This window comes from Sabethes cyaneus, chromosome 2 (genome assembly GCF_943734655.1).
Source record: "Sabethes cyaneus chromosome 2, idSabCyanKW18_F2, whole genome shotgun sequence".
Taxonomy (NCBI): domain Eukaryota; kingdom Metazoa; phylum Arthropoda; class Insecta; order Diptera; family Culicidae; genus Sabethes; species Sabethes cyaneus.
In genome coordinates this window covers 131,602,215-131,674,303 of record NC_071354.1, presented here as the reverse complement: position 1 = coordinate 131,674,303, position 72,089 = coordinate 131,602,215, and the positions used below count along the sequence as shown (strand labels likewise).

General features: G+C 37.2%; 1 protein-coding gene across 1 annotated transcript; it reads right to left on the bottom strand.

The window, feature by feature from the left end:
* Positions 1–30,233: 30,233 nt before the first annotated feature.
* LOC128737897 (GTP-binding protein Di-Ras1) lies at positions 30,234–47,580 on the bottom strand. The gene is made up of 5 exons (XM_053832644.1): positions 47,410–47,580; positions 45,947–46,224; positions 30,546–30,706; positions 30,373–30,490; positions 30,234–30,315 (listed from the first exon to the last, which is right to left on the bottom strand). Exons 1-5 carry the CDS (start codon positions 47,578–47,580, stop codon positions 30,234–30,236), a joined length of 810 nt encoding a protein of 269 aa, XP_053688619.1.
* Positions 47,581–72,089: the final 24,509 nt, after the last annotated feature.

The window sequence follows — 72,089 nt, the reverse complement described above, 5'->3', positions numbered from 1 at the left end:
AAAAGTATACGTGAGTTTTATGCGCAAGAGGGAATTAAGCCTGAGTATACTGCGGGCTATGCTCCCCAACAAAACGGCGTAGCAGAGAGACGGAATAGAACCCTCAACGAAATGGCTTTGTGTATGCTGGTGGATTCGGGGTTGCCGCGTCGCTTCTGGGCGGAAGCAGTGAATACAGCTGCTTATACGCAAAATAGATTACCATCGACAGCTGTTGATAAAACGCCGTTTGAGCTTTGGTTTGGCAGAAAACCGAAGCTTACGAATTTGAAAGTTTTCGGTTGTACTGCGTTCGTCTGGTTTCCTCCTCAAAAGCGAAAGAAATTTGAAGTTAAGGCTGAAAAATTAACCTTTGTAGGTTATTCTTCCGAGAACATAGCCTACAGGCTACTCGATATCCGTACTGGTAAGATAATCCTGTGAACCTTCCGTCGTATCCTGATCGGTGTCGCCTCATCGGTCTTGATACCTTAGAACGACGCAGGAAAATCCAGCAGGCTGTATTTGTCGCTAAAGTGCTCAACGAAGAAATCGATTCTCCGAACATTCTTTCGATGCTTGGTTTTCGTGCTCCTCAACGTTCTCTCCGTTCCGCGGGATTACTGCAACCTCAGTCGCACCGTATTGTATTTGGATTCAACGAACCTATCGCTGCTTGTATCCGTGCGTTTTCCTTGGTGGAACACTTGTTTGAATTCGGTGAATGCAAAAACTTTTTATAATAAGGTAGTTAACAGTAGAATTTTATAAATGACTGCAATTTGCTATATCTAGTTAATATTCAATTATTGTTATTATTATTTGACCATGGACATGTTTATTTGATAAGTGATATGTAATGTGCTATTTGTAATTTGAATTTGTACATAATTAAAAGATGACGGGGTTTTTATGCCTACAAGAGGATGGCTTCTATTTGGCTTTTCCCCGTCCAAACCAATCTTCCATGGAGACCTAGCAGGTCGGATGGATATGAACCAATAAATAAATAAATAAATAAATAAATAAATAAATAAATAAATAAATAAATAAATAAATAAATAAATAAATAAATAAATAAATAAATAAATAAATAAATAAATAAATAAATAAATAAATAAATAAATAAATAAATAAATAAATAAATAAATAAATAAATAAATAAATAAATAAATAAATAAATAAATAAATAAATAAATAAATAAATAAATAAATAAATAAATAAATAAATAAATAAATAAATAAATAAATAAATAAATAAATAAATAAATAAATAAATAAATAAATAAATAAATAAATAAATAAATAAATAAATAAATAAATAAATAAATAAATAAATAAATAAATAAATAAATAAATAAATAAATAAATAAATAAATAAATAAATAAATAAATAAATAAATAAATAAATAAATAAATAAATAAATAAATAAATAAATAAATAAATAAATAAATAAATAAATAAATAAATAAATAAATAAATAAATAAATAAATAAATAAATAAATAAATAAATAAATAAATAAATAAATAAATAAATAAATAAATAAATAAATAAATAAATAAATAAATAAATAAATAAATAAATAAATAAATAAATAAATAAATAAATAAATAAATAAATAAATAAATAAATAAATAAATAAATAAATAAATAAATAAATAAATAAATAAATAAATAAATAAATAAATAAATAAATAAATAAATAAATAAATAAATAAATAAATAAATAAATAAATAAATAAATAAATAAATAAATAAATAAATAAATAAATAAATAAATAAATAAATAAATAAATAAATAAATAAATAAATAAATAAATAAATAAATAAATAAATAAATAAATAAATAAATAAATAAATAAATAAATAAATAAATAAATAAATAAATAAATAAATAAATAAATAAATAAATAAATAAATAAATAAATAAATAAATAAATAAATAAATAAATAAATAAATAAATAAATAAATAAATAAATAAATAAATAAATAAATAAATAAATAAATAAATAAATAAATAAATAAATAAATAAATAAATAAATAAATAAATAAATAAATAAATAAATAAATAAATAAATAAATAAATAAATAAATAAATAAATAAATAAATAAATAAATAAATAAATAAATAAATAAATAAATAAATAAATAAATAAATAAATAAATAAATAAATAAATAAATAAATAAATAAATAAATAAATAAATAAATAAATAAATAAATAAATAAATAAATAAATAAATAAATAAATAAATAAATAAATAAATAAATAAATAAATAAATAAATAAATAAATAAATAAATAAATAAATAAATAAATAAATAAATAAATAAATAAATAAATAAATAAATAAATAAATAAATAAATAAATAAATAAATAAATAAATAAATAAATAAATAAATAAATAAATAAATAAATAAATAAATAAATAAATAAATAAATAAATAAATAAATAAATAAATAAATAAATAAATAAATAAATAAATAAATAAATAAATAAATAAATAAATAAATAAATAAATAAATAAATAAATAAATAAATAAATAAATAAATAAATAAATAAATAAATAAATAAATAAATAAATAAATAAATAAATAAATAAATAAATAAATAAATAAATAAATAAATAAATAAATAAATAAATAAATAAATAAATAAATAAATAAATAAATAAATAAATAAATAAATAAATAAATAAATAAATAAATAAATAAATAAATAAATAAATAAATAAATAAATAAATAAATAAATAAATAAATAAATAAATAAATAAATAAATAAATAAATAAATAAATAAATAAATAAATAAATAAATAAATAAATAAATAAATAAATAAATAAATAAATAAATAAATAAATAAATAAATAAATAAATAAATAAATAAATAAATAAATAAATAAATAAATAAATAAATAAATAAATAAATAAATAAATAAATAAATAAATAAATAAATAAATAAATAAATAAATAAATAAATAAATAAATAAATAAATAAATAAATAAATAAATAAATAAATAAATAAATAAATAAATAAATAAATAAATAAATAAATAAATAAATAAATAAATAAATAAATAAATAAATAAATAAATAAATAAATAAATAAATAAATAAATAAATAAATAAATAAATAAATAAATAAATAAATAAATAAATAAATAAATAAATAAATAAATAAATAAATAAATAAATAAATAAATAAATAAATAAATAAATAAATAAATAAATAAATAAATAAATAAATAAATAAATAAATAAATAAATAAATAAATAAATAAATAAATAAATAAATAAATAAATAAATAAATAAATAAATAAATAAATAAATAAATAAATAAATAAATAAATAAATAAATAAATAAATAAATAAATAAATAAATAAATAAATAAATAAATAAATAAATAAATAAATAAATAAATAAATAAATAAATAAATAAATAAATAAATAAATAAATAAATAAATAAATAAATAAATAAATAAATAAATAACCATGAGTCGGGACGTAAGGTTTGTGGAATATTAAAAGCTTCCGTATTCCGATGAAGCAACACACATACAACAACAAGCCAAGACAGGAATGAAGAGGTACTGGTAAACTTGGAAACTTCATCAAGGAATGCTGCTTGTACAGAAGTTGAGCTAGTGGAGACCCTTCGTGATCAGAACGATGGATCGGAAGATGAATACTTCGGGTTTGATGAAGAGTCCGCCTGCCAAAGTTTTGCGCCGGTTCAGGAGATAGGCGAAGATCCTGTCGAAGTTCGACGATCAGCAAGGTCGGACGCAGGTGTTCCGCCTGAAAGGCTCATACAGACAATTGGCCTCGCTGTAGCAGCAGTTTGTGAACCGAGAAGTTATACGAGGGCCATGCTGAGTCCAGAGAGCGACAAGTGGAAAGCGGCAATGGAGGAGGAGATGGTTTCGCTGCAGGAAAATAATACGTGGGTGCTGGCCAAGCTACCTGCTAGTCGTAGAGCCATTGGATCGAAGTGGGTGTTTAAACGCAAGGAAGATGCTTCCGGAAAAGTTGTACGTTTCAAAGCCAGGCTTGTGGCGCAGGGCTTTTGCCAGAAATATGGTAGTGAATACGACCATGTTTAGCAACCGAAAAATGAGTGTGAAGCATATCGATGTAAAAACTGCACATTTGTACGGTGAGCTGCAGGAGGAGATTTCTATGCGACAGCCTCCTGGGTACGAAAGCAAGGATCCAGCCGAAATCTGTCATCTCAATCGGACGCTGTATGGTTTGAAGCAGTCGGCTAGGCATGGGCGATACTGGTAATCGATACACTCGGTATCGATACCTTACCCTAAAGTATCGAGTATTTTGGCATCGATACCTCCGGATACCAATGAGTAGTGGTATCGATACTTTTCAAGCGATACTTATAGGTATCGTTTGTTTTTTTCTAACCCGTCGTAAGAATGATTTAGACTAACCGTGTAAACGGGTGGCTAAGCGTCACCGTTCGAGAAACGGCCACCCACCAACATTTACGGTTGCCCAGCATGAGACCCTCGTAGAGAGAGGTTCTTTTTATCTCGAGTTCGAGAAGCGAAGTATGTTGGCAGATTTAAAACACCATGCGCTCGGTTTGAAATGTCGGATCACCATATCTACGCATAGACCTGAAACTTGAAAACAGCATTTGATCTTGCTACAGCAGACAAAATGACGCGAGATTTTCATCAGTGGCTAAGTCCAGTTTCCTCATGAAAATAATTGTGAACGATTAGTGTTTCTAGCTGATTCCGGAGTCAGCCTCTCTGGTAGGAAAAGGACTCAAACTATTAGAACTCCACCAACCAAAGACATGAGAACCCAAGCATGGAGGTTCGTCGCATTATCTCTAAACTAGAAAACTAGCAAACTAGAATTATTTAAGCTCGGCCCTTAACGAAACTATTCGCTCTTAAATTGTATAAGTTATTTATTCACTGGTTTTTAATAACTTTCATTTTGCCTAGACCTAATTTTTCCTATCCTTTTCCAGTTCTATTTTCACTGGCTAGCTACAAGATACGATCGTGGAAAACTTTAAGTCGCATGCGCATTAACAAATTAACGAAAAATGTACTTATTCAATACCCGAGTTTTTACTTGAAGTTTACCGTTGCTGCGGGTTGTTGGTGTGGGAAATTAACATCCGCGTCACGCAGATCCCGATACTGCTTTTCCTGCGTACAGCGCACAGTGTGCACAATATTTGTTGGTTTACTCAATGGTTATTTAAGCTGGTTGGCTTAGGCTGAGCTTAATGGCTAGTTATTAGACGATGCTTGTTGCTGTTTGATATTATTCAATGTTACCGAATTCTTTTAAGCCAACATATCTCGTACAGGGCGCAAGTTGACGGATGCAACCGGATGCAATGTCCGGCGTTATATCGTACAGGGAAATCTTGATACTGAACGACGGAACAAGAACAAACACTGGTACAATAGTGTGTTCCGTGGCGAATCTGTTCAATTGAAAGATATCCTATACGTGGTATCTTAACATACCGCCTCTTGGCAATAATAGGTGTCATACCTCTCGTAGCACATTTGTCCGTTCGAAATACGGTTGCACACCGGGGTTGTGGTAGGGAAAACTGCCTATTTAAGGGAAAAGATGATTGCTAAGCTAGACTTGTGAAAAATCTTCATCCATTTCATCACATTACATTACTGCACATGCATCAATCACGATGTGAACAAAATTATGGGCCACTCGCCTCTTTTACAGGTAACATCAAAGTAAAAGATCAAGGCAAGGTGATCCTTAGATAGACCGTTCTTGGTAACCAGAAAACTGCCTCGCGAGGTTCTTTTGCGCGGTGCTTGAAATTGTACTTTCGGTTAAAGTTGTCTTCTAGCGAACAGTTTGTATAACTAGCCAACCTCTCCCGACTGTACACGGGTCATTGGCCGTTTTCGGCAGGTCACACTCCTCGGTAGCGTTAGCGATACAGGCAAATCAAGCAAAGTAAGCGAGCCCCTAGAATCTCATTCTAATGTTACATTAATGTAATTAATTTTATAAAAATGTTATGCATTGGGGTCCAAATGATCAGTTTTAAGCTTGCGCTCAATCATTCATTTTTAATCCGAAATTCGTTTTCTTTGATTGATTTGAAAGATACAACCACTTACCTTGCACTCAAGGAATATTTTGTTGACTAATGGCCACTTCAGTTCCGGAACATTAGTTAAGAGCAGAATAGAATGCTGCATCAAAGCATCCGTCAGCGTGTATTTAATAGTTGACCCATGGCCAAAACTTTATACTTCAATTAGTCTAATTTTATTAAGTCGATGAGATTTGATGTGCAGCAAGATGTATAACATTTCGCCGAATACCGTTTCGTGAAAAACCAATTCGCGGATGACCATAACGCGGAATATAATGTTTTGTGGAAAACCATTTTCGCGGAAAGTACCATTTCGCGGAAAACATTTTTGCGGAAAGTACTATTTCGCGGAAAAATTTTTCGCCGAAAATACTATTTGGCGGAGAACCACCGATCATTCAGTTTGGAAGCCGTAAAAAACAGCTTCGCCGCTTTATATTCAACAAAAGTTAAATCGATGCGAGGACTAGGGATAACTAACTAGAGGTCAGTAGTTAGTAAACCTAGGAAAACTTATAGACCTAGACAGATGTGATCTCTGCCGGGGGGCTGCCCCCAGCAGTTGCCGGCGCTTCCGACGGCAGGTCACCAGCGAACACTCGCCGTTGCCTGCGGCCGGCTCGCCCTGAATCATCTGGGAAACGTTTGCTACTAACAAGGTTTTCCGCGAAACAATATTTACCGCCAAATTTCCGCGAAATGGTTCTTTCCGCCAAACGGTTTTCCGCGGAATAGTCCTATCCGCGAAAGGGTTTTCGGCGTTTTGGTACTTTTCGCGAAATAGTACTTTCCGCGAAAATGATTTCCACAAAAATGTTTTCCGCGAAAATGTTTTCCGCGAAATGGTATTCCGCGAAACGGTACTCCGCGATATGGTCTTCGGCGAAATGTTATACAACCGCTAAAATTTAAAAATGTCACCAAAAACCAGGTACCGCATGTTCCGGAATCGACAACGAAGTGGCCATTTGGTTCCAAATGTCCCCATTTTATTTCCATTAGTTTTATTTTATCAAGCTGATGTGATTTGATGCGCCGTAAGATGAATTATCTCAAAAATGCGAAATTCCCCCAATCACAGGCAGTGGATGTTCCGGAATCGACGCTGAAGTGGCCATTTGTCAACAAAATATTCCTTAACTTATTGCTAATTTCAAGGAAAATTGAACCATTCAAAGTGCGATATTGCTCATAAAAGTGCTATTCATTAAATCGTTTCGGTATCTTCAGTGCACTTTTTCGTTACATTCCAAGCAATAAGTGCGCCGAAGAGACCGAAACCAGTGTTACCAGGTCGATTGCCCATTTTCCCGCTGCCCAGAGCTTGATTTCCCGCTGAAATCCCGCTGGCCAGGATCAATTTCCCGCTAGAAATCCCGCTGAATCAAAAGTCATATTATTCTTTCGTTTCTGGTGCAATATTTCAGTAAGGCTTGCATTTGAAATTAGGATGATCTGCTGAAATTGAGAGGTTGCAATTGAATGAACATTATGCAAATTTACTGCATTCATGTTGACGAAGTTTTGGGATTCAGGAAACAGAAAACGAAATATTCTGTTATCCCTTATATAATGACAGTTTACTGCGAAATTTCGCAAGAATTATAAGATTAAGGAGTCTAAGAACACAGGCGAAAATTTTGAAAGAAGCTTTTAGCACAAATTCTTTTTCTGTGTCTAGCTATGATAAAAATCATGCAAAATTTCAGCAACGCTGGCAAATGGTTATGGTTTTTGGTGACAAAAGAAGATATGTTTCAATCTTTAGAAACACCCAAAAAGAGGGGCTCTGTAGCCGCAAGGTTACCGAGTCTGCTTTGACAAGCGAATGGTCATGGGTTCGAATCTTAGTAGAATCAGGCCATTCGATGTCAAAGTGACTTTAGCATGGGTTTATTCTCAGGCCCCTCATCGCCCTTCCTTCATGCTGAGTTCTATATTATCCCGATATGGCCTATTGACAGTGCAAAAATGAGACCCTTATAGTAAAAAAGCACTGGTTGGCTACGCCAGGGATGACTATAATTGGGGACTGTGCGCTGTCATGTGGAACGAGGTGGGTAAAGTAGAGTAAAGTATTGATAGAAGGGTACCCAATTACACACAAGCACGCATAAAAAAAATTCAATAAGCATATCGCTCACTCAATAGCGACTATAGCCAAAATAAATGCAGTGCGGGTTATACAACAAACACCCGGGCGATATCACAATAGATCTAACCATAATGGTCGCAGTGATGAGTCCATACAGGAAAAAAAACACCCAAAAATCAAAAATATCTGTAAAGCGCATCGGCTCTTTGTTCTCACCTTTATTTTGTTTTAGCACCGGTTTGTTTTGGTTTTGTTATCATACAAACCAAATTATGGGCCCTATTCTGTAAGTCACGTCGAGTGTCACTTTGCTCGAATAGTCGACTTTTGCTTTATGTAAGTCACACGCGACCCAATTTTGTCGAGTAACACGACTAAGTCCATCGCCAAAAAGCTAGTGACTAAACGGTTAGCAAATGACGCCAGAGTTAGCTTTGTTTTGATCGTGCATTGAGCCGCTATGTTACCCGTTCTTCTTGCACTCGACACACGACAGTGACTGAGTCGAGCCGAGTTGCTCGACGTGACTAACAGAATAGGGCCCTATGATGTATATAGATACATAAGTGTTGTTTTGTTTCCAATTCATGAATCAGTTGGATTTTGCCATCCATTGGCAACGAATTAGTGCAAAACGGATTTGTTTGGTGGTCTTCTTTTTCAGTAAGTTCTAATGAGTATTTGTCAGAACTATCCCATTCTAGGTAAAAACCACGGAATTTTATAATAAACAGAATATACTGAACCATCTGCCAATGCATGAGCAGACATTAGAATGTCACTAAACGAAGTGTTTTGCTGTCAACCTCTCTTTCAGCACTCTTTTTGCCTATCAAATATCGCTAAATCGAGATCCCGCTAAAATCCCGCTGAGTTATTTAAGAAAACCGCTAGATTCCCGCTAGCCGCTGTTTGGTTATTAAGTCCCGCTGTCCGACTTGAAATCCTGCTAAATCTAGCGGGAAAACCGCTGATCTGGCAACGCTGACCGAAACAATTTAAGCTAAAATAGCACTTTTATGAGCGATTGCGCACTTATTGATTGGACAATTTTCCTTGCAATTAGCAATACCTTACGTGCAAGTTTGTGGTCATACCTTTCAAATGAAGCAAAGAAGACGAATTTCAGATTTAAAGTGGATGATTGAGAGCAAGCTTAAAATTGGTCATTTTTTCCTAATGCAAATGTGTAACTTTTTTTGCAGCGCTTCTTCTAGATGTCGCTGAAAGCCGAAACTCCCCCACAATGCTAGTTTTACAAAATTGGGAAAAGTTAAAAATATTCAAGTCTCTGCAGTGATACAAATCCATATTCGTACGGCAACATGCAGATTTTGTTTTTTACATTTAAAAGTTTAACAGACATTTTAGGGACATGTTATTTAGGTAAAATCATAAAATCATTAACATCTGACATTTTAAGGCATGATATCTGATTTTGGAAAAATATTTTTTGTTAATTTTGAAAAAAATCATGAATTAGCGTATGAAAAAATGCACTCAAATTCATATTCATACGGCATTCGAATTAACAGTTTGGATTCGGCAGATGCGGCTTAATTTCAAAGATTAGTATTTAGTATGGTATCCCTTGGTCATTGCAACTGCCTTCAGTCGTTTTGGAATGCTGTCTACGAGTTTTTTCGTGTATTCGGTGGAAATTTGATTCCATTCGTCCTTCAAGTTCTTTCTAAGATTGTTTTTGCTACAAATCTGACGGTTTCTAATTTTTTTGTCGAAATATTCCAAAAGGTTTTCAGTGGGATTGATGTCTGGAGATATTGTGGTGGAGTATCAACAAGTTGTTAGCACTTGGCTTCAAATTTTGCTTTAAAATGTCCCAATAGACATGTTGATCTATTATGCCATCGACGAAGACTAAATAGCCAACACCTTTAACCGTAATCCACCCCCTTACCATCACTCCACCCCCGCCGTGCTAAACCGTTGCTTTCAGAACATCCAACAACCATCCACAAGTATTTTAATACCGGCATCTACACGAGTTCGTTGGCGTTCCGTGATGTGATTTTACCTACTCGTTTGTTTGTCTATCGCGCAATTGGAAACCTCTCAAAATTCAAATTTATCTCACATAATGGTAATTGTCGTTTTAGTGAAAATATTCCCCGTACCGCTGGTAACAAAACGCGCTGCACAATTTTCTAGCAGCTTGAAATCGTTGGAAGCAAAAAAATAATTTTGCACTCGCGACCTGAGATCAGCTCGCGACGATTTCGTCCACGACAGTTACAATTTATCGCGTTCGTTAAGGCGGAGAATTTACAATAACATTTTCATCTTTTTTCTTGCATTTTGAAAAAAAAAGGTTCGATACCGGTGGTATCGATAGTATCGATACTTTATCGCCGATACTTCGATACTTGGTATCGAATATTGGCAAGTATCGCCGATACCAAGGTATTCGATACTTTGCTTAGTATCGCCCATCCCTACAGTCGGCCCATGTGTGGAATCGGAAAATCGATGGCATTTTAAAAAGCGCCGAGTTCCAGCAATCAAACGCAGATCCTTGTCTCTACACGAAGCGTACCACCAGTGGATATGTATACATTCTAGTGTATGTAGACTCATACTGTCATACTGAACAGGAATATCAGCTCTTGGTGAAAAATTTGAAACAAAGCTTTAAAATTACCGATCTCGATGATCTCACGTGTTTTCTAGGAATTCAAGGGCGCAAGGAAGCTGGTGACTACGTTCTGAACCAGAAATCGTACATAGCTAAGACCCTGATGCGATTTAGGATGGAAAATGCAAATATTTCACGGGTTCCGATGGCGTGTGCTTATTTACAACAACAGCAGGAGGAGATAGAAGACTTTAGTGATAAAGAACAATATCAAAGTTTAATTGGTGCTTTGTTGTACATTGCTATAAATACCCGTCCTGATATTGCGATTGCTACTTCCATTCTCGGACGGCGTGTATCGAAACTAACGAAAGCTGACTGGACTGAAGCCAAGAAAGTGCTTCGTTATTTGAAGGGAACGGTTAACCACGAACTGCACTTGAATACGGACGGAGAAATGAGACTGATTAGCTTTGTGGACGCAGATTGGGCAGGTGAAGTCTCAGACCGTAAGTAACACAGGTTTCCTATTTAAACTGGAAGAAGCATTGATCGTGTGGTGCTGCCGTAAGCAAACGAGCGTGGCATTGTCAAGTACCGAGGCCGAATACATCGCGTTGGCTGACTGTTTGCAAGAGTTGCAATGGCTTCGCAAATTAATGGCTGATTTGGGTGAACCCATAGCATACCCTACTGAAGTGCGTGAAGACAATCAAAGCTGCATCGCCCTTACAAGTACAAATAGGGCTTCTCGTAAGTCTAAACACATCGAGACTAAATACTGCTTCGTGAAAGATCTTGTGGGTAGCGGTATTGTTATTATTAAATACTGTCCGACGGAGCGGATGCAAGCAGACATTCTGTCAAAGCCGCTGGCAGCAGTGAAGCTTCGAGAACTTCGGGCGGCTATCGGGATCAAGTCGACTGAAGTTGAGGAGGAGTGTTGAGCCCCTTGTACGGCGACAACATCATCGACTATAGAAAACCAACTGTTCAGTGACATCTGTCATATATCTGTACTTCCGTTACGTGATTAATAAATACGGTTTTTATTCCTCGTTCTCTTGTTCAATACTATACACGTGTTTAATTCTATCTTCGCTGGTCCGGTATAATTCCACTGTAGTAACTTAGAACAGTATTACATGCCTGTTTGTACCAGTGTCCTCTATTTTCACCACTTCGAAACCATTTGTGCCACTCTTTACTCTTGTGGCAAGCAACAAACGAAATGAAAAAGAAGGTAATCATTTGCTTTTCATTCGTTTTGTCCTTTTCACTCTACCGCTGATACACACATGTCAAAAACTGTTGTGCAATGCTGCCAGAAAATCTGAAAATTTTGATAAACAGTGCAGCCGAAACGAATTTTTTAAAACTCAACATTCGTGATTTGGTGAAAAAAAACTCAACATTCCTGCAATTTGCATTATTTAAAAAATCGTAGTAAATTCTAGAGTCAACGAAAAAAATATATTTTTGCACCATTGTCACTCATATTGGGAGTACTTTCGAGAAAAAATAAGAAAAGGAGGGGTATGGTCTGACGGAAAACCTCTATTGTCCAGCCCGAACGTTATACTGTTACTGAATACAAAGTTCAAGGTACAAGTAATACAGGTACGAATACAGGTATTTTACGTTTTTCATTCTTACGTTTGAGCAGAGTCCATTCTAAGGATCACTCACTCTTCCCTTCATTGCCTTCACTTTGGTATTTTAGCTTCGTTCCGGGTCACACGAAGCGTACCACCAGTGGATATGTATACATTCTAGTGTATGTAGACTCATACTGTCATACTGAACAGGAATATCAGCTCTTGGTGAAAAATTTGAAACAAAGCTTTAAAATTACCGATCTCGATGATCTCACGTGTTTTCTAGGAATTCAAGGGCGCAAGGAAGCTGGTGACTACGTTCTGAACCAGAAATCGTACATAGCTAAGACCCTGATGCGATTTAGGATGGAAAATGCAAATATTTCACGGGTTCCGATGGCGTGTGCTTATTTACAACAACAGCAGGAGGAGATAGAAGACTTTAGTGATAAAGAACAATATCAAAGTTTAATTGGTGCTTTGTTGTACATTGCTATAAATACCCGTCCTGATATTGCGATTGCTACTTCCATTCTCGGACGGCGTGTATCGAAACTAACGAAAGCTGACTGGACTGAAGCCAAGAAAGTGCTTCGTTATTTGAAGGGAACGGTTAACCACGAACTGCACTTGAATACGGACGGAGAAATGAGACTGATTAGCTTTGTGGACGCAGATTGGGCAGGTGAAGTCTCAGACCGTAAGTAACACAGGTTTCCTATTTAAACTGGAAGAAGCATTGATCGTGTGGTGCTGCCGTAAGCAAACGAGCGTGGCATTGTCAAGTACCGAGGCCGAATACATCGCGTTGGCTGACTGTTTGCAAGAGTTGCAATGGCTTCGCAAATTAATGGCTGATTTGGGTGAACCCATAGCATACCCTACTGAAGTGCGTGAAGACAATCAAAGCTGCATCGCCCTTACAAGTACAAATAGGGCTTCTCGTAAATCTAAACACATCGAGACTAAATACTGCTTCGTGAAAGATCTTGTGGGTAGCGGTATTGTTATTATTAAATACTGTCCGACGGAGCGGATGCAAGCAGACATTCTGTCAAAGCCGCTGGCAGCAGTGAAGCTTCGAGAACTTCGGGCGGCTATCGGGATCAAGTCGACTGAAGTTGAGGAGGAGTGTTGAGCCCCTTGTACGGCGACAACATCATCGACTATAGAAAACCAACTGTTCAGTGACATCTGTCATATATCTGTACTTCCGTTACGTGATTAATAAATACGGTTTTTATTCCTCGTTCTCTTGTTCAATACTATACACGTGTTTAATTCTATCTTCGCTGGTCCGGTATAATTCCACTGTAGTAACTTAGAACAGTATTACATGCCTGTTTGTACCAGTGTCCTCTATTTTCACCACTTCGAAACCATTTGTGCCACTCTTTACTCTTGTGGCAAGCAACAAACGAAATGAAAAAGAAGGTAATCATTTGCTTTTCATTCGTTTTGTCCTTTTCACTCTACCGCTGATACACACATGTCAAAAACTGTTGTGCAATGCTGCCAGAAAATCTGAAAATTTTGATAAACAGTGCAGCCGAAACGAATTTTTTAAAACTCAACATTCGTGATTTGGTGAAAAAAAACTCAACATTCTTGCAATTTGCATTATTTAAAAAATCGTAGTAAATTCTAGAGTCAACGAAAAAAATATATTTTTGCACCATTGTCACTCATATTGGGAGTACTTTCGAGAAAAAATAAGAAAAGGAGGGGTATGGTCTGACGGAAAACCTCTATTGTCCAGCCCGAACGTTATACTGTTACTGAATACAAAGTTCAAGGTACAAGTAATACAGGTACGAATACAGGTATTTTACGTTTTTCATTCTTACGTTTGAGCAGAGTCCATTCTAAGGATCACTCACTCTTCCCTTCATTGCCTTCACTTTGGTATTTTAGCTTCGTTCCGGGTCATAACGTTCGCGGGTTTGGATCTAGTAGCATACCTGTTTTTAGCGGTTCTATCGCACGGCGGTGCGAAACGATTTTCTTGGTATCTGTTTTCAGTTGCGTAACCCCTGTACCGTTCTAGCCGACCCCCGAGAAACATCTCATGTTAAACATTAGTCGGGCAAATCTAACACGACTGGTGGTCTCTCGGGGTACCGGGAGTGGCGCATAAGCCACCAAGTTTAAAATACAAATTTCTTAAAGGTTAGTCTACGAACACAAGTACATAAAAGGAAGAGGCTCCAGGGAAAAAACGCGTGCCTGCCATTGACAGTAACCGTTGACGGCGAGGAACTAAAAGTGGTAGATGAGTTCGTGTATTTGGAACCGCTCGTGATGGCGGACAATACTAGTAAGGGGATTTAGCGGCGCATTCAAGCGGGAAATCAGACCTAGTCACTATCAAGCGGGAAATCGCAAAACGCTACGATCAAGAAGCATACGCCGCCGTACGAAGCTGACAACATAGAAAACCCTCAATTGACCGCTAGTTCTTTATGGACATGCGGCCGTGACGCTGCTGAGGGAGGCGCGCCATGGATGTGTTCGAGCGGAAAGCGCTGCGGTGGAGTACAAACTGAAAGCTGAGAGTGGCGAAGGCGTATGAATCACGAGCTACAGGCACTGCACTGATTCCCATCGTACATCTAGCGAAAATCGGGAAGTTACGATGGGATGGACACGTCATAAGGGTGCCGAACGACAATCGGACGATAATAGTTCTCTTCAAGAACACCATCGGCACCAGGAACATGGGGGCTCAACGTGCAAGATGGCTCGACCAGATCGAAAATGATTTACGACTTCTAAAACGACTGTAAATTGGCGACAAGTTGCCCAGGATCGAGTTGAATGGAAACGGCTGCATGAAACAGCACAAGCCACCTTTATGCTGCTGACGACAATGACAACGATGGCGCATATATAGGTTTTGCGTTTGAGAACATTATGTTTATGTAGTTACTAGTTGATCGATATTTTCATACAGAGCGAAAATTTTTTTTATGGAAGGCACCCCCTAGGCCCCTCCCAGGGAAATTTCCTAGCTACACCAAGTCACCAATGGCTATGTTGCGTAAACGGCGTACTACGTGTATATACTATGGCCTAGGCTTAGTTCTACTGAAAGAACTGCTGGTTTGATGTTCTTTTAACAAAAACAGTAGTTTAGTTACATTTTTAAGAAAATAGTTAAAGACACATATTAAAGCAGGAAATTGACATGTTGACGAAGTATTTATTTAGCGAAAGAAAAGGAAAATAAACTAACTTTAGAAGCAGGCCGAAAATACTCTTCGCTACCCTTGGAGCAGGGTAATTTACTAAAATAATTTATTGAAAGCTAAGAACCTAGAAGTGTAGTGCATAACCAAATGGTTAAAACCACATAAAAAATAAAAAAAAACTTATTCTAGTGCTTTGGAGTAGTCAATCTTGGTAAAACTTTCATAATAGATTAATTACTAACATGATTTCAAATTTATGTGATAAAATGTACACAATATCTTCGTTACCCTAGTTTATCATTGTTTTTTTTTCGGAATTTAAAATAATTTACATTATATGAGTTTCAACAATTCTTAAGTATATTTAAGTTTACGATAATGATAATAAATTCTTAATCATACAGGCTGTTGCGTTGTATAACCATCCAAATTGTATATCCGTTCTTCATATTCGTACATTAAAGGAACACACAAAAGATTTCTTTAGAAACTATGAAGAGTATTATTGTGTCCATTCTCGAAGGAGCATTCTTAATTATGTTACTCATAATATAGAGTATCAATAACGATATCAGATGTCTTATTATCTTCAACCTACAGCAAAGTCTCATTATTTACGGCATATTAAGGTTGGTCATATTGTAGGGTGATATTTTCTGCTTGAACTAAGGACTAAGGACGCTTGTTGTGAGCTTTCGAATAATTTTGTAGTTTCAATCAAATTGTTTCTGTCAAAAATTGGATAGGTGATACATCAACCTTATGTGCCACCACTGCCACTATGTTACCATTATGTCTTACGTTAGGGGATAAAAAAGTAAAAACATAGCATTAACATAGTAAATTTGTACATCATCAGAGTCAAATTTTATATTATTTACTCAAACATACTTTTAATTTGTTTACATATCAGAAGCCACAGTAGAAGAAAATTTCTGTGCATTGAGCTTATTGATTGTTATAATGAATGATTCTGAAATTGTTTGATATCATTTTTGGCTCCTATTTTTGAGTGATGGTAAAGATGACATATATGTGTATTTTTCTATGAGGATTCATATAATAGCATTAACTTGTTACATCGTTGAATAATTGTGCATATATAGAGCTCCTGTCTTCAGTTGGTCACATTTATAGAGAGGTGTTTGGGTTTACTCTTGTATTTTGAATATAGTGCTTTTTTGTGCAAGCTAGTTTCTCAGTTATCTAAACTACTCTTTAAGATTTTGAAATGTTACTCGACCTACAGTTCATAAGATACGTAATGCCAAATTTAAATACGAAATCAGATGTTAAAAAAGTCTTTTTTTTAATTATCAATGATTACTCATGTAAGAAACACATTAGAATTCTTTAGATCTGCATGAAAATTACTCATTCATTTATAGTAATACCACAGACAGATATAACACTCACCGTTCTATTCTTCGCCCGCTGTAAAGGTAATTTCGAATTTAGTTTTTGTTGGGAATGTCTTCATGCTTGCCATAATATTTTTTAACGAAACGAAGGAAAAGCCGTTTGCAATATTTTTTGTTCTTGAAAGAGTCGTGTTCGTTAATCTGTGGTAACAGTTTGCACCTTTAAAGTTACATTATTTGTTGCATCATTTAAGTATACATTCCTCTTAGGGTGCCTACAGAGCGCATGCGACGTGACTTCGGTCACGTTTATTTAAATACGCAGCTCTTTTTCGCTGTCGCGTGCACTCTGTACGGGGCCTAAGGGCGCGTACAGAATAAAAGCGACTGCGACGCGACGCGACTTCGCTCACATGTTGATAAATGCAGAGTCCTACTTCAGGCGAAAATGGGCTCCGTGTATAACTACAGCAAGAAAAGTCGCGTCGAAGATCACTTGCACTCTGGCGGTACCCTTAGGCTCAAGTAACTACTAATTGCATAAGGTATCACGCTAGAAATATAAACCGTACCCATGAGCATGACGCAACATTGGCTTGATATTGCCAATTTTCCAATTTCGCTCGCAGAGCTCTGATAATAAGGCCGTTGTGTAGCTGGTAAAATGTTTGGTAATTCCTAACTAGTATTTGTCGGACATATTCATTACTTCAATAGACACTTTCTCGAAGAATTGCTCGAGAGCTCAGTATATCCATGATGCAGATCGACACACGAACGAAAATTGTCCATCGGAAACAATCCAAATTATCCACTACGAGAGACAACAAAATGCTAAAATTTGCTAATTATGCCAAAATATTATTCTATTAATGATGAATTGCGGATCCCTAAATTGTTTAAACAGTTGGAATAGCATTCTTAATTAACCCTTTAAAGTCAGCGCGTTCTTAACAATTTTCAGAAAATCGTTATACTATGAAACATCTACTTTCTTAGAACAAATTTAATTATTGGCATACGAAGTACAACCAGTGATGCAACCTTTAAACTAACATCACTCAACTTTCTTACGTTATAGGTCATATGAACGATTTTCGATATTTTTTAACGAAAACGTTTACTTTCGCAAGTGTGTGAGTTATAGCTTTAAAGATTAAGTATATCTAATTTTGTTTCATAGCTAACCATGGGAACAGCGAATAGGTTGAGGTATATAAACTCAATATGAAACTAAAATTTAAACTTGATCAAAGTATTCTGTATAACATCCAAGGTAACCATGTAACGCTATGCAAAACTTTAGATTAGTCACAAATCAGAGAATACTAATTGAGAATACAAATTAGACATATCAGATATGTTAGTGCAGATATTAATATTGCGCTTTCCCGGTGTTGGTTCTTGACATAACGCAAGGTATTGCACGGGAAAACAATATCAATATCAGCATTGTTGTCAGTTCGTAAAATGGTCTATAGTTTTTTTTAGTTATGTTATTCTCTTTCTCTCTGCTGCAATTATTGATATTTTTTTGTTAATTTGGTGTTTTACACTTAGACCAAGCTGCGAACCGACGTCCAATGTTACCACCACTGGTGTCCCAGTGATTTACTGGGACTGGCTGTGCCAAACTATTAGCTCGCTATAGGCAAACGCTATGTTATTAAATTGGCAAATTATCGATGTAACCAGAATAAGAACTAGATATTTATTAGATTAGAACTTAGATATTTACAGCACAATTGGCGTTGCTTCTTTATTTCAATAAATTAATCTCAAATCTGTTATTTTACTTTTCAGGCGATGTCGAATGCATGTATTATATCGTGAAATATCATATACGACTGTGATTTGTAGCTTTCAACACATCCATTCAATCTGATGTTTTTTGTAATCATCATCCTCATCCAGCCTCAACATCAACCATCTTTCAAACGGTTCTAGTGCTGAAGCAGTGCTATTATGAGATAGTGATACTGATAATAATAGATTTTGAAACGATGGTTCTACAATTGATGGTTCTTCCCCTCCTTCACCAAAAAATTTTCATTTCTTTCCCCTACCGTCCCTTCATCAATTGTAGAACCATCGTTTCAAAAAAATATTAATATATATATGTATGACCGCATTTCAAGGTCAAGACTAAAAACTTGAGATTAGTCTAATAATAGATTGTTTACATAGCTGATAGCGCAAACCAGCAGTAACATGTCTGATATATATTTAAGTACCTTCAAAATACTGATATAATATTAACATAAAGTTTTGCATAACGCTGGATGGTTACCTGGGTAAGTATTTTGAGATACAAAAGTAAGCTTAGAACTCAGAGAACAATAAATTCACAACAGCTAACTTCTGGAGCTAGTGTAATGTTTAAAGTCCATATAGGGTTAATTTACCATTAGTAGTTTTCTTCCACGAATTATTCTAAACTGGTAACGCTAAACACGCAACTGATGGCACTTACAACACGAGTAACTTTCGATTAAGCCTAAGAAAATTTCAATGTATGTTGCAAATCTCTATATTTTACACATTTTTTAAAACAGATTGGAATGTCCGTTTTCTTTTTATAGACCTTGTGGTTTACAATAGGATATCGACCGGGTCCACTACAGGAATTCTAGTGTATTTTGCATGAAGAGGGTCCACTAAAATGGCGACATTTCGCATTGTTAACCATAAAATGGACCCTAGCTTGCTGAAAATGTCGCTTTTAAGGCAATAATCATTAAATTCAGCTAAAATCTTATAAACTGAACTGTGTGTATTGTTTAGTACTTTGTGTTTCATGTCATATACCCTCGGAAATAAGAAGCACAAGGTGGGGTCAGTCCCGGTGTATTGGTTAGCATTCACGCCTCTCAAGCCGAGGACCCGGGTTCAAATCCCAACCCCGCAGAAGTCACGAATGAGTGTTAAAGTGACTATAATCTAAACAAAAAACTACAAGGTATACAGCCCTAAGGGTTGTACAAAAGGGTGACGTAGGACTATATCAGATTATTAAAGACTAATGTAAACTGCATTTCTGGCATATGTATGTCTATAAGAATCTGTGACGGCTCTTGTTTAAGTGAATGTTGAAAAGAGAAGAGCGAAATATTCAGATTCAATTCTTCATTGAATGCAATGGTGGCTTTAAAAATACGTGGAGGGGGAGTTCATAAGTACAACGCCTTCAACCATTGAGACATAGAGATTGCTTTTAAAAATTACTTGTGTGCATCATTAAGGTTGAAATAGCAATGAATGACCAGCTCACAGATGATTGTATTAATATTTTTCAATAATCTTACTATAACTCGCTTGTGGCCTTTAAAAGGGTTGGTTGCTAATAACATTAACCTTTACGTCCCCGACATAAAAAATGAAGGTACTTTCAGTTACACTTTTGGCTCTATCTCAACTGATTTTAAATCGATTTTTATGTAACTAGCCTTAAAAGAACCACATTAGATTGGCCTTTGATGGAAAAATATGGTGGTAAATTATGGTTCCATTTTCCCGGAGATATTCCAGATCGCGGTGGGATTTTTTTGACGTCATAAGTAGCAGTAACAGATGAAATAAAATTAGAAAACTGCTTAATTGACTGCGCAAAAGTTATCCATTTTATTTGTAGTCACTAATAATGACCTTTACAGTATCCTGTAAAGCGCTGGCTTACGCCTCACACTCCGGAACATCCGTTATCGGTTCTACCGGAAATCAGAAATGGTCATTTGGTATTCTCTTCGAAAGTATGGTAAATGGTGTATCAAATCACAGGATTTTTCAACACGAGCTCTTTAGTGCATACTTGGATGTATTTTGAGTCGATCTGGACATTCCCGAGCTTCCGGAATCGGTTTTACCGGAACTCAAAAGTGGTCATTTGGTATTCTCTTCGATAATATGGCAAATGGGGTATCAAATCTTAGGAGTTTTCAACGCGAGCTCTTTAGAGGACATTTGGATATTTTTTGATTCGATGTGGACATTCCGGAACATACGTTCTCGGTTCTACCGGAACTCAAAAGTGGTCATTTAGTATTCTCTTTGAAAATATGGCAAATGGGGTATCAAATGACGGAATTTTTCAACACGAGCTCTTTAGTGCATATTTGACTATAATTACAATGGATAACTTTTGCGCAGTCAATTAAGCAGTTTTCTAATTTTATTTCATCTGTTACTTATGACGTCAAAAAAAATCCCACCGCGATCTGGAATATCTCCGGGAAAATGGAACCATAATTTACCAGCATATTTTTTCATTAGAGGCCAATCTAATGTGGTTCTTTTAAGACTAGTTTCATAAAAATCGATTGTAAATAGAGCAAATAGTGGAGATAGAGCAAAAGTGTAACTGAAAGTACCTTCATTTTTTATGTCGGGGACGTAAAGGTTAATCTCAGGCTCCCCCATTTACCCTTCCTTCATGCTGACTTCTATATTAGCCGCTGAAGCCTCTTGACAGTTCAAAATCCCCCCCTTTAGTTAAGTGTACTGATTAGAGGAACGAATGAGTCCTCGCCAGGAATGGCTGTAATATGGCTGTAATCTCCGATTCCAACAAAAGTAATCATGTGACATATCAGAGTTTTCAGAGTTTTATGACTTTATTAGCATGTTAATAGACTACAAATCTATTCGGTAATGTCCATCCCTTGACCATAGAATAGGTCCCGGAAGCACATGGAGGAAATAATTAATTTCTGATTATGACAAAATATTGCTATAACTCTAACGTAGATCGTGAATGGCAACACATAGTTTGGAAAGAGAGAGAGAGAGAGAGAGAGAGAGAGAGAATTCAATTATCTATACCTGTTTCTTGGATCCCATACTAACTGCGTTCTTTCATAATCAACCAAACTTGAATGTCACTTTCTTTGTAACTTCCGGAAGCCGTTTCCGGGACAACGGAAGGACAAATTCGTGCATGCCACCTTTTAGCTTTTGCCAAAATCTGCAACTTTCCTAAACATTGCTTGGTTCTATCAAGTTGTTAAATAAAATTACATTGAGAGCGGAACAAGTATACTATAGCTCTGCAAAGTGATGTTTTGCCTAACGGGTGCGTTCTACACCACTTTCCCTTACATGAAATATCTATTTTATTCGTGAATTCTACTAAGACACTCGAAAATAATTTATAATTATCCTCATCAGCTTGTGACATGTAGGTTTTGAATGGTGCAATAATATTAAACAATTGATACAACTGTTTTGGATTGAACTGAAATGATTAAATGTATATTTGTACCTATTTCAATCCATTTCATCGTATATTACCTGAAATTTGATCAAGTATTTATAATTAGATCTGTTCATCATTATAATTTCAATTTGGACAACTATGATTTTGATTATTTGTGATAACTGTCATTAACGAAAAATATTAATCACAAAGCCGTTCATCTTCATAATAGCTACTTGATCCATCAAATCCATTAAGATTACTTTAAGTTTAAAACGGTATAAATACAACTACAAAATTTAACATTTGCGCCACTAAGATTAACTTCTAATCAACAATTTATAGATTTAACAGCAAGCCGCTATCTAAAGTTGTTTTTATTTTCTTAAAGTTCATTGTTTAGGGCATACTTATTGCGTTAGATTGGTTCACTCTTTTCACAACTACAAGAGATTGTTACTTTTCACCTTTTTCCTATTTTTTCCAGAAGAACATATGAATTTCTAGAAAAATTTTGCATTATCTGTTTATTCTCCAGAAGAACATCATAGAAGTTCTAGTATACTTGCATAACAAAGGTCAACTACTGGACAAGCCCTTCATGTTCTGCACTGCAAATATATCACCAGAAATTTAATTTATCACTTGCCGCAATTAGCGAAAGTAAGTAAAATATGCGCAACTACGAAATCATTGTCAAATTTTTGGTATTAAGTTTTGCTTGTGTTTATATTTTAAACGTTTAAAAATACTTTTTATTTATTCTCATGAAACTACTAATTCCGAAACCCTATATAGTTGAATTTTTTGCACCATATCAACGAGTCTATAAAATTCGATTCTTATTTTGGTTTCCTTGTCTTAATTAGAACTCGGGTAAAGGTTCAAACACGCGTCATTCATTTCTGGGATTTCAAAAGCAGTTTTTATGCTCAAAATAGTAATTATGGTCGATAAACTGTTTTCATTTCATTCTTTACGTCTGTTCGAATTTACTAGTAAATGTTTGTGAACATATCTTATGTTTTGAGCATAAAAACTGCATTTGAAATCCCACAAATCAATGACGCGTGTTGGAACCTTAAGCCGGTCATCTTACCAGGGCCAGGACTAGAACCAGCTTGGGCCTTGTTAAAGGAGGTGGTTCCAGCCTTAAAAAGATGTTTCACATCCAGAGATTTATCAAGTTTTCTTCCCGCAAAGTGCAACTTTCAATTATGGGAGACTCAAAAGACTCATAGAGAGTCAAAATGGGAATCTCATTACCGATATTGATGTGTCTCGTAGCAATCTAATCCGAATCGAGTTCGTGAGAATCGGAGGTCTGCTAGCATTAAGTCTCAACACTCCAAGAATCCTGGTAATAAGGTGGACTCTTCGTGGCGAGCTTTCCAAACCCATGGATTTTGACAGTCTTGCAATATCTGGGGCGAGTGGTACTAAAATAATAGTTAGTTAAGGTTTTTTTTTTTTTTTTTTTTTTCATGTTGGGTATTTTTATCACTGCGACCATTTGTTTGATCTATTGTGATATATCCCCCGTTTTATTATAGCTATGTTGTCAAGATGACGTACCACTATCAGAAGTGATCGTCATTGTTTGACTAATAGCATTTGTCCAGCCCGGTGATGCACTTCGGATGAAGTGCACTACTGCGCTGGGAGTTGTTCTCCAAATATCAGAGGGTTCTAACAGCCCTCTTTCAAAGAACCTTAATCTTTTATTGAGAATTGCCGGACATCGGCATAACAGGTGTTCCGAGTCTTCTTTTTCTATGCCACAGAAGCGACATATATCATCTTGAAGTTTTCCCATTAGCTTCAGATGATATCGGCTCGGACAATGTCCTGTTATAAGACCAGTATAAATGCTAAGATCTTTCTTCGAAAGCTCCAGGATTTTGCAAGTCATTGAAACGTTTGGAGAGATAAACCGTTTCGACTGCCTAGCAATGAAAGTGTTATTCCAATTTGATTCCACTTTCGCACATTCCCATGCTTTTAGCTCCATTTTTAAAGCAGAGGCAGATAAACCACAGAAGGGCTCAGGTCCTACAAATTGATGAGATGATCCGAGTCTTGCAAGCGCATCAGCTCTTTCATTTCCATCGATTCCACAGTGACCTGGGACCCAATACAGGTTGACTTGATTACGACAAGACAATTTTTGGAGTAATTGAATACATTCCCAGACAAGTTTTGATGTGCATGTCGCCGACTTTAGAGCGTTTAGAGCTGCTTGGCTGTCTGACATGATGCATATATTTGAATGTCTATAGTTCCTGCGCAAGCACACAGTCGTACATTCTATAATTGCTTGTATTTCAGCTTGGAATACAGTTGGCCATCTGCCCATAGAAATTGACATGTCTATTCCTGGGCCAGTCACTCCTGCTCCAACTTGATTGTCCATTTTTGAACCGTCTGTATAGAAAACTGTCGAGCCTGGACGAAGATCGGGACCACCATCTTCCCAATAATCACGTCTAGGCTCAAATACCCGAAATATTCGATTAAAGTTGTATTTTTTCTCCATCCAATCTTCATTATTATTTACAATAGGATTAATACTAATAGTTTTTAGAATACTGAGATGACCTGTTAGATCACCTTCAAAGAGGTTCATTGATCTTTTGATTTTTAGAGCACTCTTTTCAGCTTCTAATTGTATAAACTGATGCAATGGAAGTATATAGAGTAAAGCATCCAATGCCTTCGATGGTGTACTTCTCATTGCACCTGTTATTGAAAGAGTGGCTAGCCTTTGAAGTCTTTCCAGCTTTTTTTGGGTAGCTTTCTCTTTCGTTTTTGGCCACCAGACCAACGAGGCATAGGTAATCCTGGGTCTGACAATTGCCGAATAGATCCAAAAAATCATCTTCGGTTTCAGTCCCCATTGCTTACCAAAAGTTCTTTTACATATCCATAGAGCATTTGTAGCTTTGTTTACTGCTTGCTCTAGATGTGTGTTCCAATTGAGTTTTCTGTCAAGAAATACTCCAAGATATTTGACAGTGTCTGAAAGTTTTAAAAGTGTTCCTTTCAATCTGATGTTGTTTAATGTAAATTGTTTTCTTCTCGTAAATGGTATGATAGTAGTTTTATTGGCATTTATGCTGAGGCCCTGCCTATCACACCATGATGAAATCAAATTTAAAGCCATTTGCATTCGGTCAGCGATAATAGAATCAAATTTTCCTCGAACAATTATGACTATATCATCTGCGAAGCCAATTATTTCAAAGCCTAGCGCTGTCAACTTTTGAAGAAGATCATCAACTATTAAAGACCACAATAAAGGTGATATTACGCCTCCTTGTGGGCACCCTTTTACTGCTCTAACGCTTACAGATGAGCTTCCAAGGTTTGCTGATATCTCCCTTTTTGATAACATTTCGCTAATCCAGTGGATAAGGTTAACGGTTAAGGTTAACCAGGTTAAGGTGTATCCACAAGGAGCCAGCTCCACCTCGGTTACAAAGCTAATTCAGATACGGCTAGTTATAGAAAACATTTGGCCTCCACCAGGCCTAAGCCAACGTGTTTTCAAGAAAGCTCATTAAAAACGTAGCAGAATTGGTCCAAGCCTCGATCCAAAAACCATGGGCCTATAAAAGAAGAATATAGAATATTTATAAGTTGTTTTATGATGAGAAACATGACTCGGAGAGCTGCTGTTACAGTTACCGCAAATATTATTTTCTTTTCTATTATAGAGGTCACCAAACGAAACAACCTTCGATCAGAGTTGGGGTACCAACCGCCAGAAGAGAATCCAATATCTTTGTTGCATTTTTCTGACAATGTTACTGGGGTTCCCGCTCAAGAGCTTGCGCTATCATCAAATATTTCAAAGAAGTTTTCGTCATCGACTAAGATGTCAATGCTCATCATACCTCGTGAGCAAGTACTCTGACTGTTAACAATCGAGGTGAGTATCTTTTAGAGTTTCTCTCGACAGACAATATTAGCGGATCAGATGCACATTCATGAAATTCTTGATTTCGAAACTCTTAGAAATATAACCATAGCAGATAGGCTGCACGCGAGTACAAATAAGATATTTTTCTATTTCATTTGGGCACACGCAAAGGCATTGAACAAAAGGGTGCCAGATACTTGAAATAAATGTTATCCGTATCAAGCCAGCTTTGCTGGTATAGTTACTTCCAAGCAATAACAAGAAGAGTAACGGTAATAAAAACTTGCCCACTAGGAGGGATTCTTCCATCTTCTGAGAAGCTTAGAGGCAAAAAGTATCGAAGATGTGGACTTTGCTGATGATTTAGTCAGCATGATTAGTGGAAAATTCGATGATGGATGGAGAGGATCCTAAATCTTACACAGTCTAAATCTAAGATTAAAATCGGATTTGAACCCACACCACCCGCCAGGGCACCCGTGTACCAGTGAGCCACATGCCCTGGCGGGTATTGGGGGTCAAATCCGGTTATAATTTTAGATTATAGCTTGGTTCGACCCATACACCTTCCAGCATTGGACCAAAGGTAGGAGGCACAATGACTACTTGTTAAGCGAAGCAACCAATAACCCCCCCCCCCCCCCCTCACCTTCCCTGCTCTTTCCCCCACCACTCCAAAAAAAATTCATTACTTTCCCCTACCATCCCTCCATCAATTGTAGAACCACCGTTTCAAAAAATAATAATATTATTGCCTGACCGCATTTCAAGGTTAAAGACTATAAACACGAGTTTGGTCAATGTATCTTTAATTTCAGTAAATCAGATTTTCTTCAGATATTTTTGTCGTTTTTGACAGCTTGAGAAATGAATTCCAAAATTTTAGTTTTCACCCATTATTAAAAAATGAACAAACTTCTACGATTAGCATAAATAGTTAGTTCTACTAGACCAATGAAAAGAGTAACCTCAAAGGCACTAGAGGCTATCCTTTATTTGCACGTTCATTTGGAGGCCAAAGAACGCTTTAACATTTAAAAGATGGATTAATATTTGATGGGATCAAACCGGCCTCTTGAGTATGCTGAATCTCCGACCCGTTGGTTCGGCTAAGGTAATAAGGAGATGGCCAGTGATTGGATGGAACCTAGATTCAACTATGACAATCCTCGCGTTCAGTATGCAATAAGGAAGGAACTAGTGTTTGCAATTGTTCAATCATATTTTTTATCGCCGGATCAAAAGTGGGAATCAAAAAAAGGGTTGGGATGTACAAACCCAGAATGAAATTATCTGTTGCTCTGCGGGACTGGCCGACAGTTTTTCAGGCAGAAATATCTGTAATAATAAAATCCGTCCGTCCGTCTTAAGAGGCATTGGATGGTCATGCAAACGGACAAGCATTCTATTAAAAAAAATTATAGCGTCGAGGATCAAAGTTACACAAAAGTTTCTGAGTCTCAATAAAAGAGTGGTCATATGACAGAACACTGTCCGAGCATCTTAGGAATCGTGGTTTCGTGCAAGCCAATATTTGTCGCTTGTGATAGTACCAAAAGTGAAACCTTGGAACCTTGGAGTTTGTTTTGTAATTATGGAGCACTAGTAGGAGGCACGCTTCAGCATTCCAAAAATGACTCATTAGAATCGACACAGATCTGGTTTGTGTTGTCGATCAGGGCTACGAGTTATAAATGAAGTTACACCCGATTGGCACCCTGTCTCGTTATAGCTCTCAACTGGCTTGTTAGACGAAGCTAACCTGAATAATAGATCAGGTTATTATGCTATTGCATCCAATATTGCAGTTAAGCCATCGCTACTATCTACCACAATTTTTTGTTAAGTAACTTCTTTACTATCACATACTTTTGATAATTTCATGCATAAGCATAACGGAAATAATCTTGAAACAAATGTTTTAATCCAACTTCCGGTTAATTACGCGAGAAATAGTTACAACTAAATTTCAGCTGTGAAGTAATGCAGATAATATACTTAATATTTTATTATTAAAAAATCCGCATACCGTTATGTATAACAACAGTAGTTGGTCTGGCAAAGTTTATTAGTTTTGCGCGTCGGTGAATAACAATCCACGAATTGCAAAACGCTGTAAAAGCAGCTTGATGACTTCGACTTGACAATTTCAAAAACTCGCAGCCGGTTTGTACGATATCTGCACGTAGTGCCGAAACTCAAAAACTCGATCATATGAATGAACTTTTTTATAATTTTTCATAATTCATTAATTATGCATCCCAGCGCAATTTGAAATAACTGCTATGTACTTTTTGGTGTAATGAAATGTTTTCTAATCTTGTGATTTATATAATAATAATATAATATAATAATATTGATATCATTAATATTCCCATAAACGATTTATGTATTAACTCAGAAATTATGATAATAAAATATGATTCTTAATGTCAGCGGAATTTTTTTAGGCCAATATCAGGTCACCATACACGGTCTTTCCAGTCTTTAGTACATATGTTGCAAACTGATCAACGTAAACTACCTTTGCGCCTCATAACCAATTGAATTAAATTAAATTAAATTCCAAATTGTACAATTGCACAATTACCCCATTACTGCTTTTTATACGGGATCTACGTTTCATATTTTGCAGAGTTAACAACGTTCTCATGCCCTCAAATACATAAAAGTATACGGGTACTATAGAAACAAAAAGAGTAAGCTTTTTCACGATTTTGGCTATTTTATAAGTAAAAACTATATAAAATAATTTTAAATCCTGAAAACAGAAATATAGGAAACAATTGTTTTTTTTTTAAATATTAGTTCTCTCGTAAAACTTGTATCTACAAAATCTATTTCCTATTCTACTATTGTGTAAACGGCAAGCCGAATGGTACTTGGTATAAATTTATTGGCGTACCCAGAGGTGTTATTCCAACTTTTAAAATTTTTCCTGGGTCTAAAAAATGGGTATTCTTGTAATCAGTCCCTTGTTTCAGAATAAACGTGCATATCAACAAACATGTCTTGATAATTTGAGCCTTTCTGGCAAATTTTTTAAATGCCTTTTATCAAAATCAAAACGTCTCGACACCAGCTGGAGGATGGAGGATAATAATCAATTTCAACCGAATTAATGGTGCTTGAGAATGGAATATTGTCGGTAAACATTGGCTGCTACCATAACGGAACGTTGTATTTTCCATTCGCCGGGTAAGAACTGTCTGTCCGACGTCGTCCGGCACAAGCGAATTATTTGCTTGCCTCTGTCCGACGTCTGACGGATAATTCTCACTCACTGCTTCCATGATCTTTTAGCCATGACTGCATTTCTGAAATGTCGTATCCAAAACTATACACCTATTTAAAAAACACATTTCGGACGTATAACCTATAACTCCCGAGGACGTTTGAAACGAAGTTATCGGTAAAATCGGCTTTACTTTTTGATTTTGTTAATTTAATTTAGCTAGAAATTTGTTTCTATGAAATTTACTTATTTAATTATTAGTTTTTAAAAAAGGTGGCTTTACATCGGATAAGTAAGCTATCAGTTTAGAAAGAAAATGTTTTTAACATTATATATGCCAAATGAAAAATATCATGTTGGACATACATACTAATAGGTTTTCGTTGAAACCGGAAAGATTTAGGTAACTGCCGGACGATTTTATATAGAATTGCTTTTGTATAGATTTGATCCAATAATTCGCTCTCCAAAATAAGGCTATATATTTTGCAAACAAAACTTTGTTCTTTACGAATATCTAATATGTTTTAATAGGTGATTATTGATACATAAAAATGGATTCGTTCTTTTGATTTGTTATATTCTGGTTGAAAACAACCATTTTATAAACCTCTCCTTTTTTAATCATGACATATGAAGCTATGTTTTATTTCTGCTCTTAACTTCTTGTATTCATAAGCTGTTGGTTGGCCAATCCTTTCTAGGATTTTGCTTGTTATATTCGTAATTAATATAATTTATCATAAGGATCACAATTCACTTTGCATCGATTACCGTGCAGTAGTCGGTAATCTCCGTGCTCCACTACTATAATTTATAATACAATGCTAACACAAAGTCAATGGCTCAAAACATGCCAGAATATAACTATTCGTTAATTTTCCCCACAATAGGGATGTGTGAACTAAACATAACAATATCTTAAATAATAAAGCTTGTTTACTGTACGTTACAGTCATCAGTACCGGACGCATTTTGTATTTGCTGTTTAGTTTTTCTGGATGATCTCCGGATCAAGGATCTAAAAAGTTTGAGAAAAAATTAAAGAATCGAATTAGTTTCATATCAACCTACGTACCTGGATCGTGGCTTGGATTTTGGATCACTAGTTGAAGGCTCACTACACCCGGCGGCCAGGTATGACGGTTCCTTCAACTTTTCACAACCAGTGGACGGACTTCCTATTCTAGATTTTGCTGCGAAATGATGAAATGTTTATTACTGGCAAAAGGGAAAAACGGACTTTCCAACCTTTACTACTAGCACTAACATAAGCAGAAGAACGTCTTTTCAATCCCGATGATGAATCACTATTACTATTGGCCGGAATAATACGGGATAGTGTAACAAAGGTTTTGAATATCTCGGTAATGTTCACGTCGTCCTTAGCAGAACATTCCATTACCTTCACCCTAAAATAAACAAATAATCCACATTGTAAGCCATTGCAGTATAAGCAAAAATGAGCGAAATAAAAAGAAATTAAGGTGCAGCATACAGGCTGATAAAATATAGGTGATCCTATATTTCCATTTTCCCCTACTCTTAACATTTTTTCACATTTATTGGACAATACCAAGCTAGACTACGAGAAAATAAAACTTACAAACCTGAAATTTTTGTGTAGAAAAGTCTCCATTTAGTTTAGAGTACATTAATTTTATTGGTTGAGTTCTCGTTTGATATGGCGCGTTTGATAACGCGAATTATTGTGCTCTAAACTAAATAGGATAATCCCTATTCGATTCTGCGGACAGTTTTACACAATAATATTAGGTTTTTAAGTTCTGTTTTTTCAAAAACTTGCTTGGTATAGGTCAAGTAGTGTAAAAAAATGTTAAAAAATGTTAAAAATAGGGGAAAATGAGAAAAATGGTGCACTTCCCGATAGCAAACAGGAAAGGGGTGGGCACCACAGGATTCTCCGGAAAATTTTACATAGGATCACCTGTATTTTATCAGTCTGCAGGCCATGTCTTAAACTTGATGCGTTTTATTTGCACAATACAGTTTTTATACGTTAAAATCGAATTGAATTGACTTTTAAAGGACCCAAGTAATAATGAGAGATTCTCTTCGGGTCTCTTCTTTTGCGCTTATCACGGCGAAGCAAAGGCACTTTAATACATCAGCTTTGCATGAGTCGGTTGCTGGCGTCACAAGCTAACTATTCGCTAAGAATAAAGAAGAAAGCAACAAAGCCGAGGTACTACATCCCGTTATTGAAACTTGACCTTCTGTTTTTATACGACAGACTTCGCAACCAGCTGTTAGAGTGCAGGACAAGTACAGGGCCAGTTGCTACGATCCTATTGACTCTAACAGCCTCTCCCAGTCGGGATTCGAACATACGACGACTGGCTTATTAGGCCACTATCAAATCTTGAGGCCAACTGGGAGGCAAGAATACTTTGGTTGAAATGCATTTATGTCGCCGCAATAATCAGAAGAGAGGGACACCAAAGAGAGTCTCTCAATGTTACTTAGGTCCTTTTGAAAAGTTTCGCAAGATTTATTGAAAAGGTTTATTGTTTATTGGTCATTAAGGTATAGGCCAAGGCGAGTTAAATAGATGATCTAGTTTTCACAGTTTGTAGAACAGAAGTGCGCGGTACGATTGGTTAGCAACCATCGACGTTGTTTATACATTCAACAGTTTCCGCTTTGAAAATTTCGGTGATCGTCAAGGGTAACCCAGCGGGGGTGAAAAACAAATTTGAACATCAGAAAACCTCTCTTGACTAACCCTGGTATAGGCTACAAGCCCGTTGCCAAAAAACTTAATATTAACAATAAATACAAATGAATACAATGATTAAAAGGAATGCAGTTGTCCCCTTAAATATAAACTAAGTCTATTTTTAATGGTACTTGGTGGCATAGTAATTTCCACTACATGCTGTAGATCATTGAAAGCTCTCATAAAACGGCACGTTGATTCATGAAAAGAATAATTCCTATTTCTATGAGACGGGTTGAAAACACGTCTGTTACGGAGCACGACCTGACTTTGATTAAAGTGCAACCGCGCGGCAATTGTTTGACTATCGGTTCGTCCAGATAAAATGTTTGCGAAGAACACTATATCGGCTAATCTATGCCTGCAGTGAATCGTGTCCATGTTGACTAGAGAACAGAGATCTTGATACGGTGGCAGTTGGTCTCCATTCCATCTCAAACTCCGCAAGGCAAAACGTACAAACTCTTTTTGAATGCTCTCAATTCGTTGTATATAAGTTACGTATTGAGGGCGCCACACAACGCTCACAAAATCAAGCTTACTCCGTACAAGTGCAACGTATATAGCCAATATTGCATGTGGGTCCCTTAGGTCTCGCCCGAATCGCCTCACGAGAGAGAATAATTTAAGGCAGTCCTTAATAACATTGTCTATATGATTTGTAAAAGAAAGTGATCTGTCGAAAACAATTCCTAGGTCGCGAACAATTTCTCTGCGGGGCAGGACAATTCCGTTGTAAGAGTATTGAAACTCAATTTTTCGTATTTTCCGAGAAAAGGTCATTACCGAACATTTGTCTGGATTGATATTTAAGTCGCTATTTGAGCAAAACGTTCCAAAGTTATACATGTCAAGTTGAAGTTTGAGACAGTCAGCGTCAGTCTTGATTGGTAAGAATATTTTTACATCGTCAGCATATATTAAAATTATAGCACAGGGCAACATAGTTGGAAGTTTATTCATCACCAGCACAAACAACAATGGACCCAGATGGCTACCTTGCGGCACACCCGAATTAACAACAAAGGAGTCGGAAACATTTTCCTTAACTTTCACATATTGAACTCTGGGTAGCAAATAACTTCCTAGCCAATTGTAGATCGAACCTCCGATGCCAAAATCTGCAGCCGCCTGCATAATACTTTCGGTGTTACGATAAAAATTTGGTGGACTTATTTTTTTTTGTTTTGGGGTTTTGTTGGCTAAGACCATGGTTGGTCCATCTCGCCAATGGTAGTCTTGCTGTTTTTGTTTTCTCGTTTTTAAAACAGTGGTGGTTTGATTGGTTACAGGGCTGCCTATTAGATTTGTATTTTGGCTGATGATAAGAAATCGGTGATTTGTTTCATGCTTTCCTCACATTCATCTTGGAAGATTTTTTCTAGAGGTTTCATGTACTCAAGTACTGGGAATCTGCTTCTTTCTTCGTTGAATCTTGGACAGATATAAAGTAAGTGATTTAGGTCCTCAGTTTCTTGGCAATCTTCGCAAAGTCCGTTTGGCTCAAATCCCCACTGTGCTCTTTTTTCTTTTGTTAATGTGTGCCCGCTTCTTACTCTGTTCAGAAGCCTTATTTGTGGATTACTGAGTAACAAATCATTTGCCCATATTTTCCGTCCTGGTGAATCCATTATACGGTAGTGCCATTTACCTGTTTCTGCTGACTTGTTTCGGTAAAACCTTTTCCAATCGTCCCAGATTTCATTTTTGCTAAGTACGAGCGCGTCTTTCAATGTTATACCGTTGAAGAAAGATTGTTTCTCGGCCGTTTTCGCTACTGCTGCCTTATCAGCTTTCTCGTTTCCGGCTATCCCTTGATGGCTTGGAATCCATTGAATTTTAATCGTATTTCCGCTTTCCTTAAGTTCTTTATATATTTCCCAAATAATGTAGTTGTCTCTAAGACACTCTTCTTTCAGTATGCTTTCACATGCGCTTTTCGAGTCAGTAAAAATAACTGCTTTCCGATAATTTTTAGCTTTGGCTATTTCTATCGCTTTCAATATTGCCAGGGACTCTGCGCTAGTAATTGAAAAGTTTTGGTTTATATTCTCCGACACAACCGTATCATCTGACTCGTCGTAGACGGCGAAGGCGACTGCTTTGTTGTTTTTTGCTCCATCCGTGTAGAGTTTATTGAAAGAGTTGTACTTCACTTCACAAATTTCTCTAAACCGTTTTCGCCAAACTCCACTGCTTGAATGTACTTTTGATTGTTTTTGCTCACCCAAGGAGGGTTTGATTAGCGTAGCGAGGTTCAATTCATTGAAAGGTCGAGGGATCAACTTGCGTGCGATGTTTTTATCGGATGGATGGATTTGGAATAGGAGGTCTGCATGTTTGTTAGTTACCTGTGTTAAGTAGGAGCCGTTTGGAGTTTCTTCTGATAGAGTTTTGCTGATAGTGGTTATTAGTGGTGTTCTGTAAAATATGCTTCTGATTATTTCCCTCTTCGCTAGATGTTCAAGTTGTTGTTGCATCGGCAGTTGTCCCGATTCCGCCAGCATGACTTGGATTGGGGTGCTACGTAGGTAACCCATGGCGTACCGGATGAAGCTGTTTTGGATTGTTTGAATAGATTTTAAATTGGTTTCCGCAGCGTTACCGTAGATCGAAGCGCCATACTCCAATCGGCTTCTGATGATTGCATTGCTGATTTTGACCACAGTAGCAGGGTTGGAGCCTCCATTTCTTTTTGATATCATTTTAACCAGACCTAATTTTTGTCTTGCTTTGCTACAGATCGTCTCTATGTGTCTGCGGTGTCTGAGCTCACGGTCCAGAGTGAACCCCAAGTACGTATGGGTATTGACTATGGGAATATTCTCTCCTAGCACAGTTATTTTCAAATGGTCCGTGTGTTTCCTTGTAAAAGGGATGACTGCAGATTTTTGCGTGCTTACTTCTAGGTTCAACTCAGTCAAATTGCGAGTTAAGTATTTCAAAAAGTTTTTTAAATAGCTGGCAGCTAATTCTAAAGTTTCCGCTTTTGCGATTACCGCAAAATCGTCTGCGAATTGCACGAGTTCGCAATCTTCATTGGAGAGATTGTGAAGGTTAGCGGTATAATAGTTAAATAAAATTGGCGAGAGTGGGCAGCCTTGAGGCAACCCTTCGCTAATGTTCATTTTTATCTGTCCTTCTTTAGTGTTTAAGATCAAGGAACGTTTACTTAGGTATTCGAAGAGCCATGAAATTAATTTTTCGGGAATTCCGTAATCTGACAGTATAGAAAGCAACTTTTCTGTACCAACCGAATCGAACGCCATTTTAACGTCTAGAAAAGCTACTATTACTTCCAGATTTTTCTCGCGGCCATCGTGAATGGCGTTTACCACATAATTTATGCATGTAGTGGCTGAGACGTTTTTTTTAAAGCCAAAGGAAAGGTTGGGGATAATATTTTTCATGTAGCGATCTCGATTAACCGGTCTTTCACCACCGCATTGATTAATTTCAATTCCACGTTCATTAAGGAAATTGGCCGCCGGGACTTTGGCAACGAAGGGTCCACTGACTTTTTCGGAATAGGGCGAATCTCAGTAGTTCTCCATTTGATTTCACTCAATAACTCGAAAATTTTTGATTGGAGGCTCCAATCCAAGTTTTTTAGGACAAAATACGAAATGCCAGTCGATCCTGGGACAGAGTTGGCTTTCTTTCCGTTAAGAATTTTCCTGAATTCGGATTCCTGGGGTCCTCTCCCAAATATTTCCAATTCCCGACTAGACTGTGTACCCGGCTGTTGGATTTGTTTAAACTTGTTTTTAAGTAGTAGTCCATGAACTTTTTGCCCTGCTCCAGGCCGATTGTAGCTTTTTTCCTGCTGTTTCCCGTTAGCGCTGTATCTATACCCTTAATGATATTCCACAGTTGCTTAGAAGGGGTTGACTCGTCATTTTTTTCCGATAGTTCGAGAGTGTATTTTCTTTTTTTCTTTCTTACAGCTCGTTTGAACTCCGCTCGCGTTTTTTGTAGTTTAATATAATTTGTTTGCGATTTAATGATATTGTATTCTCTAAGCGCGACTCGCTTGGTTCGATACAACTCCCCGATCTCATCGGTCCACCAAGGTTTTAAATAATTCGCTTTTTTATTGCTGATTACGAAGGAGGATTTCTCGATGACTTCTTCGAAAATTTCCACCATTTCACTTGGAGAGTAGAAGAATTGGGGTTTCATTTCATTCAATAAGGAGATCACCTTCCGTTTATTAATCCTTTTGATTCTTTCCATTAGAAATGGGATGTTGCTGTTAATTTCGCATTTAATAACGTTGTGTATGCTGCCGAATTCCTCGTCTAGTACTGACCACGTGGCCTTTCTGGCTAATCCAGGTGTGCAGAGTGTAATGTCTACCGCAGACTCTCGCGCTCCGGGCTTCGGAATGGTTGTTGGGGTACCGTCGTTAAGAATAACTAACTCCGAATCCTCTATTTGGTCAAATAACAGGTTTCCTCTTCTGCATGTTGTAAAAGCAGGACTCCACGAGATGTGATGACCGTTAAAATCTGCGCCGATGAATACTTCCCCCTGCAGATTTTTTAGGTAACTAAAGAGTTTCATTATGCCTTCCTCTACTTTCGTATTGTTACCCCCCGGAGGGACGTAGATCGAAAAGAAAGATATTGGGTCAAATCCGTCGATTATTTTTATCCCCACAGCTTCAACTGGATCCATATTCGGCATTGTGTACTCACTGTATGTGAAATCGTCGCGTAGCAAGACACCCACTCCTCCATACCCCGCTGTTCTTCTCTGCGAGATCAAGTTAAAATGTTTTAATTTGAAGGTTTCATTTTCTTTTAACCAAATCTCTTGTAACATAACCACATCAATTTCGTTTTCCATAAGACTTGTATACAGTTCTTCTCGAGTATCGGTATTCCGGATACTCTGTATATTGTGTTGAAAAATTTTTAGGGACTTATTCACCATTATTGTAGGATTCATCTATTCTGATTGATTGCTCAGCTTGATCTGACGTTGGTATTTCCGTATTAATGATGTGGTTTAATTCGGTAGTTATCAGGATTAATAATTGGTCTGAATCTATTTCATCTTGAGTGTGGTGGAGCTTAAAGTTAATCTGATCTCGCAGGGATTTCAATTTGGTATAACAGGGGCAGGAGATGTAGCTACTGAGAAAGAGCCGTCTTAGTTCTGCTATGCATCGCTCGAAATCAGTGGCCTTCTGCCCGTTTTCATAACAAACCGCTCCATGAGTTTCCGACTGACTGCTCCTTGGACGGGAGCTTTGTTGGGACAAAAAGACTAGACGGTTTCGATGAACTATTCTAGTTTGACCGTCTTTGGTTCGATTTCTTCTCGGTCCTTGATATCTGAACGCATAATTGCCAGTGTTTGAAGAGTCCTCTTGGTCCCCAATTTCCGTTAGTGCATTGTAATAATTTCCGGTGCTTGGCCATACTTTGTGTGCTTCTTCATACGTGACTCGATTGTCGGCCATTTGTTGAAGGATTAAATAACGGCGCTTTCTCTCTGGACATAGCTTACTACCTGCTAGATGGGTCCGCTTACAATTTATACAGCATGTTGGTTTTTTGCACTCCCCGTGTTCTTCGCCTCCAGGTTCCCCGCAATTTTGGCATTTTGGATTGCTTCGGCATACTTTTCGAGTATGGCCAAAACGCCAACACGAATTACACTGCTTCACCGGAAATACATATAGTTCGGGACGAAAGTTTACCCCATAAATTTTTAGGGTTTTCGGTATTTCTATACCTTGAACTGTTACTTTTAAGTTTTGTGTGCATATCAAAGTATCTCCTGGCCCTTTGCGTTTTATTCTTTCTATCTGTAACAGATCTTGTATCAGATCTCCCTCATCAAAATCCATTGGAACATTTTTGTTAAAGAGTATAGTTTCTCTGGTAAATCTTGGAGAATACAGTTTAAGATTATATTTTTTTAGGTCAATTTTCTGAAGTCTAGAGTAATCTTCAACCTCTTTTAAGTTTAGTTTAAAACGGAATTTTCCCAGTTTTGTTATTTCTTTGCAATCCCCGAATCCAGCCTGGAACAGGATTTTCCCAATTTCTACTGGGTGCTTAGGAAAGTCTTTGTCCAGTTTGATTGCTTCGAGGTACGCAATGTCCGACATGCCTTCTGCGGCTTTTCCTCTTATGTTATCAGTTGCTTGTCCATGTAGGGTTCCTGACTTGTTCTCCTTGCTTAGCATTTGTGCTCCTGCCTGGGACCTTGTCACTCTTGTGTGAATCATATTTCAAGACGAAAAGGATGGTTTATGATGGGTATACCAGATTTTCCGGCGATTTAGCTTTTTGGGTAATTTCCTTTGCAATGTTCCGGTGATTCCGGTAATCGGATAGGCAGTAATTAAATACTTTTACGTTATGCCAATATGGCACCCATTATTCTAAAATCTGATACAACCAAAAAAAACTTCACTACGCCAAAATGGCGTCTTTTTCAGACTCTTCGATAATCTTTTAGGTAATTAAAACCGGATTTTAGAGCGAAAGAATGCAAATACTAGGACTCAAAGTGAGCATTAATTAATATTCGATTTAGATACAACAATTTGGGTTTACAAAAACACCAGAATTTTTAGAAAAATAATGCGATATTCTCGGACAAAACAAAACAACGATCCGCGCGTCTCGAAAAACTCATCCGAATGTTGGTGGACTTAAGGTAGCATATTACTTTTTGCCTTATTTCAAATATTTTTTTCTTGATAACGCGAAAAGCAAATCGATTCGGGTTTTTTGCATACTAAACATTGCATTTTATACTAATACTAGCTGACCCGGCAAACTTCGTACTGCCGCAAATCGTACTACCATTTTGTCTCAAACCACCTCCGATCATTTCAGAATAAAATGCTTATTAGTATCGCTAATATGATAAAGTATAAATACTGTAAGATTCCTTGTAAGAAATCAGCAGGCGCTGGAAAAAAGGCGCGAGCTCAGATTTTACTTGGTTCGCATTCGCATACTCTTAGCGTTTCGTGCAAAAGTAGCTGTTTGTTCGTTTGCATTTTTTTACCAATTTTAGAACGTTTACCTTCCTACTTCGCGATTATTAGATAAAGATACTAAAGCATCGTTAAAATACAATATTTCATGCATTATTTCAAAGATATTAGATCAATTAAAGTGTTTGAAGTTTGAGTCACGTTTTGTGGAGTAATTCCAACTTCGAACATCCACAAATACAGTGATACAAATCCGTATTCGTACGGCAAGATGCAGATTTCGTTTTTCTAGATTTGAAAGTTTAACAGAAATTTTAGGGACATTTTATTTAGGTAAAATCGTAGTGTCAGATGTTAATTTTAAGGTATGATATCTGGTTTTGGAAAAATGGTTTTTATTTATCTGAAAAACAAAATTATAAATTAGCGCATGAAAAAATCCACTCAAATTCCTATTCGTACGGGATTCGAATTAACAGTTTTGATTTCGCAATGTAGCTTAATTTCAAAGATTAGTATTTAGTATGGTATCCCTTGGTCATTGCAAATCCCTTTAATCGTTTTGGAATGCTGTCTACGAGTTTTTTCGTGTGTATCAATAAGTTTTGACCAGTTGTAAAGTAACCATGTGCGTTTCTTAAGTGCTTTGTACTTTGGGTCATTGTCCGCCATTTGGTTTTTATCCGCCATACTGCCGATACCCGCACAAATTTCTTAAAGAAATGTTGGGTCATGTCGACCAACTCTGAATAGCGACACGTGTTTTTATTGTGTGATGAAGTTTTATTTATTTTAAGTAAATTTTATAAGGTTTCAATTGACGGAATGTCTTACATTTTTTTTTAGAGTAAGTTATAACTGCATGTAAACTTGTCTTTGTATTTAGATTTAAGAATAGGATAACTAATTTGCATGAATAGGATAACAAATTTGCATGAATAAAATAACTAATTTAGCGAAATAATTAGAAATAAGAATTTTAACGGTGAATCGATGCGTGTACCGAAAAGCGAACAATTATGTTTCTTCTCGCCTTATCCGTTTTGACGTTCCAACCAGGGATGTGAAATTGTCAAAATTTTGCGAACTAAACATTCATGGATGGCGATTATTTGGAACCAGCCCGCATATTGAAAATAACAGCTAATAATAGTTAAATTATAGCTAAAAGGCTGTGTTTAACTGCTTTCTGCTTAGTTTTATTTGTTTTAAAATGAATCAACCAGTAAGTAAGTACCAGAAGCAAAAGTACCAAAACCAATTAGTGGTACATGAGCAATGTATGTAGTTTGACAGCCACACCACCCCTCTGGTTCCAACTGTATCTGACGTTCGTCAGTATCGATGTCACTCTACGCTGACAGCCGACGGTATGCTGCCGCTAGAAGCGTTACCGCACCGAAGGGTCCCGTCGTGACAATACCTTTTGTTTATAGGAGACTAGACCACTGCGACCAGCATTTAAAACTATTGTGGTAACACAATACCTTTTAGGAAATCAACTGAATTTTCATTTAAAAAAACAAATACCAGCATTAAATAGCTTTTTAAATTGCAAATCAATGTACTCAAAACGGTTATTTTAGAATTAGAGAAAAATAGTTTTCCTCAGAAAAAATAAGTGTATAAAAGTTGCAGTTAATTACACATCTTGCATTAAATGTATGTCAGTTATTCAATAATTCGCATTCTTTGCTATACATTTTCGAGTAAAAACAAAATGTGTTCTGCGTTTGATGGAAAATAAAAGTGGGGATAATGAGCTACCTAGTCATACGTAATCACGATTCAAGCTTCATTTCAGTTCAGTTTTAATCGAGTTTCGGAATTATATCCACGAGTACGTTAGCAAGTTTTTGGCACGAGATGAATCTTTCACTTCTTCTCTGTACAGGTTCATCCATTTAGACAGATGAAATATTTCAGAACTTACATTTTTTTACAGAAATAATTTTGTTTGTTTAGCGAAAACTGCATTTCGTCATAAACAAGACTTGCTTTCGTCTACCGTGAACAAACACAATTGTTTAGAAAAATCTATGCACGTGTTCGTTATGCCATGTACTCGAGCTATCCAACTTCCACAAAAAAAGTGCAAGTAGTTTTATTCAGAACTGAAATTTCAATGTTCTTACTCTGACTAAGCTGCTGATCTGCTGCTGATGCTCTTTGTCATATTCAAAGCGGATAAACAAAGCAAGAGGACTTCGAAAAAAGTATGGAGGTCTGTGCCTAGGGGCACGAACGACGGGCTCACGTAGGACTACGAATGCAGGTTCAATTCGACAAAGCTTGACCTTTGGCATATGTTTATCACGCAAATTTTTATTTTACTGTATTGTAATAAATACCACCACGAAGCTCCACAGCCTCTTATTCAGCAACTCCTATCTCTACCTCCTCGTAGTACCATCCGGGATACGTTCCTTAGTGGGAATCGGACAACCGGTGGAAACTAGGGTCTGCAGGACTTCACTTTCAGGACATCAAATTGGACTAGGTTTGTCGCGATCCTAAGAAACCTTGTTAGAACGAGAGGACTTTGACGAAGGGATATTTGACCTTGAATCTTTTCGTTAATTTTCACTTGCAACGCGGTCTCTTTCAGTCGCAAATCGCGTAAAATCGAATACGTGTTACGAATACGAATACGTGTTCGAAAGTGTTGATTTAGTGCCAAGGAAAACTTGCCACTGCGATTTAGGTATTGTTGACCTTTAGCAAGCACATCGAGAAGATAGTAACGAGAGCAAATTCATTGTTTGGAATGGTGAAACGATTTAGCCGTGAACTAGATGATCCGTATACGATAATTGCTATTGGGCCCTACTCTCACAGTTACCTCAGCTAATTTTTTTAGGTTAGAGCACAATTTGCGATTCTCAGAGTCACCTAGGTGACTCCGCTCACCAAATCAAAAGGGAAGCTGTTAAGTGAAGTGAGGGTGACTGCCAGAATAGGGCGCGTGAGTGAAGTGAGGTAAGTGAGCTGACTGTGAGAATAGGGCCCATTTCCACGGGATTGGTCCGCACAACAATTGAGTGAGGCGACCATTCTATAATATATACGTTAACCGGATCGAACGCGTGCAGGAAAAGTTTGTGCGATTTGCTTTGCGCAATCTTGGTTGGAGAGAAGAAATGGCTGATTATCGATCTCTTTGCTTGCTAGTCAGAATCGACAGCTTAAATGATCGCAGGATTTTAATCTATGTTCTATTTTTAAAAGAGGTTATTTCGAAGAAATACAGTGCTCCATATTTGCTAATAAGATATGAAAAAAGAAGCATCTTAAGGAGAATTAGGCCGTTTCATTTATTGAATGGGTCGCAAAATTATGCCCGGAATGAGCCCATGTATTGAATGATGGCTTTTTACAACGATCTTCATTCCGTTATTTTCATTGAGATGTCAAGTGGCCAGCTAAAACATAATCTTAAGCAATATTTTAATAACCATGTAATGTAACCATTTATTTCTTAGAATATTAAGTCTGATGTCGGGCAAAGCCTATATATCAATAAAGACAAATCAAATCAAATTCCACTCATTAGTGATTAAAAAAGAAAGTTGTGATTGCAATTACATAATTGCTACATCTATTATGTGTCGATCGGTATCGAAATCATGAAAATCTATTCATAATTGGCAGAGCTATTAGCGTTCCAAATCTTTCATATGTTCGTGACAGTGTCCTACGTCAAAAAATAATGGAAGATAGTGGTTTTCTAACATGATCTATTGTCGATTACCAACTATTTGTTTGAATGTATTTCGCATCAAAGTTGGTTATAATCAGTGTTACCAGGTCGATTGCCTATTTTTCCGCTGCCCAGAGGTTGATTTCCCGCTGTCTAGAGTCTGTTTCCCGCTAGAAATCCCGCTGAATCAAAAGTCATATTAGTCTTTCGTTTCTGGTGCAGAATTAAAATTAAAAAATATTCATTTCAGTAAGGCTTGCATTTGAAATCAAGATGATCTGCTGAAATTGAGAGGTTGCAATTAAATGAACATTATGCAAATTTGCTGCATTCATGTTGACGAAGCTTCAGGAAACAGAAAAAGAAATATCTTGTTATCCCTCATATAATGATAGTTACTACGACATTTCGCAAGAATTTTAAGATTAAGGAGTCTAAGAACACATGCGAAAATTTTGAAAGAAGCTTTTAGCACAAATTCTCTTTCTGTGTCTAGCTATGATAAAAATCATGCAACATTTCAGCAACGCTGTTAAATGGTTATGGTTTTTGGTGACAAAAGAAGATATGTTTCAATCTTTATAAGCAGCCAACATTAAAAAATATCTGAAAAGCGCATCGGCTCTTTGTTCTCGCTGATATTTTATTTTAGCAAAAATGTACCGATTTGTCTTTTAGACTTGGGTTTTACCGGCTCATCAGCCGATTTGTTTTGGTTTTGTTATCGTACAAATCCTGCGGTATATAGCAATATATGATGTATATAGATACATAAGTTGTTTGTGTTGTTTTGTTTGCAATTCATGAATCAGTTGGATTTTGCCATTGGCAACGAATTAGTTTGTGGAAAAATTAGGAATGCGCAAAACGGATTGGTTTGGAGGTCTTCTGCTTCAGTAAGTTCTAATGAGTATTTGTCAGAACTGATCCCATTCTAAGCAAAAACCACGGAGTTTTCTAATCAACAGAATATACCCAGGTAACCAATAAGCATTTCCAATGCAATTTAAATGCAAGCCAATAAGTATTTAAGTTGCCTTAAATGCTACTTAAATGCTATTTTGGCAAAATATGCGGCTACTTTACTGCTAGTCCTTTTATAATGCTGACAATGTTTATTTGCAGCTGGTTACCAACAAGAAGAATTTAAATAGAATTGTGGATGCAAATTTACAACAGTTATGCAGTCAAAAGGCTGATAAACAGCAACCTGCAGTATAAAACGCCAGGGATGCTAATAAACGATTGATTTACTGCTTATACTAATGCTTGTTGGTTACCTGGGTACTGAACCATCTGCCAATGCATGAGCAGACATTAGACTGTCAATAAACGAAGTTTTTTTGCTATCAACCTGCTCTGTCAGCACTCTTCTTGCCTACCAAATATCGCTAAATCGAGATCCCGCTAAAATCCCGCTGAGTTATTTAAGAAAACCGCTAGATTCCCGCTGGCCACTGTTTGGTTATTAAGTCCCGCTATCCGGCTTGAAATCCCGCTAAATCTAGCGGGAAAACCGCTGATCTGGCATCGCTGATTATAATGCTGTTTTTTGTGCCTATGTCGAGAAAGTAGACGAAGCCATCCAGCACCCTATCCCTTTACGATACGTGCAAACCACCTGAAAATTCTGAAACACACACATACCTGCCCAAAGTCACAATAAAATGCCAATTAATTTCAATTCACTTCGGCTGCCGTCCATCATGGACGGTGCAATTAAAATTCTATTAATCTTGTGCAAACTCGTGAATTGCACATTCGCATATTGCAACACGTTGGTACGTTTTGTATGATCCGTGTAAGGATACAAGTTTGACTGACTGGTGATGACATAGGTGGTAGCACTGAATGCTTTGACGGCTCTGAGGACCACAATTTATGAGGATTCGTAGGATTGCTGGGAAAAACCCTACAATAGAAAACGAGATTGCAAAAAAATTAATTGCATTTTAAGAACTAGCAACTAGTGGTAAGTGTATTGATTATTTGGTCCACAGATTTGGTCAAGGCAACAGATTTTCGACAGATACAGATTTTCGACAGTAGAAGGTGTATGAATGCGATTGAATCAATTGATAAATGGAAGGAACATTTAATATAACTACCGAGATGATGCTATTCTCAAAAGAACTGACATCATAAACGCTGGAATTGGTAATGGACAATACGACAAAAGCCAACAACAGCCTTGTATTTTAATACATTCATTATAATAATAAGAAAGGAACGTGTTGAAAAGTGCAAATATCCGATTGTATATGCCGCCGTCGGTAGAAACGGAAAGATCGCCATTAGATCGCACCGAGGACGCATGAGAGCTGGAAGGAAATTTGAACAGCATCAAAGTGCCAACCAGGTGCCGTAATTAAATTTCAATTTAATTAATAATGCCTGACAGGCGGTCGTTATGTCATTCAACCAAGCGGTCGCTAACTGACGAAAAAGAAAACCACTCATTACAACTGACTACAAAGCATCGATACTGTTAATCGCAGAATTTCATGCTGCGCAGTTTTAATTTTCAACATAATAAATAAATTGCATATTTTGTTTCTAGAACGAATAATTCCTTTTTGGAGCGAAATATGCAAAAATTGATATAACAGTTTAGCAGAGTTTTATTACGATTATCTAGTAAATCCGCACAACATAATCTTTTGCAAAACCAACTTTGTAAAAGAGTTAAACTTCTTTTACACTATTGCACTATCTTTGTTAGTCTAGGCAATATTTCAGATTTAATCTGAATGCATGAGTGCAACTTGAATTGTTATTAGTCTCACATTTAAAAATTATAATGTTCCTTCTCCTTGGTACGGTCAGAAGCATACACGTGATTTACTTTTACGGTAGACGCTTAGTAAATTTTAGGGTCTATTCCTTCACAGGCCAACATCATTTTTCTTATAATAAAATCAAAATATTTCCCAAAATTTTTTTTTGTGATTCTTTTTCGTTTGTGTTATATTATGTAATGTTAAAAAAACAATGCTGTTCAGTAAATTAAAGTCAAATTATTTTTCGTTTGTTGAATATCATTCCATTTCTCGTGTAGAGACTTATTAACCCACAGGCCATTCAATGACAGCCTCTGCTAAGTTTGTCTGCTAATTTTATAGTTTAACTAAACGGTACCACAAAACGCGTTATCAAGATTATATTTGCAAAAATAAAATTTTTATATTATAATTTCTTTAGTTTATGACAAAGATTTAACACACTGAGTTAAAAAGAACATTACTTACTTTAGCTTAGGCAGCTCACAGAATACCCATTCCGAAACATCTTCGATAAGCACTTCTCGATGAGTTCCGCTGACGTCACTTTTATTGCCTACAATCACCATCGGAATGTCCTGAAAGTCGGCTCGTTGCTCACGAATCTCTTCGAAACATTGTTTAACACAGCCAAGACTTGGTTCAGATGTTGATGCATAAACTAGCAGAAAGGCATGGGCAGTTGCAATGGATAGTCGTCGCATTGCCGGAAATTGCATTTCTCCAGAAGTGTCAAGGATGTCAACCTTTGATGTGCAAGCAAACGTTAAATATGAGAAATGAACAGTTAAAGAAGAAAATATTGCTGTTTGGTTAAAAAATTATCGATCTCAATAGGCTCATTGACATTTCGATTCTGTGCTATTTCAACATTTTGATTTGTACAAAACCTGTAATCATGTAATAGCACAACGAGCACAAAGTTTTGTTTATTAAACTGTTAAACTCTTCAACAATATGCCATTACCTATACGCACTTTCGCCCATTTTGCTCACTTCATATGACGAGTCTACATAAATTATTTTTATCATTAAAAAAGAGTGAACACACTTAAAGTTTTTACCGAACACCGCATTTTATTGTCGAAATTAGAACTGCTGAACGTTCGACAAAAATTTCGATGATGCCAAACGTTACTAAAGATCCGAAAACGTTGATATCTATCACCGAAATTTTTAAGTTCTAATTTCATCAAAAAATTGCGGTGTTCGTAAAACAAAATTTAAGTGTGAAAAGCTAACAAAAACTGTTGAATCAATAGAGGGTAGAAGTTGCAAATATAATAATATCAACAATTTTAATGTGCAATCAGCTTATTATTATTTTAGATGCCAGAAATATGAAAATATTTTGTGAATTTTTTGACTACTGTACGCGAAAAGCATGCCAGTATATAGAGCGTAGTTGTACATTTTGTACAGCGAGTTAAGTGGAGACGCGTAAAAAACTTTGTACTTCCGTATGAAAAATCTGGAGCCATGCCATCGTGTTTGGGGGAAAATGTGAAGATCTGTAATTCAACCATCTCAAGAGAGTTGAAAAGATTCAAGGATCGATTGTCATTGGATCGCAATTTAGAAACCGGAAGGAAATCATCCTAATAGTCACTTTAGCAACGGTTTTGGGACATCGGATATCTGATTTCGGAAAATATTTTTGGATTTTAGGATAATTCATCACGCCACACATCAAATCACATCGAGTTGATGAAATAAGACTGATACAAGAACAATGGGGATATTTTGGACATGGATTTGGATTATAGAATTTGGAGAAAAGACGATGCGGTTTATGGACCATAAATCAACCATCCCCTACTTATTTACGTTGAATTTGTGTTTAATGACCTTTTAATGGCTATTGCAATATCACTATTCATTAATTCAATATGTACATACATATAAATATTAAGTTAATGGTTATTACTTACTTTTAGCGTAACAGCTCCCAGGTCATATTCTCGATTGTACAAATCTTCCACTGTTGGCCTATACTTATCTGAGTAAGTTTTGAAAAGAAATCGTTTGATAATGCAGCTCTTTCCAACACCAGCTCCTCCAAGAATGACGAGTCGTATTCGCTCGAAGTCGGACATTTTCATTGGTATTTCCGTAAAAGGAAACTAGTATTTCTGATTGAGCTAGTCCAGAAGAGTATGTCTGTGTGAAACTGGGACAAGCCAGAAGTAATTCTTTCTTAAGATTCCTTGCCTTCATACACGCTCAAACATCCTCGCGATTCTTCAGTCGTAGTTTCAGTAGTTTAAAATTTTAAGCTCGATTCTGAAATATTGTGCTAATACGGATAAAAGTGATAACAAATCATACGATTAATGCCAAACTACATAAGATACCACGGGGCAAGTGGGACCTAAAAATTGCATAGTTAGCATTTATTCGACTGTGTCGTATATCTATACCTATAATTATTTTAAAATTCTTGCAACAAAGAAACTCTTCAGTTGTATCACGTCGAAGGTTCAATTACAAAAAAAGGAATATCGATTTACAAGAAATGAAGAGAGTTTCCAAAATCATTGCCATAGATCCCACTTGCTTCATTCACCAAAGGGGTTTTATGATTAACCATTATTTAATAATTCGAAAATACGGGTATAACCTGTTTGTTCTACCATGCCCAATACGATAGTGCTACTAGTGGAACCAGTGAAAGAAAATGTTACGCTATAACAACCATAACATTTTTTTTGTTTCACTTCCAGTTGCAGATTAGCTTAATTATGTCAACTTAATTATGTCGCCAGAATGTAACTGTTTTCTCCCTCATAAGCCATAATAGACTTCTACATATATGATATCGCGACGAGCAATGGAGTTGAGCAGGTGAGTCGAGCAGTCGAATCAAGCAATCGAGTCAAGCAGTTGGGTCGAGCATTCGAGTCGAACAGTCAAGTCGAGCAGTCTAGTCGAGCAGTTAAATCAAGTTGTTCAGTCAAGCAGTCCGGTCGAGCAGTTGAGTCGAGTAGTTGAGTCGAGTAGTCCAGTCGAACGGTTTATTCGAGCAGTTGAGTCGAGTAGTCCAATTGACCAGCTGAGTCGAGCAATCGAGTCGAGTAGTCCAGTCGAGCAGTTGAGTCGAGTAGTCCAGTCGAGCAGTTAAGTCGAGTTGTCGAATCAAACAGTTAAGTCAAGCAGTTGAGTCAAGCAGTCGGGTCGAGTGGCTAAGTCGAGCTACTGAATCAAGCTGTCAGTTGAGTCGAGCAATCGAATCGAATACGAGGGGTAAGACACTTTATAATATTATCCATATATTAATATATAAGGCCCTATTAAAGCCCTATAAATGTATACCTTTATACGGCTTCAAGTTATATTAAGGTGGGAACGGTAAATATATTAAGGTTGAAAAAATCTTTCCTTATGGAAAAGTAATATATTTTTAACAGTGTCTTACTCCTCGATCGAATAGTCTAGTCGAGCAGTTGAATCGAGCAATCAGGTTGAGCAGTTGAGTCGAGCAGCCGATTTGAATAGTCCAATCGAGTAGTTGAGTCAAGCAGTTCATTCGAGCAGTCGAGTCCAGTAGTTGAGTCGAGTAGTCCAGTCGAGCAGTGGAATCAAGCAGTTGAATCGAGCAGTTGAGTCGTGATTCGAATCGAACAGTTGAGTCGAGCAGATAAATCATGCTGTCCAGTCAAGCAGTCCATTCGAACATTCAAATCGAACAGTCCAGTCCAGCAGTTCAATCGTGCAGTTAAGTCGAGCAGTCGGGTGGAGTAGTAAGTCAAGCAAATGTGTCAAGCAGTCGAATCGAGTAGTCCACTCGAGCAGTTAAATCGAGCTGTTCAGTCAAGCAGTCAAGTCGATCTGTCCAATCAAGTAGTTGAGTCGAGCAGTCGTAACGAACAGTTCAGTCGAGCAGTTCAGTTAAGCAGTCCAGTCGAGCAATCAAATCGAGCAGTCTAATCGACCAGTCCAGTCGAGCAGTCTAGTCAACTGGTTGAGCAATCGAGCAGTCCAGCAGTCGGCCAGTGAGGTGACTGAGAATACAACCCATTGCTACGAAAGGATGACGTCCTGTCAGGGACCTGTTTTTATTTACCGATAAGCCTCCTATGACGTCCTGTCAGAGACCTGGTTTTCGGTACAGACATAAGCTTCTTATATAAATAGATTGAACTGTAGGAAGTTTTGTTCTGGAACACTTTTTTCAATAGGTCCCACTTGCCCAGTGCCGCCTACATTTCAACTCATATACTTAATGCTCTTTGTCAAATTATAAACCTGTTTTCTTGTGTAACATGTTAATACACTAATTATGTTTACATACTGTCAGAAAAATCTGATTTAATCCACCTAGTGGTGAAAGGAACCTTTGTTATACGGTCTTACTTGCTATATGAGATAGAAATCGACACGTCTTCGGAACATAATTAATCTATTGGTTAACGTTGCGTAGTTCGTTGGTTTACATAAAATTTTTGGAAATTGAATAAGTTTACAAAATTTGAACAAAATAGGAGCACTTATAAATTTTGATAGATCCTTTGTCCATGAAATTGCGGAGTCAGTTGCTATTAATGGTTTAATATGGATATAATAAACCTGATTTAATCCACCTAGTGGTGAAAGGAATCTTTGTTATACGGTTTTTCTTGCTATTTGAGATAGAAATCGACAGGTCTTCGGAAAATAATTCATCTATTGGTTAAGATTGCGTGGTGCGTTAGTTTACATAAAATTTTTGGAAACTGAATAAGTTTGCAAACTTTGAACGAAATAGAAGTACCGTAAAACGGGGTAACATTGATCAGTTCAGGAAAGTTGGCAGTAGTGGTTTATTCCACTTATTTATGCGAATGGTCCATTTGATCAATGTTACCCCGGTGATCAATGTTAACCCGTTTTACGGCACTTATAAATTTTGATAGTTCCTTTTCTTATGAAATTGCTGAGTAAGTTGTTACTAATGTGCGTAAGTGCAAGTAAAAGTAAGTTGTAAGAAGAAATATTATTCTTTAACATATACATTGCGTAGTAAAGGTCTAGTTTATGGGTTTTTGAACTATGCATAATTTCCTGTCATGCCATTCTATGTGATTCACATTAATAAAGTTTTCTTGAATAAATTTCATCAATTTTTATTAACCTTCGGTTACTCACGCTGTTGTATTTTGTACAACATGTGCAGGTTTCAAGCCATATTGTTATAAAGTTACAAATCGTTGTTTAACTAACGTATATCTATACCTATAAAGAAGGATTGCTGTCTGTCTGTCTGTCTGTCTGTCTGTCTGTCTGTCTGTCTGTCTGTCTGTCTGTCTGTCTGTCTGTCTGTCTGTCTGTCTGTCTGTCTGTCTGTCTGTCTGTCTGTCTGTCTGTCTGTCTGTCTGTCTGTCTGTCTGTCTGTCTGTCTGTCTGTCTGTCTGTCTGTCTGTCTGTCTGTCTGTCTGTCTGTCTGTCTGTCTGTCTGTCTGTCTGTCTGTCTGTCTGTCTGTCTGTCTGTCTGTCTGTCTGTCTGTCTGTCTGTCTGTCTGTCTGTCTGTCTGTCTGTCTGTCTGTCTGTCTGTCTGTCTGTCTGTCTGTCTGTCTGTCTGTCTGTCTGTCTGTCTGTCTGTCTGTCTGTCTGTCTGTCTGTCTGTCTGTCTGTCTGTCTGTCTGTCTGTCTGTCTGTCTGTCTGTCTGTCTGTCTGTCTGTCTGTCTGTCTGTCTGTCTGTCTGTCTGTCTGTCTGTCTGTCTGTCTGTCTGTCTGTCTGTCTGTCTGTCTGTCTGTCTGTCTGTCTGTCTGTCTGTCTGTCTGTCTGTCTGTCTGTCTGTCTGTCTGTCTGTCTGTCTGTCTGTCTGTCTGTCTGTCTGTCTGTCTGTCTGTCTGTCTGTCTGTCTGTCTGTCTGTCTGTCTGTCTGTCTGTCTGTCTGTCTGTCTGTCTGTCTGTCTGTCTGTCTGTCTGTCTGTCTGTCTGTCTGTCTGTCTGTCTGTCTGTCTGTCTGTCTGTCTGTCTGTCTGTCTGTCTGTCTGTCTGTCTGTCTGTCTGTCTGTCTGTCTGTCTGTCTGTCTGTCTGTCTGTCTGTCTGTCTGTCTGTCTGTCTGTCTGTCTGTCTGTCTGTCTGTCTGTCTGTCTGTCTGTCTGTCTGTCTGTCTGTCTGTCTGTCTGTCTGTCTGTCTGTCTGTCTGTCTGTCTGTCTGTCTGTCTGTCTGTCTGTCTGTCTGTCTGTCTGTCTGTCTGTCTGTCTGTCTGTCTGTCTGTCTGTCTGTCTGTCTGTCTGTCTGTCTGTCTGTCTGTCTGTCTGTCTGTCTGTCTGTCTGTCTGTCTGTCTGTCTGTCTGTCTGTCTGTCTGTCTGTCTGTCTGTCTGTCTGTCTGTCTGTCTGTCTGTCTGTCTGTCTGTCTGTCTGTCTGTCTGTCTGTCTGTCTGTCTGTCTGTCTGTCTGTCTGTCTGTCTGTCTGTCTGTCTGTCTGTCTGTCTGTCTGTCTGTCTGTCTGTCTGTCTGTCTGTCTGTCTGTCTGTCTGTCTGTCTGTCTGTCTGTCTGTCTGTCTGTCTGTCTGTCTGTCTGTCTGTCTGTCTGTCTGTCTGTCTGTCTGTCTGTCTGTCTGTCTGTCTGTCTGTCTGTCTGTCTGTCTGTCTGTCTGTCTGTCTGTCTGTCTGTCTGTCTGTCTGTCTGTCTGTCTGTCTGTCTGTCTGTCTGTCTGTCTGTCTGTCTGTCTGTCTGTCTGTCTGTCTGTCTGTCTGTCTGTCTGTCTGTCTGTCTGTCTGTCTGTCTGTCTGTCTGTCTGTCTGTCTGTCTGTCTGTCTGTCTGTCTGTCTGTCTGTCTGTCTGTCTGTCTGTCTGTCTGTCTGTCTGTCTGTCTGTCTGTCTGTCTGTCTGTCTGTCTGTCTGTCTGTCTGTCTGTCTGTCTGTCTGTCTGTCTGTCTGTCTGTCTGTCTGTCTGTCTGTCTGTCTGTCTGTCTGTCTGTCTGTCTGTCTGTCTGTCTGTCTGTCTGTCTGTCTGTCTGTCTGTCTGTCTGTCTGTCTGTCTGTCTGTCTGTCTGTCTGTCTGTCTGTCTGTCTGTCTGTCTGTCTGTCTGTCTGTCTGTCTGTCTGTCTGTCTGTCTGTCTGTCTGTCTGTCTGTCTGTCTGTCTGTCTGTCTGTCTGTCTGTCTGTCTGTCTGTCTGTCTGTCTGTCTGTCTGTCTGTCTGTCTGTCTGTCTGTCTGTCTGTCTGTCTGTCTGTCTGTCTGTCTGTCTGTCTGTCTGTCTGTCTGTCTGTCTGTCTGTCTGTCTGTCTGTCTGTCTGTCTGTCTGTCTGTCTGTCTGTCTGTCTGTCTGTCTGTCTGTCTGTCTGTCTGTCTGTCTGTCTGTCTGTCTGTCTGTCTGTCTGTCTGTCTGTCTGTCTGTCTGTCTGTCTGTCTGTCTGTCTGTCTGTCTGTCTGTCTGTCTGTCTGTCTGTCTGTCTGTCTGTCTGTCTGTCTGTCTGTCTGTCTGTCTGTCTGTCTGTCTGTCTGTCTGTCTGTCTGTCTGTCTGTCTGTCTGTCTGTCTGTCTGTCTGTCTGTCTGTCTGTCTGTCTGTCTGTCTGTCTGTCTGTCTGTCTGTCTGTCTGTCTGTCTGTCTGTCTGTCTGTCTGTCTGTCTGTCTGTCTGTCTGTCTGTCTGTCTGTCTGTCTGTCTGTCTGTCTGTCTGTCTGTCTGTCTGTCTGTCTGTCTGTCTGTCTGTCTGTCTGTCTGTCTGTCTGTCTGTCTGTCTGTCTGTCTGTCTGTCTGTCTGTCTGTCTGTCTGTCTGTCTGTCTGTCTGTCTGTCTGTCTGTCTGTCTGTCTGTCTGTCTGTCTGTCTGTCTGTCTGTCTGTCTGTCTGTCTGTCTGTCTGTCTGTCTGTCTGTCTGTCTGTCTGTCTGTCTGTCTGTCTGTCTGTCTGTCTGTCTGTCTGTCTGTCTGTCTGTCTGTCTGTCTGTCTGTCTGTCTGTCTGTCTGTCTGTCTGTCTGTCTGTCTGTCTGTCTGTCTGTCTGTCTGTCTGTCTGTCTGTCTGTCTGTCTGTCTGTCTGTCTGTCTGTCTGTCTGTCTGTCTGTCTGTCTGTCTGTCTGTCTGTCTGTCTGTCTGTCTGTCTGTCTGTCTGTCTGTCTGTCTGTCTGTCTGTCTGTCTGTCTGTCTGTCTGTCTGTCTGTCTGTCTGTCTGTCTGTCTGTCTGTCTGTCTGTCTGTCTGTCTGTCTGTCTGTCTGTCTGTCTGTCTGTCTGTCTGTCTGTCTGTCTGTCTGTCTGTCTGTCTGTCTGTCTGTCTGTCTGTCTGTCTGTCTGTCTGTCTGTCTGTCTGTCTGTCTGTCTGTCTGTCTGTCTGTCTGTCTGTCTGTCTGTCTGTCTGTCTGTCTGTCTGTCTGTCTGTCTGTCTGTCTGTCTGTCTGTCTGTCTGTCTGTCCTGTGTTCCTTATAGAATCAAAAACTACTGAACCAATCGGCGTGAAAATTTGCATGTAGAGGTTTTTGGGGCCAGGAAAGGTTTTAGTGATGGTTAGAGACCCCTCCCCCCACTAAGAGGGGGGGCTCCCATACAAATGAAACACAAATTTCTGCATAACTCGAGAACTAATCAAGCAAATAGAACCAAATTTGGCATGTGGGTGTTTTCGGTGACAAGAATTTATTCTAGGGTAATTTGAGACCCCTCCCCTCTTTATAAGGGGAATTATAACTCCTCTCTCTTTTAAGAGGGGGGGTTTCCATACAAATTTCCTCATAACTCGAGAACTAATCAAGCAAATGGAACCAAATTTGGCATGTGAAAGTTTTCGAGGGCAAGAAAATTTTCTATGTTGAATTAGGACTCCTCCTCACTTTAAGAGGGGGGGCTCCTGTACAAATGAAATACCAATTTCCTCATAACTCGAGAACTAATCAAGCAAATGGAACCAAATTTGGCATGTGTGTGTTTTTGGAGACAAAATTTTTTTCTATGATGAATTGGGACCCCTCCCCACTTTAAGTGGGGGGGGGGCTCCGATACAAACGAAATACAAATTTCCTTATAACTCGAGAGCTAATCCAGCAAATGGAACCAAATTTGGCATGTAGGTGTTTTTGGAGGCAAGAATTTTTTCTGTGATGAATAAGAACCTCTCCCCACTTTAGGAGGGGGGGCTCCTATACAAATGAAATACAAATTTCCTCATAACTCGAGAACTAATCAAGCAAATGGAACCAAATTTGGCATGTGAAGGTTTTCGAGGGCAGGAAAATTTTCTACGGTGAATTAGGACCCCTCCCCACTCTAAGAGGGGGGGCTCCTGTACAAATGAAATACAAATTTCCTCCTAACTCGAGAACTAATCAAGCAAATAGAACAATATTTGGCATGTGGGTGTTTTTTTTGGTGACAAGAATTTATTCTATGGTGAATTGAGACCCCTCCCCTCTTTATAAGAGGAATTATAACTCCTCTCCCCTTTAAGAGGGGGGGCTTCCATACAAATTTCCTCATAACTCGAGAACTAATCAAGCAAATGCAACCAAATTTGGCATGTGAAGGTTTTCGAGAGCAAGAAAATTCTCTATGGTGAATTAGGACCCCTCCCCACTTTAAGAGGAGGGGCTCCTGTACAAATGAAATACAAATTTCCTCATAACTCGAGAACTAATCAAGCGAATTGAACCAAATGTGGCATATGTGTGTTTTTGGAGACAATTTTTTTTTTCAATAATGAATTGGGACCCCTCCCCACTTTAGGAGGGGGGGTCCTATACAAACGAAATACAAATTTCCTCATAACTCGAGAACTAATCCAGCAAATGGAACCAAATTTGGCGTGTAGGTGTTTTTGGAGGCAAGAATTTTTTCTGTGATGAATTAGGACCTCTTCCCACATTAGGAGGGGGGGCTCCAATACAAATGAAATACAAATTTCCCCATAACTCGAGAACTAATCAAGCAAATAGAACCAAATTCGGCATGTGGAGGTTTTTGGAGGCAAAAATATTTTCTACGATGAATTAGGATCCTTCCACACTTCAAAAGGGGGGGCTTCTACACAAATGAAATACAAATTTCATAATTCGAGAACTAATCAAGCAAATGGAACCATATTTGGCATGTGGGTGTTTTTGGAGGCAACCATTTTTCCCATTATGAATTAGGACTTCTTACCTTTTTAGGAGGGGGGGGGCTCCCATTCAAACGAAATACAAATTTGCTCATAACTTTAGAACTAATCAAGCAAATGGAACCAAATTTGGCATGTGAGAGTTTTAGATGGCAGAATTTTTTTTCTGTGGTGTATTACGACCCCTTTCCCTTTTAAGAGGGTGGGCTCCCATACAAATGAAATACAAATTTCCTTATAATTGGAGTACTAATCAAGCAAATGGAACCAAATTTAGCATGTAGGAGATTTTTGAGTCTTGAATTTATTTTATGATAGTTAGAGACCTCTCACCCCTGTGGTAGGGGGATATGGACTCTCATACAAATAAAACAGAAATTTTTGCGAAACTCAAAAACTAATCCAACTCGAGAAATTCGAGACTGTTCCATAAAACATTAATCAATAACAAGACCACAAAAACTATCTATAGTAACACTAGATCATTCAGGACGAGCCGGTGACCCGCCGTCGGAAGCGCCGCCCACTGGGGGGCTTGCAAAACTCGAGATAGTGACAAAGATCATCCGAGATTCATGATTTATGTACAACACAGGTTAATTTGTGGCAATACGAAGTTTGTCGGGTCAGCTAGTTCTTCAATAAAATTGTTATGAGCGAAATGTCAGAATTATTCAATGCATTAATACTTTAAATTGTTAGGAAAACAGATCAGCGTAAACCGACATCACAGAAATGAAGCAAGCAGCATGTGAGGTGTACCGCAATTGGCTTCAACTGGAATTTTCTCTCGTTTCTTCATATGGAAAAATGGTGTCTGTATGCAGCAAAACTATCAGTAAAAGTAAAATGTTTAAAATGTATCCATATGTTGGTAGTCGAGTAATTTGGGGTCAAAAGCAGGGTATCTTTTATATTCAAAGTTCTACAGTTCCTAAACAAGCAAACATAGAGGTATACTATATTCAGCAAAGTTGTGTATTTTTACTGCTTGTACAACTTTGTAATAAAAGTCATACAACAATTATAAAAAGAGCTAAAATAGACAAACTGATTATACAAATGCATATACAATAAATAAGATTTCTCTATCTTCGCTGAAAAGATAGAATGTTACTGTCTTCAGCAAAATTCCTTGTAATAATAGGCTCTAAAACTTTGCAGAACATATCAATGTGTTATATTGAAACTGAAGAAAAACCATTTTTTTATTTCACTTTTAGGGGGATTAATCAAAATTTAAATTCTATCAGACGATAGAGCATTCAATTTCAAGAAACTCCCAAAGGTTTGATAAACTTTAAACCAAGTTTTCCTAGTCAAAACTCTAATACGCACGTTTTCTTTGGTTTGGGCTATTGTGAGCGCGAGTAAGCGTGTTAGAAAAGTTGGCGCGAGTGTTCGAGGGTTAATATTCTTATGAAATTTTGTATATATATTCGTAGTGTCAAAACCTCTCATTTGATATTAAAATAATTGAAATTAGGTAAATTATCTTGGTTAAAATCATTATAAATAATTGTTAATTTTAGTGTGGTGCATACGATTACTCATAACTTTCAAATTAATCAATCAATCAATTAATCAATCAAAAAGCCATTCAATAGTGATCTATCCGGCTATCTTACCTGCCAAATGAAACTAATAGCTCATAAATCGGTTTGGCAATCTCTGAGAAACAGGCGATCATTTGAACCTTGTCAAAACTGGTTTTTTAAGGCTAACTTTTAAACTACTTGTTTGTTTTTAATAAAACGTGGCACAAAGTTTAGCAATAGCAAGAGCTTTCATGTGGTACTAAAATCGTTTAAATTGGTTGTGTGGTTCCGGAAAAAATCGTGTCACGTAGTTTTCACATTTTTGCTTATAACTTTTAAACGGAAAGTCGGACCACGAAACAAGCGAATAGCAATATTCTCCACTATAATACCTTTCAAACAAAAGTAATAGTAGACAAATCGGTTCAGCCATCTCCGAGAAATAGGCGATAGAAATAAGCAGCGCACACACATACACACACACACACACACACACACACACACACACACACACACACACACACACACACACACACACACACACACACACACACACACACACACACACACACACACACACACACATACATACATACACACACCCACACATACACACACACCCACACATAGACACACACCCACACATACACACACACCCACACATACACACACACCCACACATACACACACACCCACACATACACACACACCCACACATACACACACACCCACACATACACACACACCCACACATACACACACATACACACACACACACACAGACATTGCTCAATTCGTCGAACCCTATCGATTGGTATATGTCACTCGGCCCTCCGGGCCTTAGATCAACTTCATGTTTTTCGACCAATTCCTAAACCTTTGTTACATAGTATAACAAAGGTAATTATATAGTATAACAAAGGTAAAAAGTGTCTTATGTCGTAAATTTATTTTTCGCTCTTATTTATAGCTTTTTGATAACTTTTAGGACTCGTCGGAAAAGTTAATATTTCGAAAAAGTTAGTCGACCCAATCCCATTTCGATTTACCTCTTCGAGATTAATATTTTCTATAGCCCTAATGATTGTTCACAACATCAGATATCACAAAATGCCGGATAAGTGAACATTATAGTCGAACAGTTAGGTAATATACATTTGAAAAGCAGACATAAAAAATGGCTTCTAGTATCTGTTAGCTTCATTAGTGTTAAAGCATTGCTGGAAAATTCTCAGCTCACCTCCCGTATACTAAAAGTAGCTACCTTTTGCGTTCGACAATTGAGATCCTGATTTTTTGTTTGACAGATTGCAGCCAACTGTTATTGCAGCTTGCAAGAAAAAAATTGCAATTATTTGTACAGTTGAACCAAAGCACCAAAAGATAAGCGCATGACTAATTATAGTAATTTCTTTTTTAAAATTTACCAAATCAATTGTTTTCTATCAAAAACATGCTACAAAACAGTTATTTTGTTGAGCTACAAACCAGAAAAGCTAAAAATAAAAAATAAGAACTTATCCAATTTAATTCTACTATGTGTATTTTATTCACGACAGATACGTATTTCGCCTACGACTTGCAGGCTTCCTCAGTGTCTGTTTTCGAACTGAGGAAGCCTGCAAGTCGTAGGCGAAATACGTATCTGTCGTCAATAAAATACACATAGTAGAATTAAATTGGATAAGTTTTCTTATTTTTTATTTTTAGGTTTCGTATTCTACTAAGACGCTCCAAAAACTTCAGTCAGAAAAGCTAAATTTTAATTTTGCGTTTATATAGCGGCTATCTCCTGAGCGCGTTATCGCCGCCGCTGCAGACGGGTTTTTCATAAGTGCCGCAGTAGTATACCGAACAATTGAGGGGCTAGTGCTGCGATCCTACTGGCTTTAACAATGTCTTCCAGTCGGGATTAAAACATATGTCGACTGGCTTGTCAGATAAGTGTCGTACCGTGAGGCACTTCCGGCAAATATTAAAAAATGTGCTGCATGGCTATTACGCATTAATTTTTTTCTTCAACCCTTCTCATTAACTGCGTTTTTCAGTCATACGTTGATCCGTGTTTCTAGCACGTGAAACACGGACACACGATGTGGCGATCTCTCGACAAGGAATATTCCTAGAATGCAACGGTTGAGCAATATTATAGCCGATATCGTACGTTTTTCCTTTGCCACAAGATTTAATAAACGACAGAAACCTATACCTTTGCTATTTTATTTAATGGCAGTCACCAAAGCTCTTCGCACTGCACTCATTAGTGATAAGCAAAAGCACGGTAACGTAGGAAGAATGTTGAACAGATTTTATCATTCACGCTTTCTGAGCGCCAAGATAAAATATTCCAATAAGCAGCCCGTGCTACAACAGCTGTGGTCAAAGCTGCGATATTTCATACTTCCTGATAACGGATAAAGCTAGCATAATAAACATCACTGCATTGAAACGTTTTTCTAGGTAACAAGAGCAGGGGACGATGAAATAAAAAAAATATGGGCTTGTTTTTAGGATAGCATTTTTCCCACATGGTGTTTATACATGCAAAAAATGTAAAATGTTCATTCATATATTCTGTAACAATGTAAAGCACCACCCGAACACATGGAAATAAGATGTGAAAAACTAACGTTATACATTACATAACAATGTTTTTCAACTTATACATCCAAAATGTAAATATTCCGACTGATGGAGGAAAAAGAAATACTTAAAATTGTAAAATGTTTTTACTTCTCCAAGACGCATCTATTAAGAACTTTGCATTATCTTTTTCCATTGTTTCTTGCCACTTGCAGTTTAGCAGTATGCACCAGGATGCCGGAAAATCGTTAAGCGTGAATCAACATATCACATGGTGTTAGCAGATGCTAGCATATCAGGTTGGCATAACTAGCCACAAGAGGACAAACCCTACACGTTTGTATGAATCAACAGTTTTGAGGATTTTTGCAAACATCGTGCTAATACCGATGGATCTTGGATTCTGTTATAGTTGACATAAATAAGTTTACATAATTTTTACTGAGGAATAAGGACATGCCGATTTGTTAAGGAATAATATGCATTTTCTAGGTTTTCTGTGAAATTCAATGTTTTAACAGTATTCATGTTTGTATTGAGTTATTTCCGAGCGACTCACTCAACATCTCATTTAAGTTTTACCAACCGTTGCCAAATAGCATTGCAATTTTCAGCCAGCTACTAACTTCGTCTAGCAATGATTATAATTTCCAAAGTATCCAAATCTACATGTGTGTAAATTGTAGGGGAATTATGTATAACGTGCCCCCCGTGGCCAATGTGCCCCCCCTTCGTTTTTCGCTAAACAAGCGAAATTAAAATGCAAAACCACCCAGAAACCATAGTATTTGATGGAACTAGCCTACTATACAAGTATGACAGTTGTCACATGCTGTAAAAACAAAACAAAAATAAATTTGTTTTTGAGCAGCTTCCGATGTAACTTTTCGCGTCGTTTCCATAAGCTATTTTCTTGTCAAAATCTGTAAATAACCGGTTGTTGCGATTCGATTGCGTAAAGTGAACTTCAAAATGACATCCCTGCTAAAAATAACGGTATGAAACGCTTGACTTGCTTTAACATTTAATATTTTTTCAAATAAGTAAAAGCAGGCCAAAATGCCCCACTTGCGGTGGTGCAATTTGCCCCCCTTGCAAATGTGGCTTTAAAACTATGTAAACAGATCTAAGTTGAAGTCGATTGCCATTATTTAATTCAATTAGTATTGTAGAGTAACCGTGGTGGGAATAATTTATTACCAACGTCCAAATTCTAGGTAATTCAACTACCCGGTACAAAACGCCACAGCTGCGTATAATTTGCCCCATGCAGAAAAGAAAAAGTGCACCAGAAGGCCGAAACTAGGTTTATTTTACATAAAATAACGATATTTTGCAAAACAAAGGAAATAGTTTTACTTTCTACAAAATAGAGTTGGTCTGTCACTGGTAGAAATACTCAAATTACCGCATTGGGCATATTATACCGCAGGTGGGGCATTTTACCCCGCGCAGACGAGAAACACAACATTTAGGTGCTTTTATTAAATAATTCCTAGCATGTTTATTCCACAATACTAAATGAAATAAACAATTGCAATTGGTTGTCAGTTTAAGTACCAACATATACACGTAGTTGTAACGTTAATTTGGGGAAGTATAACGGAGATATATCCATTTATTCTTAGGGGGGGCACATTATACATTTTTCCCCTACGAGTGTTTCAAGGATTGGGAAATCATGCGGTCTGTACTCTAGTGGAAAAATAAGCAACAAAATGTTATTCAGATTTGTAAGCTCAGTAAATTTTGTAGCATGCAAACCATTTTCTAATTAAAACTTCGAGCACATGCTCTTGCTGTTTCGTACATCGGTTAACACAATGAACTGTGGCGAAAATTTCACATTCTAATGACGATTGCAAAAAAAAAATCGCTTCTAGCGATTATGTATATGCCAACATGCCAACTATCAACTTAATTGACAATACCACTTGTACTATAAATAATTTGTCCGTACAGCTGACGATTAACCAAATTGATAACTGATTAATCAAGACCTTTTACTCATCAGCAATGTTTATTTTCACCAGTTGATGCATTCTTCTTAATTATGCATGGTACTATTTTCACACTTTTATACCCTCTATTAATTTAGTTGACTGGCACTTCTAATAAATTCTGAAATCATTCTTGGTTGGAAAATTTAGGTTTGATTCTGATAGTAGTAACTCATTGAGTTATTAATGAGCAATATATTCGCGTTTTTCTAACAAAAACTTTTTTAAGTCCTTACCGAAAAAAGGTGTAATTAAGTATAGATGGACCGTTTGTGAATTCATCACAGTACGAAATCGATGACATTCAACTCTCTACAGGGTGTTCAATAAGTTCGAATACACTTTAAAAATATGTTTGAAAATACAAGATATTGTTTTCTGAGTCAATTTTTATTAAAGCAGTGTTTATTGAGAAGCTTTACGAAATATTTGGTGAAAGCAAACCCTTAATCACCCCCACACCCCTTTGTGCTTTATGACGAGCTTGAGACGTTTCTCACAAGAATCACACGCAGCACGCACCTAATCCATGGGCATCTCGTCCCAGATCTTGGAAATGAGCTTCTTAAATTGATCCATAGTGCTCACTTTATGTTCGCTCTGCTTGGCCAGCATGTACGACCATACATACAACTCCAGGGGACTAAGATCCGGGGTGCTGGGAGGCCACAAATTCTTATCGAGAAAATCAGTCAAATTCTCCCGACACACAGTGGTCCGAAAATCAAAAAATTTGGCAGAAACCCCATTTTGCAAGTATTTTTAATTGATCAAATAACTCAAAAGTGTTCTTCTACATACCCATATGAGCCTAAATCCTCGTTTTGGTTGTTCGTTTCTTGGTTTTCTAAAAGCTATGGCCTTCTGAATTTGTTGAATAACATTATAGTCGGTGAAATCTTTTCAAAAACACGTAGGGTTGTTTCTTGTCGGTTTCTTGCATAAATATCATAAATAATGACATATTTAGTTGAAAGACACCGATTTCAATATTATTTAGAAGGTTACACTAATTACACAAAAATAAGGACGAAAATCTAAACTCTTTTGAATTGACTGTCGTAACTTATGGAACCCGTCGATATCCGCTGCCATTTTACTTTTAATTAAAACCTAAATTAAACCTAAATTTGGCTGCAACTTTCTGCAACTAAAAAAGTAAAGACAAATCTTTGAGAAGATTGACGAATTCATGTAAGCAAATTTGATTATAACGAATAATCCTTGCAATGGTTGCAATATATGATAGTAGGCATTGATTATTCTGCTAGTCCAGGATATCGTGGGAACGAAAGGGACGAGTATTAATAGTTTATGATTTTGGAGTATACTCCAAAGAAAGTATCGTAGCGTAAAACAACAATTTAGTTAGTTTTGGGAATATCGAAACAGAATAACTCGCTTCTAAGGCAATCTGATGTAAAGGCTCATTTCAACAGGATTTGCAGGAGACATAGCACTCCCATTACATCTTATTGTTAGTCTTGCATTTTAGATTGAAGACCTTTTCACGATAAGGAAGTACAAGGTCAGAAACTAATATTTTATTTAAATAATACTCTAAAGTATTCAAAATGTGACACCGCAGCGAAACAAGTAGAACTGTCATTATCGTTCGCTGTATGTTACATTACATTAATGATGCTCTAGTCAAAATTCGCAGCTATTATAAATATAGCTAATACAATAAATAATATGAAAAAATGATTTCACACTTTTCAGTGGAAGAAAACAGAAGTCTAATATTAATTAATCAAGGGCATAGTTGAGGTTGAAAATTAGGTAATAAGAAGAAAAATTTTCTGGTTAACTTTTATTAGTTATTTCATTATCCGGGCCGATACGTATTTCGCCTACGACTTGCCGGCTTCATCAGTGTCTGCTTTGAATTTGAACTTTTTTTGTATTTCCTTATTTGAAATCTTGTTTAACAAAAAGCTGGTCTATAATAACATTCCTATGCAATTAGAATGCACAATAGCTGAATCAAATAAGCTGAGAAAATGTGAAAAAACCTTTCAATAAAAAATAATTACTAGAATAATTATTGGATAACAATCTATTTAAATAAAAATGTAATATTATCCAACCTTTCAGTACCTTCTAATGCAACTGAGAGATAGCAAATCGACTCAACCATTACTGTAAAACTTAATCAATAATTAATATTATATTATGGCAATAACGTGTATTAAAGAGGTAACTTAAATTTAAGGGTAAAGCACTAGTTGAATGATATTACATAGATCTCCTGAGTATTTGAATCCACTTTACATAAGACACCTATCCTCCAGGAGGTCGTATTGATATTTCTGCCAGCTTTTTCGATTTTCGGACCACTGTGCGACACCACGACCAAATTCTCCCGACGATATTCGCCGTGTGGGCCGGTGCGCCATCCTGTTGAAAGGCGTAATGATCTTTCCCGTAGAGGTCACGAAGTGCCGGAGCCACAACCTTCTCCAGAACCTCAAACTTATAAAGCATTCTGACAGCTCAAGCAGCCACACTAGCGAACACGAAATACGCGTGTACATACATGCTGTTTACCTCATTTTGAGGAACAGCTGATGCTGGAGGAACAAACCGAAAAATAGCGATTACTAGTTGTGTTTAGGGTTGCCAAGTCTCAAAATTACAAAAACCGGCCGGTCGGTCCTGCCTTCAAAAAAATGCGGGGGGATTTTTAGAGATTTTTTTTTTTATTTTTAGAGGATTTTCCTGGAATGTGTAATGACATATTATTTGGGTAGTCACCGGAAGTCGGTTGACAGTTTTCCGTGTAAATGGGATGAACAGTCAGTTGTGGAGATAGCGAACGGTAGGAATCAGAGTAACAACTACTTGCTCCTGGCGCTAGTAGACAATTTAATGTACATTACCGCCAGAAGCAAAGTATTGTCACTGCAAAACTGGCTATCTTCAATAATTCACTGCTCAGGATTGCTAATAAATTTATCAGAAAATTTACAAATTAGACAAAAAGTACAAATCCGGCATCATGTGTCGGAAAACCGGCCTTTTTGCAGAATTGACCGGCCACCGGCTTTGCAAGTGAAAAACCGGTCGGGCCGGCCAAAAACCGACCACTTGGCAACCCTAGTTGTGTTTCTCCGTTTGCCACACTGCAGAGCACATATTTCGGTCAAATTTTTCATCCTATTCCAAGTTCAGCACATATTTTGAAAAATTGCTGGTATTTAAGCCAACGGAAGACGAAATTCATTCTGTACCTTAGTGACAAAGGAATGCATCTCTTTTGTTTGCTGTTGTTTGCCTCATTTTCAAGCACCAATAAGCACACATAACTGGAAACCTCTATAGTACGCAGCAGCAGCGTTGATTTTCACATTTTTCTCGATAAACACCAGTGGAAACTTCCCACGCTTGGATACGGTTCCCAAAACCATCACCGACGCGGCGCTATGGAACCGTGGGATGTCTATGTGGGACGGGGGAATGCTGGCCAACGCTGGCCAAAAATAGAAACAATAAAAAAAAATAAAAAAAGCAAGAAAAGAATAAAAACATCAAACCTTCAATAACTAAACAAAAAAGAAGCAACCAGCGTTTATTTTTCCATATTATTAAAAATTTAATGCAAAACTTTTGTACAGCACTAAAATTTTAGTTCAAGCCGAACCAAACTTCAAAATTTTTTGACCTAAGCACATAAAGTAAACATCCTAGTAGCTATGAAGCAGTTTGATAATAGCGGAGTACCACAGGATCACCTTAGAAAGCCCCAAACGTATAACTTGACCTTCATTTGAATTTTGCTTTGAACTTGCGTGTCACTCGGTTAGTTACCTTATTTTTTTGAATAATCCAAATCCGTGTCACTAGTTCAGAACTCGGTAACCACAAAATAGTATCGTAATCTAATCACAGTGTGAAAATGGCAGTTTAGGTTCCTACAACTTTTTTACTTGGAACGCATATGCTATGCTACCGACATGTTTTAAGAAAACAAATCTCTGAAACTATTCACTATTCAAACCATTTGTTCCTTGGTCAACCTTTTAATCATGAATATCAGGCCATTTCTCAACTGATGCTTTTTCAACAACAACATGTTTACCTTTGTATATTAAGAATGCAAACCATTTCGAAAATTTCTAGTTTCGAACAATTGAGTGACATTCTTTCTGCATGCATTCAGTGCATGGTAAAAACTGTATCTTTGAGATTTACGTTCCCAACATCCACAATGGACACTACGAAATAAAACGATAGAGCTTTGAAAGCACCGATAGCTAATTTGTCGTGTTTCTATTTTTATCTTATCTACTACCTATGACGGGAAAAAATAATTGATTTTTGCCTCAATCTAATTCGGTTCTTTTATAATAAGTTAAATTGAAATGGAACGAAATTTTAAGCAAATGGAGCCAAAAGTCTGATTGCAAGCACTCCAATTTTCGGCGTCGGGAACTTAAAGTTTAAGCAAAATAGTCGCCTGTTACTTGCAGCAGGAACTTGAAAGCTTAGTTGGTGAAAGAAAGTTGATCAAGACTAACGGGACAATTGCTTTAAATTTGCACTTATTGGATTATTTAGAGATGTAAACTCGTTGGACTGTAAAAAACTGCTAATCATTAAAGAATGCAACATAATAATATAATGCTTTATTTTTTTTGCCCCTTCACATTTCAAAAAATTTTGATGGTGGGGGCGGCTTAAACTTTTTTTCAAATTTGTATAAGCCTAAATAGAGGCCACCAAAAGGCGGGCTTGGGCAAGCAGGCCAAAACAATTTTTTCAATAGTAGAAGCATTTGGACCAAACTTGTGTTTTTGTTTTCTTGGTAAATGTTATTCAAATTTTTATAATTTTTGAGCTTTATAAACAAAACACGACCTGAGCAAAAAGAAAAACATTGCATTTTTGCGTACATTTTTGCTTCTTCTTCTCCTTCTTCTTCTTCTTCTTCTTCTTCTTCTTCTTTGTATCTCAGGTTGTGGTTTGTGCACAAATCTCAAAATCTATAAAATTCATTTTCTAATATTTACCAAGAAAACAAAAAAAGTGTGTTTCAATACGTTCAATAGTTCCTGAGAAAAACATGACTAAGCTGAAAAACATGGCTTTGCATACGCGGCGTCTGGTTGCGTAAAGTATTTTGTGGTATTTTTTCGTACCTACCTGTTCACGACCGCCTTTAGGCGGGCTATGTTTTTAGGCAACTATTTAAGTATTTTACTAATAAATAAAGGCAAAACTTATGCACACTTGAAACATTAACAAATTCACTATCAATTAATAACTTTTTCAGATATTTTTTCCGTTAATTTAGGATTTGATTGGAGCTGTATCGTCAATAGATATACAAAATAATTCATTTTGCTGTTTTCCTGGTATTTGCTAGTTTAAAGTCTTATAACTTTTTTCGCGCACACCGGAAGCTTAGGAAATCAAAAACTAGAACAAACTAAAGTGTTGCCAGCTCATAAGAAAAAGAAAAATGGGAAACAGATATGGAAAAGATATTGAATATCTAGTAAAGGCCGCCAAGGTAAAGGCCGTGGGCAAGGATGGAATGTCCTTTTGACTTAATTCACATTCATCTAACAGTACGGCCTCAGTCAAGCAAAATGTGACAAAGTTTCAAATGGGACATTTGTTGAACTAGTTATTATCTAAAATTTTGCTGAACAAAGTTTTGCTGCATCTTAGGTAGTTACAAAATACAAAAGATACAGCCCAGCTTTATTTAGAAAAGTTGTAGATAATAACTAGTTCTTCAATCGTCCCATATATAGCTTTTTCAAATTCTGCTTGGCTGAAACGGTACTGTAAAATTAATGCGAATTCTGCGACCCCACGGCACATCGCCATTTTTCTATGACTCAAATGTAAACGTCAAAAGCACTGGGCGGGAAATCACTTCATAGAAATTTCATGGAGCGGCCATTGTTGTTTGGGGCCCAGCACCGAGGGGCCCATCAGTATGGGGGTACTGTCAAATCGTATGTGAGAGTGTATTGGTGACACCGGGCTGGAATTCTGTCAAAGTGATTGTACCATCCCTGGCCGTGGGCACCAAAGGGTTAAATTATGCCCAATAATTTCGGATTTCGGATTTTTTCACTTTCGAAATTTGAAAAATTCTTTAGGAATATCCTAACTTTACATTGTTTTATAAAACTTAAACATAATCAAATTCTACGCATCATAATGAAGAAATTTTGTCATAGGGTAATTTGCCAATGATCGCACAGCTAAGCCCCTGAGTTTGGAGTTTTAACGATATTTGCTAAATAATTAATCAGAAATAGACAGAATCATAAAAATCTGAATCAGGTGCAATATCACATTATATGGCTATTTTCACGAAACAAATAAGCTTTTCGTGGAAAAGTTTGCGATTTTTTTAGAACGCTTGAACGCCCAATCGTTGAACACTTCTGAAACCGTATTGTCCTATAGTTGGCCACTTATTGTTCAATATATTGCGCCGACCTCAAAGTTAATTTTATAGTTTACTAATAAGAATGAATACATTTTAAGGTATATTCAATAAAAATAATCAGCAATTAGTTAACATGTTAGTAATTACAATATATAGTAATGTTCCGATTTTGTCAGCTCCCGATTTTGTCTACCCCCCTTTTTTGCTTGAAACTACTCTGATTCTCTGGGGATAGTTTTTGAATAAAATGATGCCTTCTTGCGAGTAATTGGAGGTCAAAATTAGGGTATTTTTATAGTAAAAGTTTAATAGTTCCTAAACAAGCAAAGATAGAGGTAGACCAGTGATGGCTAAAATGCGGCCCGCGGGCCCGGTTTAAATCTTGTGGTGAATCTAGGAATCGCAGGAATCGGTTTTTATTATCGCATATTTTACATTTTGTTATGCACAGGAATGGCCAGAGATTATTGCGGCCCGCGGCATTCATGGGCGATCTGAATGGCCCGCACCGTACCTATGCCTTTTTTTTTTTTTTTTTTTTTTTTTTTTTTTTTTTAACGAGTGGGGAAATCTGCTATCAGACACCTGAGAAGACAGCTCAGGGAGTGGGGTTTGGTATCCCGTGAAGATCGTGAAGATCCAGACCCACTAAAACCCTACTCGAGTCTCCAGCCTCAATCCCCCCTGGAACCACCTTATCGGTATTACTTCAGGGAGGGGCTATTGTGCTTAACGCACGCTCTTAGATAACTACTGGACTATGGTAGTTAGGCTGTTTATTCGCCGTTGATCGGCTTTCCAGCGGCTTTGTAGCTCAAGTACGATCTGGGTAGCAGCCGCATTGACCGCACCCCAGACGTCCGAGCTAGAACACATCCTTTGGACTAAGTTATCCGGAGTAGTGTCCTGTCCGCTAACTGCCATCATGTTGCTTCTCACGCCCTCGAAACGAGGGCATATGAAGAAAGCATGTTCTGCAGTTTCCTCAACGTCCGCGCATTCGGGACACTCGGGGGACTCCGCATGCCCAAATTTGTGCAGATACTGTCTAAAACAACCATGCCCTGACAGAATCTGTGTCAGGTGGAAGTTGACTTCGCCATGACGCCTGTTGACCCATCCGGATAGTTCCGGGATAAGTCTATGTGTCCACCGGCCTTTTGTGGAATCAGACCATGCCCGCTGCCATGTGATCATCGAGGCCGATCTTGTGGTACTCCGTATGCCTCTAGTTCCACGTTGGTTGAAGCACTCTACGTCCTCGCTGATGATGATACCAATAGGCATCATACCCGCTAAGACGCAGATTGCGTCATGTGAAACTGTGCGATACGCACTCGCCACTCTTAAGCACATGAGACGATAGGTGCTTTCCAGCTTGGCTAGATAGCTTTTGGTACCTAACGCCGATGACCACACCGGCCCGCCATACCTGAGTATGGACTGGACCACGTTGGCTAAAAGCCTTCGCTTGCTGCCATATACCGCAGAGCTATTAGACATCATACGAGACAATGCCGAAATAGCTGTGGAAGCCTTCTTGCAGGCATAGTCGACGTGGCTCCCGAACTTGAGCTTGTCATCGACCATGACTCCAAGGAGTTTTAAGAACCGCGTTGACGAAATAGTGCAGTCCCCGACACTGATACTTGCTTGCTGCACCGACTTGCGGTTGTTAACCACGATAACCTCCGTTTTATGATGCGCTAGGTCCAGTTTCCTGGATCGCATCCAATCTTCAACAATGCTTATAGAGTGGGCAGCCGTCAACTCCGTACCTATGCCTGGGCACCACTGAGGTAGACTATGTTCAACAATGTTGTGTATTTTTACTATTTGTACAATTTTGTAAAACAGCAAAAAGTCATACAACAACCACAAAAACAGCCAAAATAGAAAAACTGATTTTAACGATTTTGAATAGGATTTTTCTATCCTTGCTGAAGAGATAGAAGGTTACTGTCTTCAGCAAAATTTCTTGTAATAATATGCTGTAAAACTTTGCAGAACACATCAATGTGTTATATTGAAACTGAAAAAAAAATAAAGTTTTTATTGCACTCTCAGGGGGATTAATCAATATTTGAATTCCGCTGGACGATAGAACTTTTAATTTTAAGAAACTCTTCCAAAGATTTCATAAACATAAAACCAAGTTTTCCCGCTCAAAGCTAATGCGCACCAAAAAAGGTTCTGGGCCAGTGTGTTGTGCCCGGTTCATTGAGCTTTCGGTTGACCAATTGAGGGTTAAAATTTAATTTTTAGTAGAAGTCTTCGATATTGCAAGGTCTAGGTCTTGAATTTTGAAAAAAAATCCAAAACTCACCCGCCAGGGCATGTGGTTCGCTGGTTCAAAGGTACAAGTACCAGCGAACCACATGCCCTGGCGGGTGTTGTGGGTTCGAATTTGGTTATAATCTCAGATTATAGCGTGGTTCGACTCATGCACCTTCCAGCATTGGGCAGAAGCTAGGAGTCAAAATGACTACCTGCCAAGCGTAGCTACCAATATCCCCCCTTCCCTTTCCACTCTTCCCCTCCTTCACCAAAATTTTCATTTCTTTCCCCTACCGACCCTTTTCATCAATTGTAGAACCATCGTTTCAAAAAATATTAAATCGTTTTATTACACCATCAGCCTTAAAAATACTGATAATATCCTTGACAAGAATCCTTTCTTCTGTTTTAATCGTTAGAATTATTTAAAACAAGTTTTTATTGATGGGCGATAGAAGTGTTTAATCAAAACAAAAGACAATTTGCAGTTCAGACCCTTTCATTGTTATGAAGTGACAGGCTTATTGGCAAATCGTTTTGTAAACACGCGATAGTAAAGAGCGAAACTGCGTTGTTTTCAAAATACAGGCGCATTGTAAACAGGCGAAACTAAACAAAAAAATCAAAACAAGGTGAAACAGGGCTGGGCGAATCTCATTGTCAAAATGCTTTGAGGCTCATTCCAAGGTGTTCAATTATAAAACTTAGATTTTGAGCTTGAATGCACAAATTTTATGCAGTATTATTGTGAAATTATAAGATTGATTTATTCTACACCAATTTATGTCTTTAAACTTGATTTTTGTAACTTTTATTTAAATTAAGGGGGCATAGTACTTTTTGCACCATATTTTTGGCATATTTTATTTCAAATATTTTTTTCTCGATAACGCGGAAGGTGAATCGATTCGAGTTTGACATTGTATTTTAGACTAATGTTTACAATTTTGTTTACATATAGGAACCTCTTCCCCCCTCCCCTACGGCTCCTTGAACATGATCATTCGAAAAAAACATGAATTGCGGTACCATGGATTGGCGCTCGGGGGCTTATCCGAATTGAAAAATTCTAAAACTACATGAAAGTATACTAAATTATCTCGTGTTTGACCCATCCTTTTTTTGAAATTCGAACGCATAACAAAATGGCGGACATTCAAACATAAAGGTAAGGGTTTTCGTCGAAAAAATTGACTTTAAACATTTCTAAAATATACAAAAATTGTAATATCGAAAAAAGGATGGGTCAAACACTAGATAATTTTGTTGCCTTTAAAACAAAAAAAAGAATCATGAGAATTGCTTGAGCCGTTCTTGAGATATTTATGGTACCGACTTTGAAAACCTGGTTCCGAGAAAAACGCAATTGAAGTTTTTATGCGCTGTGCAATCGTTCCAGACATACGCGGTACAAATAACTGTAACTTTGTCATTTTTTGGAATTCATCGAAACGGCTTCAAACGCATATGCTAAAAATGTTAATCTTTTGATATAAACAATAAAACAAATTTCGATTTTTTAGAATTGAAAAATTACTATGCCCCCTTAAGACTTGAAAATGTACTGGCAAATTATCACAGTGATATTCCTCATTGTTTACATTTTGTTAGTTGCGCACTTATCGCGAATCACTCCGGAATATGTAGTCTAGAATTAGCGTTTTATTGGACGCTGTCCAATCATTGGAATCGTTCAATGATAGGCAAAATACCCTATAATCTTTTTTCTGACGCCCAACGCGGTTAGGTGCATCGCGGCTTCTGATCTAAATACC

Coding starts and splice junctions, on each gene's coding strand:
- LOC128737897 (XM_053832644.1), bottom strand. CDS start 47,580: ATGAAAATGTCCGACTTCGAGCGAATACGACTCGTCATTCTTGGAGGA. Junction 46,225..47,409: donor TGGGAGCTGTTACGCTAAAA/GTAAGTAATAAC, acceptor TGCACATCAAAG/GTTGACATCCTTGACACTTC. Junction 30,707..45,946: donor TGTGAGCTGCCTAAGCTAAA/GTAAGTAATGTT, acceptor TGTTTATTTTAG/GGTGAAGGTAATGGAATGTT.